This window comes from Heteronotia binoei, chromosome 10, assembly GCF_032191835.1.
Source record: "Heteronotia binoei isolate CCM8104 ecotype False Entrance Well chromosome 10, APGP_CSIRO_Hbin_v1, whole genome shotgun sequence".
Lineage (NCBI taxonomy): Eukaryota > Metazoa > Chordata > Lepidosauria > Squamata > Gekkonidae > Heteronotia > Heteronotia binoei.
The window spans coordinates 104940116-105011853 of NC_083232.1; the positions used below are offsets into that span (position 1 = coordinate 104940116).

Consider the following 71738-nt stretch of genomic DNA (forward strand, 5'->3'; position numbering starts at 1 on the left):
GCTACTGTGCGGCGGCCAGGGGGTGGAATGAAGTCATGAAATACACTGCGTTCAAGAATGGCCTGAACGCGAACATCCTAGATCGGTGTTACCACCAAGGAAGACCAGATACCCTGGTGGGATGGATCCAGCTGGCTGGGGAGGTAGAGACCGACCTCCAGCACGTCGGGATGCGGCGCCAGCAGCAGAGCAAAAAGGCCGGGAAGCCGAGTCCCTCCCCGAACAAGACAGAAGGGAAGCGGGGCCCCACGACCTCCACCCCCTCGACAGCAGCACGAAGATGCTACCGGTGTGGAGATCCGAGCCACCTGGCCGCCAATTGCCCAGGGAAACCGACTCCGACACCGCCGCCCTCTAAATCGACGCCCACCGCGCCGAAGAAGAAGGGCGGACGAGCAAAGGAGCCCAGTCGGGGCACCGCCGCCACATCCCTGGCGATTGACGAGGATATTACCACCATAGAAGAATCCAGCGAGGAGTCCTGGGACCAAGAGTCGGCGGGAAACGACAGCGACCTGCTTTAATCAGTGCCGCGAAGCAGGTCGACAAAACACCGGCACTACTGACGGTGAGAGTTACCGGGGGGCTATTGTTCATGGCAGTCACCCTTTTGAACCCTAATCTAAAAAGATTCATGCACGCCCGGGCCTTAATTGACTCTGGATGCACTCGGGACATCATTACCCCCCGCTTAGTAGAAGCGCTGGGACTAGCCACAGCCCCCCTCCCGCACCCCATTCAATTTGAGCAAATGGATGGGACGCCAATGCGGGGGGAACCTTGCACACGAGAGACCCAGGCCATCCCCGTGGGGACGGAAGAACACTGGGGGGTAGAGGCGTTTGTCATAGCCCCTTCTTGCTCTTTCGACGTGGTGGTGGGATCAGGATGGCTAGCCAGACACCAACCGGACATTCGATGGGCAGAGCAAATAGTGCGGTTCCCGGATTGGCGGTGCGAGCACCACCACTGGAAACCAGAGTGGGGCCCGAAAGCACCCCCGCAGAACGAAAGACTCTGCCTCACCCTCGAGGAGATAGGATCGATTCCCAAAGAGTACAGGGACTTGAGGAAAGCATTTAGCGAGAAGGAGGCGGACGAACTCCCCCCTCATCGCCCCACGGACTGTGCCATTGAACTCATTCCGGGGCAAGCGCTACCGAAAGCAAAACTGTACTCTATGGGCTGGGCAGAAAAAGAGGAGCTGAGAAAATTCATTGACAAGAATCTGAAGCGGGGTTTCATCAGGCCAGCTACCGCCCCCCATGCCGCCCCAGTATTGTTTCGCAAGAAGAAGGATGGGGGGCTTAGACTTTGCACAGATTTTCGCGGGATAAACGGGATTTCGATGTCTAACGCTTATCCGATCCCGTTGATAAGAGACCTCCTAAACACTGTGGCCGAGGGCAAGATTTTTACTAAGCTCGATCTCAGAGACGCGTATTTCCGCGTACGGATTAAAGAGGGGGACGAGTGGAAGACCGCGTTCAACACGCCTATGGGACAGTTTGAATACCTAGTCATGCCATTTGGGCTACAGGGCGCACCAGGGGTTTTTATGAATTTTATAAATGAAGTGTTGAGAGAATTTCTATTCAAGGGAGTGGTGGTGTACCTTGATGACATCATTATCTATTCTAAAGATCTTGAATCCCATGTGCCTCTTGTAAGAAAAGTGCTAGCAACCCTTTGTAAGAACAAACTGTATGCTAAACTGTCTAAATGTGAGTTCCACAAGACGGAACTAGACTACCTGGGATTCCGAGTGTCAGGGGAGGGACTGGCAATGGACCCCGCCAAAATCCAAGCCGTTCTAGATTGGGAACCGCCCCGAACCCGACGGCAATTACAATCTTTCATCGGGTTCGCAAATTTTTACCGCGGGTTCATTAAGGGGTTCGCCCGGGTACTGCTCCCCCTCACGGAGCTCCTAAAAACGAAGGGGAAGGGGGAGGCGGCGAAGAAACCCGGGGCGCGCCTAGATTGGACCCCCGAGTGCCACCGAGCGTTCCAAGAACTCAAACAACTCTTCACCTCTGAACCAATATTGGCTCACCCAAACGAATTGAAACCCTTTGTGGTGCAATGCGACGCCTCCGACGTCGCCGTAGGAGCCATATTGATGCAGAGGAACGAAGAGGGGGAACTAACCCTGCGCCTACATCTCGCACAAATTCTCAAACGAGCAAAGGAACTGGTCAGTGTGGGACAAAGAGGCTTTTGCTGTAATGTTCGCCCTAAAAACCTGGAGATCCTGGTTAGAGGGAGCCCGAGTCCCCTTTGAGATTTGGACCGATCACAAAAACTTGGAGGCTCTCACAGGTCGACGCAAACTGACCGCGAAACAAATTCGGTGGGCGGGTTTCTTTGCTAAATTCGACTTTGTGCTGAAGCACATCCCCGGCACAAAAAACTTTTTAGCTGATGCACTGTCACGCATGCCCCAACACGAAAGTCAGAGGGAGGAAGTGATTGACTCCCTCATCCCACCGTCAGCTGTTGCGGGAGGGGTCACTACCCGTTCGGGGAAAACAACCGGGGGCCCAGAAACACCACAGCGGGAGCGCTTTGCCTCGGAAGCAGACTTAGAAGGCGCAGACCGCCCAGATGGGCTAGAGCAAGGGGAGGGGGGACTTTGGTTCCACAAAGGGAAAATCTATGTGCCTAAATCCATGAGGAAGGAAGTGCTAGAAAAATGCCATTCCAATCGCCTGGCAGGCCACTTTGGGTATGTGAAAACACTCCATCTTGTCACACGACAATTTTGGTGGCCAAAGCTAAAGAGAGATGTTTCTGAATTCGTAATAGCCTGCCCCACATGCATCATGTCCAAACGTAGGGGGGGTAAACCCCCCGGACACCTCGTCCCTCTCCCCACAGCTAGCCGACCCTGGGCTGTGGTGTCCATGGACTTTATAGTGGAATTACCCCCCTCGCAAGGGAAAACGGTGATATTGGTAGTAGTGGATACTTTTTCAAAACAAGCCCACTTCATCCCTTGCAAGAAATTGCCCACCGCCAAAAAACTGGCCCAGCTTTTCTTCAATCACGTGGTCCGCCTACACTCATTCCCTGAAAAGGTCATTAGTGACCGCGGGCCACAGTTCGTTGCCAACTTCTGGCGGGAGTTTTGCAAGTTAGCTGGCATCGAACAAGGACTTAGCTCAGCCTACCACCCACAAACGGACGGACAGACGGAGAGGGTGAACGGGCTTCTCGAGCAATATCTAAGGTGTTACATCAATTACCAACAAACAAACTGGGTGGAGCTACTGCCATTCGCAGAATATGGGTACAATAACAGCCTCCATAGCTCCACCAAAACCTCCCCATTCCAAATAGTCAACGGCTACGAGGGGAAACCTTTTCCAAACCTCCCCCTTCCGGCAGGGCCCAAAGAACCCACGTCCTGCCTCCAGTGGTGGGAGGGAATAAGGGGAGGGTGGAAAGTGATTCAAGAAAACCTGGAAGAGGCAAAAAAGGAATACAAACGGTACTTTGACAAAAAGCATGCCCCCCAATGGGACATGAAGGAGGGAGACACAGTGTTCCTTTCCACAAAAAATTTGCCCCTTCCCCGGGGATGCCGGAAGCTCGCCCTGAAATATCTGGGACCATTTAAAATAAAGAAGGTGATCAACAAAGTAACGGTCGAGCTAGAGTTGCCAAAATCCCTCAGTAAGATCCACCCTGTTTTTCATTGCAGCCTTCTTCGCAAGGATCCTGGAGCTACGCCATTCCATCCCCGCCCCCCGGAACCACCGCCGACATTAGTGAAGGGTCAGAGTCACCATGAGGTGTTAGATATTCTAGACTCAAAGATCCGGAGGGGGGCGTTGTACTACCTGATTAGGTGGAAGTATTTTCCCCCTAGCTGTGACGAATGGGTTAAAGCCACTGATGTATCTGCTCCGCAACTGCTGAAAAAATTTCACCTACTGTACCCACACAAGCCCAAGGCGACGAGCTTAGGGGGGGCAGTATGTCAGAACTTGTAACTGTGATCTCGTAGCTTAGCCAAACTGTCTCCATGTTGTAACTCAGGATATTGATAGCGGTCATTGACCCAAGCCTCTTTGCTATGCTAAATATTTAGGGCGGTAAGACAGGCGGCAGAAAGTCTCTGCTTAACATTCACAGGTGCTCTTTGAAGCCGGGCCGTTTGGCCTTCACAATAGGGGGGCATCCCTCTTAGCTGATAACGAAGGCTGGGAAAGAGACAACCGCTCGAAACCGTGTGAATCACTGTGACTTATTGTTTTATTATGCTTTGCTGTGGGCATAAAATGTAACCAACTGCCCAGAATCGCCATTACTGTTATTTCGTTTCTATAGTACTGAAGTTCTTCCAATAAAGATTCCTAACTTGCTACAAGTATTGGACTCTGTTGAAGTTCATCCAAGTTCTGACACAGCCCAAAATTGCATTTGCCTTTTTAGCCACCGCATCACACTGTTGACTCATGTTCAGCGTATGATCCTGTCAGAACTTGTAACTACTGCTGAGGCTTAACTGTAATGTAACCAGTACCTGCTCTGTATTCTCAGTATTGCTTTTGCTCGGATTGTACCTGAACCAAACTGACTCCATGTTGTAACCTCTTAACAACCCCAAATGCCTATGTAGCAATTAACCTTGCCCTACCGGTATCCAAAATATTTGGGGCTGTAGATTGAATTATGGTGTGTCTCTGCACATTCTCACACTAGTGCCCTTTGAAGCCAAGCCGTGTGGCCTTCAGAACGAGGAGGCAACCTCCCTACTGATAGTGGATGGTGGGAAGACAGATGTGCTTGCAATGGGGTGAATTGTGGCTTTGTGATGTGTTTGCTTTAGTGTATAAAACTGTGTTAGTGATGGCCCTTGCCATCACTGTTATCTCGTCTCTTCCAGTACTTAGTTCTCTCTAATAAAATCCTAGCTTTGAAACCAAGTATGGGATCCGTTTGAAGTTCTTAAGTTCTGACATTATAACAGTGATCCCATTGTTTCGTGGCTTATCTGAACTGGAAACCTGGTCCGATGGCGGCAAAAGTTCCAGACAGCGGAGAGCCTACCACCCCTACAGACGATCCGCCGCTCGACCCGAAGGTGACGGGGGTCCGGCGTAAAATTAAGGTCCCGGCGCCTTTCTCAGTCGACGCGTTCCCGGCCCCACGACCCTGGAGCCTGCGGAAGTCCACGGCCGCGATCGACGCCGCGGAGCAGCACTACCGAAGCATGTTGGGCGAGGGAGGAACCGGAGACGACGACGAGGACCTGGGAGAAGGTCCCGGGGCGCGAGGTGGGGACGACCCGATCCGAACCCTCCGCAACGATCTATTCGACTGGGTGCGGGAAATTCACGACGATGTGCACAGATCCCGCGTGTCGATGGCAGGGGACATGCAGCAGAACCTGGGCGCGATCTACGACCAGCTCCGAACCCTGCAAACTGCGGTCCTGGGGGTCCCGCCGGTAGGAGGAGGTCTGCCGCTGGGGCTACCGCCCGCGGCTCCACCGGCCCCGCCAGCCCCAGCGCCACCGGTGATACCCGCCCCGGCTCCGCCGGCTCCGCCACCGCCCGCACCGCCTGCCCCGGCGCCCCCGGCACCACCCGTTCCGGTGCAACCGGCGCCACCCGCCCCGGTGCTGCCTGTCCCGCCAGGCCCGGTGCCGCCGCCGGCAGTACCCCAGGCCCCGCTCCCAGGGGGACCCCCGGCGGTCCCGGGTCCTGCGGCCCCCGGGGGGGGCGACGGCAGGGGCAGAGAGTTGAAGATTACATTCGACGGGAATCCAGAGGACGTGGAGTATTTCACGATACAATGCGACACGTTCTTCACCCATTGGGGTGCCGACTACCCGACAGAGGCCAGCCGAGTAAACCATATTTCTTCCCGCCTGAGGGGCCCGGCCCGCAAGTGGTACGTGGGGCTCTACACGGGAAGGAAGCCCGAGCTGGCAACAGTCGCGGGTTTCCTGCACGCGATGCTCCGCCAGTACGGCGACCCTCTCCGAGAGGAGAAAGCCATCGCTGCCCTCCAGCGCATCGAGCAAGGCAACCGCACTACTCGCGAGTATGCTACTGAGTTCCTGGGATATTGTGCAGCGGCCCGGGGGTGGAACGAAGTTATGAAGTACACCGCGTTCCGCAATGGTTTGAACCCGAACATCCTCGACCGCTGCTACAGCCAAGGGAGACCGGACACCCTGGTCGGATGGATCCAACTGGCCGGGGAGGTGGAAACTAACCTCCAACATGTGGGAATGCGTCGGCAGCAGTTGGGGAAGAAGGGGACCAAACATACTCCGGCTAAAGCGGAAGGGAGGAAGACCCCAGCGACCTCGACCCCCACCGCCGCGCGCAGATGCTTTAGATGTGGAGACCCGGATCACCTCGCCGCCAACTGCCCTGTCAAGGCAGGAGCAACACCACCCTCGGCGAAACCGACCGCCTCGGGGCCGAAAAAGAAAAAGGGTAGCCGCTCGAAGGAGCCCAGTCGGGGCTCTGTCGCCACTTCCCTGGCGACTGACGAGGATTTTACCACCGACCTGACGGCCGTGGAGGAATCAACCGAAGAGTCGGACGAGACCGAGTCGGCGGGAAACGACAGCGACCTGCTTTAATGGGTGCCGCAAAGCAGGTCCAACAACAGCCGGCACTCCTCACGGTGAGAGCCACTGGGGGTTTATTGTTTATGGCAGTCACCCTCCTTAATCCAAACTTAAAGCGGTTCATGCACGCCCGAGCGTTAATCGACTCAGGGTGTAACAGAGACTTAATTACCCCCCGCTTAGTAGAGGCACTGGGACTAGCCACCTCGCCTCTACCACAACCGATGCAATTTCAACAGATGGACGGGGGGCCCATGAGGGGGGAACCGTGCACACTTGAGACCCAAGCGGTCCCGGTAGGAACCGAAGAGCACTGGGGGATTGAAACTTTCGTAATCGCCCCCTCTTGCTCTTTCGACGTGGTGGTGGGCTCGGCTTGGCTCGCCCGCCACCAACCAGACATAAGATGGGCGGAACAGATCGTCCGATTCCCTGACTGGAGGTGCGAACACCACCACTGGCGTCCCGAATGGGGGCCGCACGCTCCCCCCCAAAACGAACGGGCTTGCCTCACACTCGAGGAAGTCGCTTCGATTCCCAAGGAATATCGGGACTTGAGACTAGCTTTTAGTGAGAAGGAAGCAGATGAGCTACCGCCCCATCGCCCCACGGATTGCGCCATTGAATTGATCCCAGGGCAACAGCTCCCCAAGGCGAAACTATACTCCATAGGTTGGGCGGAGAAAGCGGAGCTCCGAAAATTTTTGGACAAAAACCTTAAGCGTGGGTTCATACGGCCGGCCACAGCCCCCCACGCCGCCCCCGTCCTCTTCCGAAAGAAGAAGGACGGGACGCTTAGACTTTGCACAGATTTTCGTGCGATAAACGGGATTTCGATGTCCAACGCCTACCCGATCCCGTTGATAAAAGACTTGTTGAACACTGTAGCGAAAGGAAAGATATTCACCAAACTTGACCTTCGAGACGCGTACTTCCGCGTCCGCATCAAAGAGGGGGATGAGTGGAAAACGGCTTTCAACACCCCTCTAGGACAATTCGAGTACCTAGTCATGCCCTTCGGACTACAGGGGGCCCCAGGGGTATTCATGAACTTTATCAATGAAGTGCTACGTGACTTCCTCTTTAAGGGGGTGGTGGTGTACCTTGATGACATCATTATCTATTCGCAAGATCTCAAATCTCACGTTCCACTAGTCAGGAAAGTGTTAAGCACCCTCTGTAAACACAAATTGTACGCCAAGTTGGCAAAGTGTGAATTTCACAAAACTGAGCTTGACTACCTGGGTTTCCGAGTGTCGGGGGAGGGACTGTCAATGGACCCCGCAAAGGTCCAAGCGGTGCTGGATTGGGAACCCCCCAAAACCCGCAAACAGCTCCAAAGTTTTATCGGGTTCGCAAATTTCTACCGCGAGTTCATCAAAGGGTTCGCCACAGTCATGCTTCCCCTAACCGAACTCCTAAAAACCAAGGGCAAAAGTGAAGAGGCGAAAAGGCCAGGCGCACGCTTAACGTGGACGCCGGACTGCCAAAAGGCTTTTACCGAATTGAAGCGCCTCTTCACCTCAGAACCCGTGTTAGCACACCCCGACGAGCTGAAACCCTTCGTGGTTCAATGCGACGCCTCCGACGCCGCAATCGGAGCCATATTGATGCAAAAGGGGGAGGACGGGGTGCTTCGTCCATGTGCCTACATTTCTAGAAAATTTTCTAACGAGCAAAGGAATTGGTCTGTCTGGGACAAGGAAGCGTTTGCAGTCATGTTTGCCCTGAAAACCTGGCGCTCCTGGCTTGAAGGAGCGAGGGTACCTTTTGAAATTTGGACCGATCACAAAAACCTCGAAGCCCTCACCGGGCGCCGCAAAATGACTGCAAAACAAATCCGGTGGGCGGGCTTCTTTGCAAAATTTGACTTTGTGTTGAAACACATCCCAGGCTCAAAAAATTTTTTGGCAGACGCCCTCTCCCGCATGCCCCAACACGACAGTCTCCGAGAAGAAATTGTAGATTCACTCATTCCCCCTTCAGCCATTTCGGGGGGAGTCACCACCCGCTCGGGGAAACAGACGTTCCCCCCAGACGGAGACCTTCTACCCCGGTTTCTTACTGAGGCAAACCTAGAAACTGACCGTCCACCTAACCTAACTAAAAGTGAAAACGGTCTCTGGTTGCACAATGACAAAATCTATGTGCCCAGCTCCCTCAGAAAAGAAGTCCTCCAACGCTGCCATTCTAGTCGTCTAGCCGGCCATTTCGGCTATGTCAAAACGCTCAACTTGCTCACTCGACAGTTTTGGTGGCCAAAAATCAAGAAAGACGTCTCTGAATTCGTTCTCGCCTGCCCCACTTGCCTCATGGCAAAACGAAGAGGGGGTAAACCCCCTGGCCACCTGGTCCCCCTCCCTACGGCCAACCGGCCTTGGTCAGTAGTCTCCATGGATTTCATTGTTGAGCTTCCTCCCTCACAGGGAAAAACAGTCATTCTCGTTGTAGTCGACACTTTTTCTAAACAAGCCCACTTCATCCCCTGTAAGCAACTCCCCACAGCAAAAAAGCTCGCCCAGCTCTTTTTCACTCACATTGTACGCCTACACTCGTTCCCCGACAAGGTCATTAGTGACCGCGGAACGCAGTTCGTTGCCAACTTCTGGCGGGAGTTCTGCAAACTTGCTGGCATTGAACAAGGTCTCAGCTCCGCCTATCACCCCCAGTCGGACGGACAGACGGAGAGGGTTAATGGCCTTCTAGAACAATACCTCCGATGTTTTATTAATTTCCAACAGTCAAACTGGGTGGACCTCCTCCCCTTCGCTGAATATGGCTATAACAACAGCCTCCACAGCTCTACCAAAACTTCTCCCTTCCAAATCATTAACGGCTACGAAGGCAAGCCGTTTCCCACACTCGCCCTCCCCGCCAGCCCGTCCGAGCCCACTTCTTGCCAGCAATGGTGGGAGGGCCTTCGTGAAGGCTGGAAGGGTATTCAGGAAAATCTGGAGGAAGCGAAAAAAGCATACAAAAAGCAGTTCGACAAGAAACATTCCCCCGAGTGGGAATTGAGGGTGGCGGATACGGTCTTCTTATCTACAAAGAACCTCCCCCTCCCACAAACGTGCCGCAAGCTTGCTCTGAAGTTCCTGGGGCCCTTCAAAATCAAAAGGGTCATAAACAAGGTAACCGTAGAACTCGACCTGCCCAAATCCCTAAGTAAGATCCATCCTGTTTTTCATTGCAGCCTTCTTCGGAAAGACCCTGGTGCTACGTCATTCCATCCCAGGGCCCCGCCGCCCCCTCCGACGACAGTGAGGGGTCAGAGTCACCATGAGGTCCAGGAAATTCTGGATTCCAGAGTAAAGAGGGGCCAGTTGTATTATTTGATCAGATGGAAACACTTCCCTCCGAGCTGTGACGAGTGGGTCAAGTCACAGGATGTATCCGCTCCGCAACTGCTGAAAAAGTTTCACCTACTGTACCCACACAAGCCCAAGTTGGTTCCCCGGGGGGGGGGCGCTTAGGGGGGGCAGTATGTCAGAACTTGTAACTACTGCTGAGGCTTAACTGTAATGTAACCAGTACCTGCTCTGTATTCTCAGTATTGCTTTTGCTCGGATTGTACCTGAACCAAACTGACTCCATGTTGTAACCTCTTAACAACCCCAAATGCCTATGTAGCAATTAACCTTGCCCTACCGGTATCCAAAATATTTGGGGCTGTAGATTGAATTATGGTGTGTCTCTGCACATTCTCACACTAGTGCCCTTTGAAGCCAAGCCGTGTGGCCTTCAGAACGAGGAGGCAACCTCCCTACTGATAGTGGATGATGGGAAGACAGATGTGCTTGCAATGGGGTGAATTGTGGCTTTGTGATGTGTTTGCTTTAGTGTATAAAACTGTGTTAGTGATGGCCCTTGCCATCACTGTTATCTCGTCTCTTCCAGTACTTAGTTCTCTCTAATAAAATCCTAGCTTTGAAACCAAGTATGGGATCCGTTTGAAGTTCTTAAGTTCTGACAGATCCACTAAAACCCCTAGATCCTTTTTGCACATACTACTGCTAAGACAAGTCTCCCCCATCCTATAACCATGCATTGCATTTTTTCTATCTAAATGCAGAACTTTACATTTCTTCCTGTTAAAATTCATTTTATTGGTTTTAGCCCAGTTTTCCAGCCTGTCAAGGTCATCCTATATCCTGTTTCTGTCTTCTTCTGTGTTTGCAACCCCTCCCAATTTAGTATCATCTGCAAATTTAATGAGCATTCCCTATGTTCCTTCATCAAATCATTGATAAAGATGTTGAACAAAACAGGTCCCAGGACAGATCCTTTAGGCAATCCACTTGTCACTCCTCTCCAAGAGGATGAGGAACCATTCACAAGCACTCTTTGGGTGTGATCTGTCAACCAGTTACAGATCCACCTAATGGTAACAGAATCCAAACCACATTTTACCAACTTGTTAACAAGGATAGTATGTGGAACCTTATCAAAAGCCTTACTGAAATCAAGATAAACAATGTCTACAGCATTCCCCCGATCCAGCAAGGTAGTCACTTTCTCAAAAAAAGAGATCCGGTTAGTCTGACATGACTTGTTCTTGAGAAAACCATGCTGGCTCTTAGTAATCACATCCATTCTTTCTAAATGTTCCAGGACCAACTGTTTGATGATTTGTTCTAAAACTTTTCCAGGTATAGACGTCAAGCTGATGGGTCGGTAGTTACCTGGATCCTCTTTTTTCTCCTTCTTGAAGATGGGGACAACATTCACCTGCCTCCAGTCTTCCGGCACCTCTCCTGTTCTATTGCACATGCACATTCCTTTCCTGGATTGCTGGGGTGCAAGGGCCCTCTGGGTCTACAGGATGACTTTGTAAGGCTAGAGGGCGAGTCCCTTGCCCATTGGTTTGCATAACATGAAAATTAAACCCATCTAGGAATGGGGGCAGGAACTCTCTGTGTTGGGGGTAGCATCAACGTCTCCCTTTATCAAAGCTCACAGAGACATAGCCAGCTTCCCTACCACCTTAGACAGAAACCAAAATGTCCCCATTGTGTGCTGGCATCCATTAGGTCAGCTCTAAGAGATAACTGGTACTAGACAGATATTTCGTTGCTATAAAACCAAACAAGTCTTCAGACTTATTTCCCAGTGTAAAGGATTTCATCATGGGGTAGACAGATGCCACTTGGAATGCACAGACAGGAACAGCCAACAGCAGTCGTCAGATGAATGAATGTCCTCAGTTCATGTTTCCTGCGATGCTGCTGGCCTCCTTCTCTCTGTGAGTAGCTCCAAGCCCATCCCCACCTCTGCGCAGGTGTCCTCCAGCTGGACATTGTTAACCAAAAAGGAAGTTTCTTGCTTTCTCCAGTACAAGGATGCTTCAAATCAAGCAGTGAGACCAACAAGAACTTCTTTTGAGTCATTTCCCTGAGGCCTGAAGCTTTCTGCAGTCTAGCTGAAGGACCAGAGAAGGGGAGGGGGCCCTCTACCAGGCACATTGTCCCAGTCAGGCAAGGCCGGCTTCACCTCTTGTGACCACATGTGTTCTTCTTTACCTCTTTCTGCAATTTCATTGTCCATTTAAAATATCACCCTCAACCTTTTGCTCTGTGGGGCCTCAGAGTGTTGCTGGCCTGCTCTTTCCACCCACGCCAGACCTGCAGATAAATGTATTCCTCTCAAGCCCCAAGCACTGTGCCCCCCCCCTGCCCCAACTTTAATTCCTGGATTCTCATGGTAACATAAAAGCAACCTAAGCAACCTATACATTGTGTTCCCTCCAAAGGTTCTTTGGGCACTCATTTTCCTGATGTGTCTTTGGATAAGTGCATGTGGTGTATACATGCTCACATGCCTGCTAAGGTGTAATATATGTGGCCCTGTTTTCAGCAGTGAGATGCTGGAGGACATAAAAGCGTCATGAAACCAGCCCTGAAATGGCCAAAGCACTTGGTTTCCCCCAGTGGGTTAATCTCCCTTCTCTCTCCTCCTTTCCTGGACCCTGGGAAAGGAGTGCAGGTGTGGGCTATGCTTTGTTGGTCACAATCCCCAAGGCAGAGGAAGCTTTGAGTTCGCTTGACATCATCAGCTCACAGCCTTGGCCCGCTGTCTTGCATAAGCAGGCCATTTTCATGTCCTTTTCATAGGATCCGACAAGCGGAAAAATAATTAATGTTGCCTCAGCCTAGCAGTGCCCTGGCTCAGATCGGGAAAGGCAGCCTGTTGCATAAAAGAACCACTCGGTTGAGCAACAGAGGAAGACGGCATGGATCAGTTCTGCCACAGCTTGTTACAGTTCTGTGCCTGGTGAGGACAGGACTCCCTCCACATCCCAGAAGCACACAAAGAGGCCTTGCAGCCACCGTGGCATCAAAAGCTGGTCCCAGGAGGGTGAGTGAGAACAGGAGTCCTCAGAGCTACCCTGCACCAGAGAGCCCTGCTGAAGCCTCTGGGAGGTTGACGTGGCCATTGCAAGCTGCGGGTCCTGGGTGCCATCAAGATGTCAAAGGCAGACAGCCAGATCTCGCACAGCAAAACAAACAGTGTCCCATTACGGCAGGGCCTCAATTAATTACTCTCAGCATCCTACAATTAAGGATACATCAACCTCCAATTTTGACATATTTATTTCCTTCACTGTTTTTGCCTCAGAGTTGAACCCAAAGAAATGGTGACCATAAACATGAAGCTTATGATTCCCGTTTGATCTTTGAATCTGTTAAACATCTTCATTATGCTGTTTGAGAATTTACTGCTCACCCTCTACCTCTATGGAGGGACTGGTGATTTCCAATTTTGTTTCTGTCTCTGTCTTGGCCCTCCCTGGCAACTCACCTCTGCACCTCCCCCCCCCCCGGCCTACCTATATAGGGTATCAGAATAATGGCTTTTTTGTATTGACAAACTAGAATAAGGGATATTGGCTGTTTATCTCATTACATATGACAGAAACAGGATACAGGATGACCGTGACAGGCTGGAAACTGGGCTAAAAATCAATAAAATGAATTTTAACAGGGAGAAATGTAAAGTTCTGCATTTAGATAGGAAAAATCCCATGCATGGTTTTAGGATGGGGGAGACTTGTCTTAGCAGTAGTATGTGTGAAAAGGATCTAGGGGTCTTAGTGGATCATACGCTGAACATGAGTCAACAGTGTGATGTGGTGGCTAAAAAGGCAAATGCAATTTTGGGCTGTATCAACAGAAGTATAGTGTCCAGATCACATGATGTGATGGTATTGCTTTACTCTGCTCTGGTAAAACCTCACCTGGAGTATTGTGTTCAGTTTTGGGCACCACGTTTTAAGAAGGATGTAGACAAGCTGGAACGAGTCAAGAGGAGGGCAATGAAGACAGTGAGGGGCCTGGAGACCGAGTCCTTTGAGGAAAGGTGGAAGGAGCTGGGGATGTTTAGCTTGGAGAGGAGGCAGCTGAGAGGTGATATGATCACCATCTTCAAGTACTTGAAGGGCTGTCATATAGAGGATGGTGTGGAATTGTTTTCTGTGGCCCCAGAAGGTAGGACCAGAACCAATGGGTTGAAATTAAATCAAAAGAGTTTCCGGCTCAACATTAGGAAGAACTTCCTGACAGTTAGAATGATTCCTCAGTGGAACAGGCTTCTTTGGGAGGTGGTGGGCTCTCCTTCCTTGGAGGTTTTTAAACAGAGGCTAGATGGCCATCTGACAGCAATGAAGATCCTGTGAAATTAGGGGGAGGTGTTTGTGAGTTTCCTGCATTGTGCAGGGGGTTGGACTAGACGACCCTGGAGGTCCCTTCCAACTCTGTGATTCTATATGCTAAACCCTTCTTCCACTGTCTTCTAATGTAGTCTTTTTTATATGGGCATACTGGGGTGATATTTATAATGCTATGCTACATGTTAAAAAGTATATTTGGTGGATAGAAACACCTCGGAGAAAAAGATGGTCTCAGTTTAGCCCAGGATTGAGGAGAAACAGTGTAATTAACATTGACGGCCATTCACACCAGCATTCTCTAATTCCGACATGGTTGTTGCCTTTTGCTGCCTTCCCAGGCAACTTATACTATCCAGACCAAACTGTTATTCTTTCAATTTGTTAATTTCACCATCTTGCCAGTGGATTCTAACTTTGTCCTTATGTCAGCTCTGGGACTATCCTCAATTAAAGTAGACCTCCAGGATTTCAGAAGATTGGCTTTATTGATTGATAGAGCCAGTAATGATACATGTCAGTGTTAGATTCAGCGCACCTGAAAGGTGGCCAGAGTTTTATACCCTCTCCAGGGCCATTATGCAGCCCGCCATATCTTACAGTGCAAAAGCCCACACAAAGCAATACAAAGTGGTTCACAACAACACCTTCCCCCTCCCAGTCAATACGCAGTTGAAGCTGGCTCTGGGATGAGATAAGATGACCTTGAGAAGGCAGTTCCAAACCTCTCTGTGACGGAACCAGCCCGATTCTGCCTTCAGACCCGGTCCCGTCAACTCCCTATTGAGTCGCCAACTCCTGGAGGGAGCTATTTCTCCTCCGGCCACTTGGGCTCACTGCCACCACCTGCTCAGTCTAGGGGTTCAGATTGAGAGGAACAGGACTCCTAATCCCCCTCTCCAGCTCTGAGGCCAGGCCTCAAGGTCCTCTGCCACCCTGTACTTGGGTATTACAGAGACCACAGCACTTCTTCGGGGAACCCTTGGAGGATTGGCACCTTATCCAAATGCATGCCTTCCCCCTTCCCCGGGGCCCCCTTCATAAAGCAGCGTGGTCTAAGCAGTTGGGGATCTATGTGGTACAGAGTTTGACTGCCAGCATTCAAAACAGTAAAAATGTTTAATAAGAAGAGAAAGAAAAAAATAAAAACAAAAACAGTTACATGTAAAAGTTTAGCACAGCACCTGAACAGCAACAAGCAGGACAAATAAAAGGTGGATTTAAACGCATCCTCTCATCCCTGGTGTAAACTTGCCCTACCTGGTGAATGACTGCCTGGGGTCCCACAGGCAGGAGCCCACAGACTGGCAACCTCTCTCCCTGAGTGCCAGCCGAGAACTGCCCTTTTCCCGTCTAACTCAAATATAAAAACCAAAGGACTTCCTGCCACTCTAGGAGGCTTTCCCCCTAGAGTTGCTGGTTTAACTCCAGAAGGGAGGAGGGAATGAGGGGAAGGCTAAAGAACTTCCTGCCCCTCTAGGAGGCTTTCCCCCTAGAGTTGATGGTTTAACTCCGGAAGGGAGGGGGGAGTGAAGGGAAGGCTAGGCCACAAAGCCTGCCTAGTAGTTTCATGTTCCCCTCCAATCAAGCACCAACATTAACCAAGATGGCGTTTCTCCACACTCTCCACAGGACAGAAGTGAATACTTAAAACTCTTACACAGACAGAGTAAAGCAGGCACAGTCTGCGCTCCCCCAGATTCTCAAAACAAAGAAGCCAGTCAGTATATAGTAACTTAAAAATGGCAACTATTTTGCATGCTTAACTGCTACCTGCAAGCTGATGTAGCACTGCTAACTGCACCCCATTTCACTGTCAGATGAAGTGGGCTTTTAGCACACGAAAGCCTCCATTCTCAACAAAACTTAGTTGGGCTTCAAAGGGTCCCTGGACACCAGCTTTGTTCTGCTCCTTCAGACCAATGTGGCTGCCGCCCAGCTGATCCCTTCTTCTAGACTAGAGGGCCATCAAGAGGGAATAAGGCCAGGATAAGGGCAGGCCATTCACACCTCTGCAAAACTGTTCTCAAATAGTAAAGAACTGAAAATGTACAGATTTGTGCACCCCTCATATTTGTTAAACAGGTTAGTTTCTATTGGGTTTATCAATTCGTGACTTTACTATTGCTTATAAAACATCCGATTTGTCACTATGTGCTGGTGAAGGTTGCAATAATTGCTGTGAACACTGAGTTTAAGAGTTTAAATGCTACAACTCCTGGCACTTTAAGAAATAACTAAACGGCAGTCTGGGGAAAAAGGGGGAAGAAACCTTCTTCATGACCAGACCACAGTTCTGAATATGTTCTAGTCTGCATTTGGATGGATCCCCCCCCCTCCCCAATTGAAGGCAGGGTGGATTCCAGTCAGACTGAACCACATAGAGCTGCCAATCCCCAGTTTAGAGGCCCTCCCCCTGCTTCAGGGTCATGGGGGGGGCAGGGAAATGTCTGCTAGGCATTCCCTATGGAGATCGATTCCCATAGGGAATAATGGAGAATTGATCTGTGGGTATCTGGAGATCTGGGGGGGGGACTGTTTTTTGAGGTGGAGGCACCAAATTTGTAGCATAGCATCCAGTGCCTCTTGTCAAAATATCCTCCAAGTTTCAAAAGGATTGGACCAGGGGATCCAATTCTATGAGCCCCCAAAGAAGGTGCCCCTATCCTTCATTATTTCCAATGAAGGGAAGGCATTTAAAAGGTGTGCTGTCCCTTTAAATGTGATGGCCAGGACTCCCTTTGAAGTCCAATTATGCTTGTCACAACCTTGCTCCTGGCTCCGCCCCCAAAGTCCCCAGGTATTTCTTGAATTGGACTTGGTAACCCTAGAACCACATGTGTGTCCATCACTGCCCCCGCAATCATTGGGACCCACGGCAGGGAGGGAGGGAGAGACAGGAGACGGTCAGGACAGGACAGGATTCCCTCTCAGCCCTTTGCAACTGGGGGCCTTCCTGTCTTATCTCCCTGCTTCCCAGTGACCGAGGCCAGCTTCTTCATGACTTCCTCCGTGCAGCTGAATCTGGAGTGCCTTCTTCTGGGGGGTGGGATGGTTGGCACGATGGAATCGTCTTCGGAAGGTTCCAGCATTGTCAATGTTCTGACACCGCTGAAAGGCCAAACAATTTAGAAAAACCTTTTCAAGCTCATAGCCACCTAGTGGGTACCCTGAACAAACAGCTAGATGTTGAGTCCAGCAGCCCCATAGAAACCAAGAAGAAAACCGGGTGGGGGCCAGTTTTTGAGAGACAAGGTACCTTCCCCAGGGGCTGCACCCAAATGCTGCTCCTACTGCACCCCAGGTAACTTATACTATCCAGACCAAACTGTTATTCTTTCAATTTGTTAATTTCACTATCTTGCCAGTGGATTCTAACTTTGTGCTTATGTACAAGTACCGGGCAGACAACTGTGGCTGCCCTCGGAATGTTGCTCGCAGAAGTGTCTTGCTGTCTCCGCTCACTGGGATCCGGGGCCCTGCCCAGTTGGGAGATGGGGGGGCCCTCGCCCAGCACAGAGAGTCCTGAGAGAGCTGGACTAAGATCTGGAAGACCCAGGTTCAAATCCCTGTCACAGACTCTCAGCAGACTCTCTGTGAGGTTAAATGGAGAACAATGTAAAGCTATGCTAGGGAGAAAGGCAAGCATATAAATGAAGTCCTGACCACTCACCCCTACTGGTCACTGCATGGCTCCAGCGTCCCCATGACAGGCTGCCTGCTGAGCAGGTACATGTGGTGGGCCTAAGGGAACAGCTGCAGCCATTGCCGTTTGAGCTATAGGACTCCCCCTGCTTCCCTGTCTGCAGGCCATTGTCCTTGCAACCGTGGCTGGCAGTGGGGGATGGGGGGGGTAAAATTCCTGGGATTCAAGTCAGCTGGAGGGCTTATGAAGGCAGCGTCTGATGGAGTTCTGCCCTGGAGCCCTTAGCGGCACAGGAAGGAAGGCAGAGGAGGAAGCAAGAGTTGGGCAGCCTCTGCTGGCCGAGCCCTTCTGAGGGAAGCCCTGGCTTCTCATCTCCTCAGCCAGGCCAGCTGCTGGAGCAAGGCAAGGTCAGGGAGGATGAGCTCCATTCATTGCCAGGATGCAGCCCCCCCCCCGAAGGTCCTTCTCTCTCTCAGCCTCTGGTTTTCCTCTTCCTTTAGTCCACCCAGCTCCTGCATAGCCAGTGGTTGGGAAGGGGCAGCCCTGTTGGTGTGTTGTGGAAAAACAGGAAAAAACTTTTGTTCTTTCCCTTAATTTCTTGAACTCTTCCCCACACTTTTCTCCTCCTTCATTTGTCCTCTTCCTTTCATGATCTGGCATGCCTCTCGAGCCACCTTGAATTCCCACCCCCTTGTTTTTCAGTCTTGGTATCTTAGACGAGATATTTAATAGTAGTGTAGTTCTGAAGATGCCATTTCCTCCTAAAGCATTGCTCTCTGTAATCTGGAGATCAGTTTTAATTTTGGGAGTGCTCCAGGTCCCTTCTCAAGACTGGTAACTCCACAGGAAGCTGCTGCCTCCCAAAAGGAAGAGCCAGCAAATGCCCCTTTCCTGCACGGGGTCCATCACAGCCGGAGGCAGTGCCCTGCTTGGCAGCCATGAAACCCAAAGGTGATTCTTGTAGGGGGTGTCTCTTGAAATCCTCCCAAGTCAGGTTGCTGAAACAGAGAATTTGTGGCTTGAAATTGATCAAGATACCTTATTGAGATGGAGGCATAGCTCAGTGGCAAGACATCTGCTTGGCATGCAGAAGGTCCTTCCCAGGTTCAATCCCCAGCAGCAGCATCTCCAGTGGAAAGGGCCAGGCAGGAGGGGATGATGGGAAAGGCCTTCCTCTGCCAGAGACCCTGGAAGGAGGGAGGGAGGGTGGCTGCCAGTCTAAATGGACTGGACCGGGGTGGGGTGGGGGGGTGGTCTGGGTCAGTATGAAGCAGATTCATGTGTCCCTGTCTACTGCATACCTTTTGCTTCTGTCAGAAATGCCACGTTTTATTCTTTGGCCAATATTTGGAACCTGTAAGAACTCCTGTTTCAGATAGCAGATACTGCAAAAGGATGAGTAGTGTCTTGATGTCTGTACCAGCCCACTGAAAAGATCATGTGGAAGAAGGGAGAGTGATGCTTTTGGAGGAAAATGGAGAGAGCATCTAAATAACCAACTCATCATTCTTGCTCACTGGTGCCCTGGGTGAGACTCAGGTGAAGTGCAGTGGAATTCTCTCTGTCATGGACACTTGTCACCAGCACCAGGGCTCCTCCTCTACAAGAAGAAGAAAGAATTGCCTTTGGATTTCTTTCTTTCTTTGTTCTTTCTACTCTGCCTGCCTCCCTCGGGGAGCCCCAGGGCTGAGCCCAGGGTGCAAGTCAGAGCAGCCAGCAGGATGCGACATCCAGTCAGCCATGCAAGAGGAGGGGGCTGCAGACTTGGCCACAGAGCTTATTTGGAGTTTCTGCGCCTTTGATCCTGCTTCCAAGAAACCAGCCATTCAGGCTGAGGCTTGCCGGCACAGCCCTGCCCACCCACAGGGCTTGGAGAAGCAAATCTGCACCCCAAACTGGCTGCTTCCTCCACCCTGCAGGGATGCTTGGAGGAGGCCGTGACGTTCTCCTGGCTGCCAAGGGGCACAATTGGGTAGGAATGGGAGATGCATGAGAGCATGCCCTGCTCCCTTCCGGGGCGGGCGGGGGGGGGGGGGTTGCAGGAACACTTTGCAGCTGGAGTTCTGGGACACACACAGCACAGGTGTCAGTGCATCAGTTCAGCTTTTGTAACCCATAAAGGCAGTTAAAGGTCACACCAGTCATTTCCAACTCTGGGGTGACGTTGCATCATGATGTTTTCTTAGCAGACTTTTCTACAGGGTGGTTTGCCATTGCCTTCCTCAGTCATCTATGCCAGGGGTGGCCAATGGTAACTCTCCAGATGTTTTTGCCTACAACTCCCATCAGCCCCAGCCAGCATGGCCAATAGCTGGGGCTGATGGGAGTTGTAGGCAAAAACATCTGGAGAGCTACCGTGGGCCACCCCCAGCAAGCTGGGTACTCCTTTTACCGACCTCAGAAGGATGGAAGGCTGAGTCAACCTTGAGCCTTGAGCCGGCTACCTGAACCCAGCTTCTGCCGGGATCCAACTCAGGCTGTGAGCAAAGCTTGGACTGCAGTACTGCAGCTGACCACTCTGCACCACAGGGCAGCTAACCCATCCAACTCAGCAACTGCAAAAAGAAGTGCAGAAGTAACAACTTTGCAATTTTTATTCCCAATTTTCCTTAAGAGACTACCAAGGACAAGCAAAAACTGTTAAAATGTTACCAAATCGTTTAAATAATCACAGAGCTGAGGCCATAATTTACAAATACAGACTCGTATGCAATAAATGTACCAAGCGGGGTATTCTAAGGATGCAAGGCACTCTTCTGCTCAAACTGTGTCTTTGGTCCCACGCTAAGCACCAGGGCTGCTCTAGGCCACAACTTGCTGGCCCCCGACTCCTCCCTGTGGAAGGAAGGAAGCCAGGGCTCCCCCCCAGGGTCAGCATGGCCCTTCTGGGACCGGTGGGCAGCTGTGGAACCTCCTCCAGGGACTTTGAACTGGAGTGTGTGGCCCCAAGAAGCTGGTCCTCTTCTCGACACCTGGGTGGTTCGGGGGGGCACTGACGCCCATGGACAGCCAACACACACACGATGAGTGGGTACGAAGCCTTCACAAAGTCCCACCAAAGTGGACAACGCCCCCCCCCCCCCTCACTGCAGTCTGCCCAACCTGCTGCTGCCACAGTCCAACGCAGGCCCTGGTCCCAGGGCCGCAGGCCAGGCTTCCCATGTGTGTGCCAGAAGTGGAGGACGCCTGGAGGAGGAGTCACAAGCTGGACCCACAGCTCCAGGAGGAGCTGCAAGAAGGCCTGGCAGGCAAAAGAATCTGGATGATTTTGTTCCTCTGATCTCTTCATGGGTTTCTTGGACGCTCCTCCGGATGATGCTCGCAAACAGAGGCTGAACTCCACCCCACAGACAATGTGCTTCCATGGCCACGTAGAGACACTCGGTCCTCTTTCTGGCTATTTGTCCAAAACTAAATGTAACTTAAAATCTCACAACTTCCATGGCCCTCACTTGCAGAATTTGGGGGCACATTTGCGCAATGTGAAAAACCTTTCAGTGCCAGCAGGTTTTGCATCTTCCCCAGAGGTTATATTTTGTTCTTTGGGGGTGGGGGACCGTTCCAGGCAGCCTGAGTAGAGAAGAGAGGCCTGGTTTTCAGGGACACCCTGTGAGCCCGGCCACCTTCTTGCCCCTCTCCTGAGATCAAGACTCCCTCCCCATCTCCCCCCGCAGCACCCTACACTTCCGTGCCCTCCCGGGCATAGATGAGGCTACTGACGGTGAAGTTGTACAAGTGGTTGTACTGGCTGGCCTGGCTGCTGGGGCCCGGATGCAGCGGGCTGTAGTAGGCACCAGTGGGGCCTGAGGCCTGCTGCAGCTGCTCTGCCGGAGGGACCTCCTGTGTGGAGCTGCCGGCACGGAGTGGCCCAGCAGAGAGGTTTCTGGGATGTAGCTCCGTGGCCAAGCTTCCTACCAGGCGGCCTCCTCCATTGCTCAGTGAGTTCATGCCGCCAAAGAAGGCACTCAGACAGCTGGGCGAGGCAACTGCAGGCGGAGAGGCACTCCGGACGTGTTCCCTCCTGGAGGGGGAGGGGCTGCTCCTGCCAGGCTTCCCTGGGGCCGGAGTGCTGGGCAGCCTCTCCTCGGTCTTCAGAAGCCCCACGGCTGGAGACGGGGAGGCCACGCGGGATGAGCTGCTCTCAGAGCGCCTCTTGCGCTTGCGACGGAAGTTCCCGTTGTCAAACATTTTCTCACAGTTTGGGTCCAAGGTCCAGTAGTTCCCCTTCCCTGAAGAACGACAGAGAAAAGGGTTTGTTTTTTTAAAAAGGAATGATTTCCCGCAAACAGCAGAGCCGCTTGATCATACTGCCCCCCTGCCCGCCCTCCAAAGGCAGAAGAGGCAGCTCTCACTGGCAGCAGGGTGGGGCAGGAAGGCCAAGGCCAGCTCAAGGTGCAGCTCACTGGTGGCCACCCCTCGTGGGGCTGTCCAGGCAAGAGGGAGCTCTGCGGCTGTTCACCTCTGGGGAGCGGCCCTGCCCTTCCTGGCCACACTCCCCTCCCAGCACTAACCAGGGCTGGCTCTGCTGAGTTTCTCGGGGCTGGTGAAACCAGGCAAGGCTGGAGCCAGCCAAGCGTAAGCCTCCCCTGATTGCTCAGCATTTTAACTAATTAACTGATCAACAATATTTTTGGAAAGAAAGCATGGCACCAGAGGTCCTGGGGGGTGGGGGGAAGTGAAGGTTCCCATTAAATAAACAGAAACCATCACTAGATCCAAGTAGGCAGCCATGTTGGTCTGAAGTAGTAGAATAAAATCGGAATCGATTGCACCTTCACTGTTTCAGAAGGAAAGGCCAGACTTGATATTTTTACTTTCATTCATCAAACCAAAACAATCACCTTATGTGACCTCACTCCACAACCCCATCAGTAAAATTGAATCATGTTTAATTAGGATGGGAGGAAAATATTTATCCAGTCCTTATTAATTGCCTTCTAAGAACTGTTCAAGCCCTAAAAGACCTGTCCCCCGAAAATATGCAGAAATGGGAATGAAAACCGGGTTGCCAAAACTCCAATTCCCCTCCTTTCAAGCTGGGAGCATACAAGTTAGGAAGAGAGCATAAAACTATACCCTTCCCACATTTTATCACTCAGATGAAAATTGAGCCCCAAAACCTCAACAGTCAGGCCTACAGGGAATTTGCATTCGGGGGTGAAGCAGGCTGGTTGGTTGGTCGGTGGCTCTTGGGCATTTCTTGGAGAAGGAACATCAAGGCCACCTTGCACCATACTTGAGGAAGGCTTATACAGACAGGGTCACGTTTGTGTTTCTGCTTAACAGACTAGTTTACAAGGTTGACTGTCAGACCTGCTGGTGGGCGGGGGCAGCCGCCACCTTGGCATAGACTCCTTGGCCAGTGCCAGGCCAGGCCAGGCCAAGCCAACTCACAGGCCTTGATTTCAAGGAAGCTCCTCTTGCAATTCTGGCCTGAGGACAACTCTCCCACTGTAACAGCAGTTGGAGATGGGTTGGAGGAGGGGAGTCGCTAGAGAGGGCCTTGCCTGTTGGACTGCTGCCTGGATTTCATCTGCCAGTGCATGGCCATGTGACCCAAAGCCCAACCAAACTGTAGCATAACATGGGCAAAGAAAAGGTCTTAAACTCAGAGAAGCTGACCAGAGGCAGCAAGTGTTGCCTCAAGCCACACAAATCCTGGGCTGACACCTCTCTTCAGGGCCAGCTCCAGATTTTCTGAGATGATGCTTCCATGCCGGACCCTTCCAGTCCAGCTTCTGTCCTGGCCATGGGATGGAGACGGAGCTGGTTGCCCTCGCAGATGACCTCCAGAGGCACCTGGATCAAGATGGGTCGGGGCTGACAGCGGCGTTTAACACAGTGGATTGTGATCTGCTGACCCACCACCTTGCCAACACTGGGAAAGGGGGGGGACTGCCATACAATGGCTACCCTCCTTTCTCCATGGTCAGGGACAGAAAGTGGTGTTGGGGGAGATGATGTCCTCACACTACCCGCTTGAATGTGGGGCCATCCTCTCTCTGATGTTATTTAACACCTACATGCCCCCCCTCACCCAGCTGGTCTGGGGGGGCTGGGTTGTCATCATTATGGAGATGGCCCCCAGCTCTACCTGTTGATGGACAGACAGCCAGGCTCTGCTCAAGGTATTCTGGACAGGGCTTTGGGGGGCACGGCTGGATGGCTGCAGCACAGCTTGCGGAAGATGAATCCAACACAGATGGAGGTCTCGTGCCTGAGTCGTGGGGATTGGAAACAGGCTCCCAGTCTTCGGGGAAGGGGGAGCACCATTAGTGCCAGTGGCAAGGGTAAGGTGCCTTGGGGTGGCACTGGATTCCTTGCTTTCTAAGAAAGTCCAGGTCACTTTGATTGCCTGATCAGCCTTTTATCATCGACTAGCAATTGGTTCCCTATTGCACCTCTTGAGACTTGGCTACAGTGATCCACACAACAGTCACTTCCAGGCTGGATTACTGTAACTTGCTCTACATGAGGCAACCCTTAGAATCATCGAGTTGGAAGGGACCTCCAGGGTCATCTAAGTCCAACTCCCTGCACAATGCAGGAAACGCACAAATGCCTCCCCCTAAATTCACAGGATCTTCATTGCTGTCGGATGGCCACCTAGCCTCTGTTGAAAAACCTCCAAGGAAGGAGAGCCCACCACCTCCTGAGGAAGCCTTGAGCCTGATATGGAGATTGCAGATAGTGCAGAATGCCCCAGCCTGTCTTCTGAGAGCCAGGTTGGTGTAGTGCTTAAGTGTGTGGACAAGGTTTGATTCCCCACTCCTCCACATGCACCTGCTGATGTAACCTTGAGTCAGTCGCAAGCTCTCACAAAGCTATTCTGCTCAACAGCAGTTTCTGTCAGAGCTCTCTCAGCCCCACCTCCCTCACAGGATATCTGTTGTGGGACGGGGAGGGGAAGGGAGATTGTAAGCCTCTCTGAGCCTCCTTCAGGTAGTAAAGGAGGCCCGTCTAAAATCCACCAGGGATCGGGCCTTCTCAATAACGGCACCTTATTGGTGGAACCAGCTGCCGGAAGAGGTGCGGGCCCTGCGGGATCTAGGGCAATTCTGCAGGGCCTGTAAGACAGCCCTCTTCCGGCAGGCCTATAACATTAACTGACAATGAAAATATCTTGGATGGAACAAAATGCATCTATAGACCGCCGGTTTTATTCTATCTTGTTTTTATTAATTTATGGTTAATTGTATTTTAATTGTCTCACCATGACCCTCACGCTGAAGGAGGTGCAGCGGCAGGTCGACCGTGTGATCGCGGGGATCGCGGGAAGAGCACCCGGAGCGCCGGCCCCGATCCCAGCCCCGCCGGCCGGCGGCACCGGCAGCACCGGCAGTGCCGCCTCCCCGGCGGCCCCAGCCGCCCCACCAGCTCCGGCGGCCAGGTGAAGACTCGGGAACTGCTCGTCACCTTTGACGGCAGCTCAGACAAGGTGGAGTACTTCATCATCCAGGCCAACAGCTACATGCACTACTGGGGAGTGTCCTTCCACGATGAACGCAGCCGAGTAGCCTACCTGGGGTCGAAACTCAAAGGGGAGGCCCAGCTGTGGTACGTGACCCTCTTTGAAGCCAACGGACCTGAAGTCACCACCGTAGCCGGGTTCCTACAAGCGCTCCTGTCCCAGTACGAAGACCCCCTGAGGGAGACCGTCGCCATCGCTGCGATTGAGGGGCTGCGCCAGGGGGGGAAGTCGATCCGGGAGTACTCCCTGGAGTTCCGGAACCACAGCCGCAAAATACGGGGATGGAGCGAGGCGATGAAGATCCGAGCGTACAAGAAAGGGCTCAACCCCGCCATCCTGGATCAGGCCCTGGGGCAAGTCCGCCCCGACACTCTAGTGGGCTGGATCCAGTTGGCCGGGGAGATCGAGAACAACCTGAAGGAGGTGGCCACCCAACGCCAGGGGCTCCAGCCGCGCCCTAGCCGCGACGGGCGACCAGCAGCTAAAGCCGAGCCCAAGAAGACCGGAGGGGGGGGGCGAGCCCCAAGACGACACCGGGACCCCTCAAGTGCTACCAGTGCAGGGACCCGAGCCACTTGGCGGCCAACTGCCCGGAGAGGATGCGAGCCAGCACCCCGGTGACGAAGGGGCCAACCAGCGGCATCAAGAAGCCTGGCAAGCCGAAGGAATCGGGTCGCAGCAGCATCGCCCTGTCGATGGTGCTTGACGAGGATTCTATAATGATGGAGGAGCTGGGGGACGACATCTGGGAAGCCGAGCCGGCGGGAAACGAGGACGACCTGCACTAGAGGGTGCCCAGCGGCAGGTCCCAGAGAGAGCGGCACCACTATGGGTGAGAATTGTGGGGGAACTGATGTTCATCCCATTGACTTTACTAAATGTCAAGCTTATACGCTTTGTACATGCTCGGGCACTCATAGACTCGGGGTGTACGTGGGAGCTCATAACCCCGCGTTTTGTGGACATGTTGGAAACGGGGCGCGAGCGGCTGCCCCGACCCCTTGAGTTTGAGCAGATGGACGGGACACGAATGAGGGGGGAGCCCTGCGTCGAGCGAACGCAGGAGATACTCATGGGGGTAGAGGACCACTGGGACTTGGAGGTGTTCGTGATTGCCCCCTCTTGCTCCTTCGATATCGTCCTGGGAGTGGGGTGGCTGGCCAGGCACCAGCCGGACATTCAGTGGGGGAGCACACCATTGACTTCCTCGACCGGCGGTGCACGTCGCATCTGTGGCGGGAATCCTGGGGCCCCCAGCCACCCCCTAAAAACGAAAAGATATGCGTGACGATAGAAGAAATCAGGTCTGTCCCAAGGGAATACAGGGACCTAAAAGGGGCCTTTAGCGAGACTGAAGCGGATGAGCTGCCGCCCCATCGCGCCACTGACTGCGCGATAGAGCTCATCCCTGGGCAGCCGCTCCCAAAGGCTAAGTTGTACTCTATGGGCTGGGCGGAGAAGGAGGAACTGCGGAAGTTCCTTGACAAGAACCTCCGCCGGGGATTCATCCGCCTGGCCACGGCGCCCCACGCTGCCCCCGTGTTATTCCGCAAGAAGAAGGATGGAAATCTTAGACTTTGCACAGATTTTCGCGGGATTAATGGGATTTCAATGTCCAACGCCTACCCCATCCCCCTCATCAAGGACCTACTGAGCACGGTCTCAGAGGGGTCGATATTCACCAAGCTGGATCTGCGCGATGCCTATCTTAGAGTTCGAATCAAGGAAGGGGATGAGTGGAAGACGGCGTTCAACACGCCGATGGGGCAATTTGAGTATTTGGTGATGCCGTTCGGCTTGCAGGGAGCCCCGGGGGTGTTCATGAACTTTATAAATGAGGTCTTGCGGAAGTACCTGTACCGGGGGGTGGTGGTTTACCTGGATGACATCATTATTTACTCGAAAGACATGCCCTCCCACGTCAAATTGGTCCGGGAGGTGCTGACCACCCTCTACGAAAACAAACTCTACGCCAAATTGTCCAAGTGCGAGTTCCATAAGGAAGAATTGGACTACTTGGGGTTTCGGGTCTCGGGGAAGGCGTTAGCCATGGACCCCGCCAAAATTCAGGCCGTACTAGAGTGGGAGCCCCCGAGGACACGTAGACAGCTCCAATCTTTCCTCGGTTTCGCAAATTTTTACAGAACGTTCATCCAGGGGTTCGCCAAGGTGGCCCTCCCCCTCACCAACCTGCTACAGACGAAGGGGAAGGGACCGGAGGCGAAGAAACCGGGGGCGAAACTAAACTGGACTAGCCAGTGCCAAGAGGCGTTTGATACCCTCAAGCGCCTCTTCACGAGCGAGCCGGTGCTAGTGCACCCGAACGAGCTCAAGCCCTTTGTGGTTCAATGCGACGCCTCTGACACGGCCGTGGGAGCCATACTCATGCAGAAAGATGAGGGGGGCTGCCTGAGACCCTGTGCATACATTTCCAAAAAATTCTCAGGCGAGCAGAGAAACTGGTCCGTGTGGGACAAAGAAGCCTACGCCGTCACTTTCGCTTTAAAAACATGGCGGTCGTGGCTGGAAGGGGCTAGAGTTCCCTTCGAAATTTGGACTGACCACAAAAATTTAGAAGCCCTAACCGGGCGCCGAAAATTGACTGGCAAGCAGATTCGATGGGCTGGGTTCTTCGCCAAGTTCGATTTCACCCTCCGCCACATCCCTGGTTCAAAGAACTTCTTAGCTGACGTGCTCTCGAGGCTCCCACAACATGAGAGCGAGCGAGAGGAAGTCATAGACTCTTTCATCCCCCCCGAAGCGGTGGCGGGAGCGGTAAAGACACGCTCGCAAGCGGCCGCCTCCCCGAGCGGGCCGTGGGGGGGAAGCAAGTTGATCTCAGAAGCCGAGGCGGAAGGGAAAAACCGCCCGGAGGGAGTGGAGAAGGGGGAAGGAGGGTTTTGGTTCCATGAAGGGAAACTCTACGTCCCCAAATCCCTGCGGGTGGAGGTGCTCCAGCATTGCCACACGAATAAACTGGCCGGTCACGACGGCTATGTAAAAACCCTACACATGGTGCATAGGCAGTTTTGGTGGCCCCAAATGAAAAAGGACATTTCGGAATTTGTGCAAACGTGCCCAACGTGCTTGATGGCCAAGCGGAGGGGTGGGAAAGTGCCGGGTTTGCTCCAACCCCTCCCCTCCGCTGAACGGCCCTGGTCGGTGATATCGATGGACTTCATTGTAGAACTACCTCCCTCGCGGGGGCGAACCGTGATCCTAGTGGTCGTGGACACATTTTCTAAGCAGGCCCACTTCATTCCCTGCCGCAAACTTCCCACCGCCAAAGAGCTGGCCCACCTATTCTTTGTGCACGTGGCCCGGATCCACTCGTTCCCCGACAAGGTCATTAGCGACCGCGGGCCACAGTTCGTTGCCAACTTTTGGCGGGAGTTCTGCAAGCTACTCGGGATGGAGCAGGGTTTAAGCTCTGCCTACCACCCGCAAACGGACGGCCAAAGCGAGCGGGTGAACGGGCTTCTCGAGCAATACCTAAGGTGCTATATAAACTTCCAGAAGTCCAACTGGGTGGAACTGCTGCCCTTTGCGGAATACAGTTACAACAACAGTCTGCACGGGTCCATCAAAGTTTCCCCCTTCCAAGCTGTGCACGGCTACGAGGGAAAGCCTCTCCCAACCCTCCCGGGGGGTGACCGCCCTGCGCTTTCACCGGAATGCCAGCAGTGGTGGAAATCTCTAGAGAGCTCTTGGAAAATCATCCAAGAAAATTTGGAAGAGGCAAAGAGAGACTATAAAGCCCAGTTCGACAAGAAACACAGCCCGGGGTGGGACTTCAAAGTTGGGGACACGGTGTTTCTGTCAACAAAAAACCTCCCGCTTCCCCAGACCTCCCGGAAGCTAGCCTATCGGTTCCTAGGCCCGTTTAAAATCAAGCGGGTGATTAATAAGGTGACCGTGGAACTGGACTTTCCCAAGCTGTTCAGTAAAATACACCCTGTTTTCCATTGCAGTCTTATCCGTCGAGATCCGGGTGGGTCGAGGTGGCACCCTCGGGGCCCCGAGCCGGAGCCTATCCTGGTGCGGGGCCAGAGACACCACGAAGTGAAGGAGATCCTCGACTCTAGAGTGCACCGGGGGGCCTTGCAGTATTTGGTGCGCTGGCGCTATTTCCCGCCTAGCTGCGATGAGTGGGTCCAAGCTTCAGATCTTAATGCTCCCAAACTGCTTAAGCAATTTTACCTACTGCACCCAGACAAGCCCCAAGCAAGAGCTTAGGGGGGGCAGTATGTCAGCTTGTGTTCAATTGCCTGCTATTGATACTAACCATGTTGCCTATACTGTTTGTTTGTTTAAAGACTAACCCCATTGCACCTCTGTAGAATGTTAGACATGTGGGGGGGGGGGCGAAGGAGGAAGGGAGGGGAGCCCTGGGCGCCAAGAGCAATAAATGGCTGGCAGAACAGAGAGAGACAACGATGCCGTTTCCCAGGCCCCCCCAAGGCCACCGGCCGAAGGGAGGAGTACGAATGGTTCAGGAAGATAGATAACAGACGTGTGAAGCTCGTACCTCAGTGAGAGAAAAGTAACTTTGTTTTGAGAATGATTTAAAGCCCCCTTTGATGTACTCCCATATATGCCCCAAGCTAGTCAATGTATGTTATCACTCTCAAAGCTCTTCAACTGCAGAGACATTGTATTTCTAATAAAGAAACTTATTTCACAAAGAAAGAGTTCTATTATTCTGGAATTCCTATGAACCCTGCGGTGACAGGCTTGAGGGATGTTTACTTAGCCTCAACCAGGACAAGGACTTTTTCAGCCCTTGCCCCAACCTGGAGGAAGATGTTCCCACCTGAGATCAGGGGCCGGCGGGGCTTTCTACAGTTCTGCAGGGCCTGTAAAACGGAGCTGTTCCGCCAGGCTTTGGGATGAGGCAGCGGCCCTTTGACTATTCTGGCCTCCCCCGTGTTCTGCTGCTCTTCCCTGGAGGCTTTTCTTTGTCTGACATGAGGCCTAGGCTCTTGTTATTGTTTACTGTACTAGCTATTATTTTACTGCTTTTACTGTTGATGGGTTTTATGTTGTAAGCCACCCTGAGTCCACTCATGGGGAAAGGTGAGGCACAAAATACACAAACAAACAAATAAAACCAGAGGTTTGCCTAGACCCAGGACCTTGTCAGAGTACAATAATGAGCCTGCAAAAAAGGCCAGGGACTTCCTTGCTATCAGGTGAAAGAATGCAGCTCCCGAGGGAGTAGAAATGGCTGTATCTCTAGGGGTTGAAGGCACACTGGCTAGTGCTGTTCCAAAGCAGTGTGTTTTGTTGGTTTGCTTGTTTCTTAAAAGGTGTCAGTATTTATATAGAGCAGGGGTGGCCAACGGTAGCTCTCCAGATATTTTTTGCCTACAACTCCCATCAGCCCCAGCCATTGGCCATGCTGTCTGGGGCTGATAGGAGTTGTAGGCAAAAAACATTTGGAGAACTACCGTTGGCCACCCCTGCTATAGAGTGTTGTACTAATTCCCAGCAACTCTTCCTTCAGGACTTGGAAGGAGCCCCCTCCCCCCGCTCTGCTGGCAGCCACTCTGTCCCAGAGGGCTCTCAGCCAGCAAGTGGCAAGCCTAGAGAGGACTCCTGGTGACAGTCGGGCTCCTGCAGTCATGTGATTTAGCAACAGTGACAGTTGTGGCAGAAAATTTCTAAATCGTAATGTTTACATAAACATCCAAGAGCAGGAAACGGCAGGTTCAGCCAGGGTGGCCAGACAGGGTCACAGCTGGATAATGATGAGAGCTAGAAATATATGAGAAGACCTAACTGAGGCCATCATAGAATTGTAGAGTTCAAAGGGACCTCCAGGGTCATCTAGTCCAACCCCCTGAATAATGCAGGAAACTCACAAGCACCTCCCCCCTATACCCAAACCCAGTGACCCATGCCTCTAAGAAGGCAAAGAACCTCCAGGATCTCTGGCTAGCCTGGCCTGGAGAACAATTGCTGACTCACCCCAAAGTGGGGATCAGCATTCCCCTGGGTGGGTAAGAAGGGGCCACAAGGACTCGGTACTCCTTCCTGCCTGCCTTCTCATGATCTGCCTGAGTTCACAGAACCAGCACTGATGCCAGATCGCCATCCAGCCTATGGCTAAAAACCTCCAAAGAAGGCCACTTTTGGTCTTTGTTTTTACAAGATGGAAGAGGCTCACAACATCCTGGAATTTTATGAGTCTCCCCCCCCCCCACACACACACACATGAGTTTTTGCATTTGTGGTCCAGATAACTGCAGAGTCTCGATTCGCACAAGCTGCCCCCCCCCCCCCAGCCCTTTCCAAGCCTGCCCAACTGCCTGCCTGCCTGCCTGGGAACTCTCGCGCGCCGTCTTTTCTTTTTGCTCCTTAAAGTTCACTTTTTTTGTCAAGAGCCGCATCCACCCAGGTCCTTCCTTCCCCTGCCTGCTTTGCCCCCTTGGAACCTCAGGAGGCTGACGGGCACCACTCCCATGGGGCAGGGGGGTTGATTTTTTAACAAGAAAGTGTATTTAATACTTTCTACATATAAATCACCCTACAATTTAAAAAACTGAAAAATTACTGGAATGTGGAGTAAACTTGAAAAGTGAAGTCTGTAAGAACGGACTTCTACAATCAAGAAAACAACCAACAGAAAACCAGAGCAAGGAAAGCTAACAATACATCTCAGGTCTGATCAAAAAATGGCCCCCACAAGATGGTTTGAAATCCACTCCCTAGCACAGGAGAGGGACCTCTGCCCTGAAATATCTGGGACCTGCTGATAAGAGTGGGGGGGGGGGGGACTCCAAATTCACATACAAATGGGGGGGGGGGAGGAAAAGGCCAAGGGCTCACTTTCCCCAAAACACTTCACAGATAAAAATAACAGGTAAAACCACAAAAAAGAAAGCTTACCAAACCATCCCCAACCAATAATTAAGGAACAATTCCATTGCTAACTATATAACAGTATTTCTAATAACTGTATTCAGGGCTGCCACCTTTCCAACTCTTGATATCCCCTCCCCTCCCCTCCCCTGAGGAGTCTCCAGTCTGGACACAGAGCTTGAACATCTGCACCAAAACAACCATTCCTCTGTGCTTTGTTATCCTCCAGTCCATTTCTACTTTGCTTGGTTCTTTGGATGTTCTGATTCCTGTTCTTGCGGTGCTCCCTCAGGAGGGTGAGGCTGGCTTCCCAGGGTTCTGGGCTCTGCTTCCTGCCAAGCAATAAGCTTCCTCCCGTCCTCTCTCAGCCTGCGACTTTGGGCTTTCTTGGGCTTTCAGGACTTCCCCAACTTTCAGGACGAAGCTGTTGCTCAAGCCCCTTTACTCCCAGGCTGGTCTCTTGCCAGGCATGCCCTGCTGAAGATCCTCCAAGGGCCACCCAGCCCAGCCCGTCAGGTCGCTCCCTCAGCCCCTCCTCTCCCGTGCCGGGTCTTCCCCCTCCTCCTCCTCTGCACTGCCGCACAACTCAGGCTCTACCAGGCTTGCCTGGAGAAATCACCAACTCAGAAGAATTGAATGGTTTTGAGGAGCTTTTTAGCATGAGAGGACGAATTCTCCTGTCTGTCACTACTCTGCAAGCTGTCATTCCTTAAGAGGCAAGGCGCCTTTGCACTTTCAGCAGCAGCGCTGGAATTGTTTGGCTGGTCAATGTGAGGTGCCATCTCTGCTAGCGAATCTATCAACTTTTGTTAGACCAAAGTGTTGTGTCTCAGTTCTTAGAAGATGACTCAGGGAGTAAAGAATGCCACATTTATTTTCCCATCGGCCACAGTTAGGGTTGCCAGGTCCAACTCAGGAAATATCTGGGGACTTTGGGTGTGTAGCCAGGAGTAAGGTTATGACAAGCACGACTGAACTTTGAAGGGAGTTCTGGCCATCACACTTAAAGGGACCATGTGCCTTTTAAATGCTTTCCCTCCATTGGAAATAATGTAGGATAGGGGCGCCTTCTTTGGGGGCTCATAGAACGGGACCCCCTGAAACTTGGGGGATTTTCTGAGGAGAGGCAGCAGATGCTATGCTGAAGATCTGGTGCCTTTACCTAAAAAAACCCAGACACCCCCCCCCCCCAGAGCCCCAGCTACTCACTGATCAATTCTCCATTATACCCTATGGAGACAGGTCCATTATACCCAATGGAGGTGGGAGGAAAGTCTGAATTGGTCATCACAAGAACAGCTCCTCCCCCGCACTCCCCTCCTCCACACTCAACGGTTGGGGGGCTAGGGAGGAGGTAAGGAAGAAGGAGATTTACCTGCTCCCTTTGACAGATCATCTTTTACGTGGCTGCGGCCCTGTGGCGCAGAGTGGTAAAGCAGCAGTACTGCAGTACTGTGGTCTGAACTCTCTGCTCACAACCTGAGTTAAATTCCGGCAGAAGCTGGATTCAGGTAGCTGGCCCAAGGTTGACTCAGCCTTCCATCCTTCCGAGGTCAGTAAAATGAGTGCCCAGCTTGCTGGGGGGAAAGCGTAGAGGACTGGGGAAGCCAATGGCAAACCACCCCGTAAAAAGTCTGCCGTAAAAACTTTGTGAAAGCAACGTCACCCCAGAGTCGGAAACGACTGGTGCTTGCACAGGGTTAGGGACCTTTCCTATCCTTGGTTGATATTGAAGGAGAATGGAAATCAGAAGGTCTGTCTCATGTTTTCTTCTCCATTATTGCTAAAAAGCACTTAGAAAATATCAGAGGCTGGGCATTTGCCCAGTAATTAATACAAATATAAGCTCTAACTGTTCCAAGTCAGCTAAAAAAAAGCTAAAGTGTTTTGGTTGGAGCCAGTTAAAATTCATTTTTGGAAGTATAGTATAAATAAGTAAAACCACAGAGTATCTAAAAAGTAGTGTTATCTTACCACCATTTTAAGATTACAGAGATTACAGAAAATTCATTTTAAGATTTCTGATATTGCACCTGTATTGTCTAACGTTTTATTGCGTCATGTTTATATTTGTTTTAAATTGGCTTAATGTAGAGGTTTACTGATCTGTAAGCTGCCCTGAGCCTGCTTCAGCAGGGAGGGTGGGACATAAACCAAATAAAGAAATACCTCCATCATCTTGCCGGCAAGCCCCTGCCTGGGATCTTGACAGGACCACCCCCCCCCCCCCCCGCTATCCTGCCCCGAAAGCGGAATTCCACCAAGGCGTGGGAAGTCAAGTCTTTCCCAACATCTGGGAGAGATTTTTATCGCTGCCTGAATCACACACTTGGGAATCCTTCCACACAAAACAAACTGAAGGGGAAAGAAACCCAAGCACTTAAAACAGGTAGGTACTCAAAAGCAGGTTTGAGGGCAGGTTTATAATATTTGAGCACACTCAAAAGATGCTAAATGCTGGGCTAAAGGAAGGACAATGGTTGAGAGAAAATGCACTTTTTGAGAGCTGACTCAAAAATACACAATAGGTCTATTTATGAGAAGTGAACCTCAATTTGGAGTACTGTAAACCTGTTCCCCCCTCCCCCCCCCCCCGCCACCCACAGACAGGTTTCAAAGGTCTGCAAGAGTATGCTCCGGAGGTGGCACAGGAAACTGAGATGTGTTTGGCCTCTTGATTTTATGTGCACCGTCCTTTTGGTCTGTAGTGAAGTGTGGACATGTGGATAGTACTATTCAACAATTGTATTTTATTTTTTAAGTATTTTTCATGTTTTTAAATGTGATATATATATATATATATATATATATATATATATATATATATATATATATATAAAAGGTAAAGGTAGTCCCCTGTGCAAGCACCAGTCGTTTTTGACTCTGGGGTGATGTTGCTTTCACAATGTTTTTGCGGCAGACTTTTTACGGGGTGGTTTGTCATTGCCTTCCCCAGTCCTCTACACTTTTTCCCCAGCAAGCTGGGTACTCATTTTACCGACTCAGAAGAATGAAAGGCTGAGTCAACCTGGAGCCGACTACCTGAACCAGCTTCTGCTGGGATCGAACTCAGGTCGTGAGCAGAGGGCTCCGACTGCTGTACTGCAGCTTTACCACTCTGCGCCACGGGGCTCTTTTGTTAATTGTTATAGAGTGGAATAAATATATGCAGCATGTTTTAATTGTTAAACTCAACTTCTGAATCCTTCCACACATGGACGCAGGTGCATTCATCAGTGTTCAGCCCAGACTAATAACTGCCCCCTTGAAATCAACTGATCCCCAAACCCACTGAAGTCACCAAAGAGCAAAAAGAGTGGCCGGGACTGCTCCACCCCATTTCCCAACCAATCGTTGTTACCCTGCTCTCTTAGAGGGATGCAGATAGGGAAGAGGGAAGCCACGGGGGCGCATGGCATGCAGGGGTGGCATAAGTGTCCTCTCAGAGCATTGTGTGGCCCCCCCTCCAGAAACAACTCCTTCCTTAGCTGTAAATATGTGGGTGGATCTTTCAGCACCCAGCCAGGCCTGATCCTCCAAGCAGAGAAGTGTCAGTAGATGCACCCTTGTGCTGGAGGGGCAGAAATTTCCTGAAACTCAAACACTGAGGATGAAAAGGGGCGGTCAGGGATTGAACAGAATCACACGGGGATCTGATGCCACAACGATTCCATCGGATGGATTTTGCCAATGAAGAAGGATGCATCAGGCCAGCCACACCAGATTTAGCAGAAAGCGTGGGATGCTTGTGTTTGGCATGGACTTCCTCAGTCTCCCACAGATGCTGAATGCCCTTCTCCTCACCCAGAGGCCAGTCCTTGATGAGAGAGAGCAGCCTCTGACTTCTCCAGTTGTAGCCTCAGGAAACAAAATGCCTCTTTCTCCACCTTCAGTCTGTCTCTTAGCAGCACTTGTGGCTTTGGACACCTCTCACTCTTCTGGTCCCCCCCTGCAAACTGACACACCTCAGGAATCCAGAACAGGAAGTCTGTGAATGTCTCGGAACTGCGAACACTTCAAGCAATACAGTTTAGGTCTCTGAGGCTGAGCTGGAGAGTACAGACAGCAGATGACAACAGGGTGTGGTATGTTTGGGCAACTAAAAGCAATTACATGGGTATTGATCCAAGTGGGCAGCCGTGTTGGTCTGAAGCAGCAGAACAAAGTAGGAGTCCAGTAGCACCTTTAAGACCAACAAAGTTTTATTCAGAATGGAAGCTTTCTTATGCATGCAGACTTCTTCAGACGAGGGGTACCACTGTACCCTATCTCCCCGTCTAAAGAAGTGTGCATGCATACACAAGCTTACATTCTGGATAAAACTTTGTTGGTCTTAAAGGTGCTACTGGACTCCTACTTCGTTACACAGGCATTTGTTTGCATCATGCAGAAACAGAAGCCACGAAATGTCTTTTCTGAAGGTGAACGAAAACAAACACAACACACAGATTCCTTCATTAGGGAAGATATCCTTTTAGAAACAAAAAGTCAGCCGCAGAATCCCATCTGCAGGACAGAGATGCTTCCTTTTTTGCCAGTTCCTTTCCCATGGCATCCTCCAGTGAGGTCCCTGCTGAATGTAAAGGAGCCATATGGCCTCACAGCAACTGGGCGGCCTTGGGGCTCTTGGGCAAGATCCCCTCCAGCAGATCCTGACCTCCGTCCCTTGGCTGCCTTGGGGAGCCACTGCAACTGCAGCAGGTGAAAGACAGAGGCAGACTTCCCCACACGCGGAGACCAGCCAAGTTTCATTCTGGGCATAAGGTTTTGTGTGCATTCACACTGAAAAAGTGTGCCTGCACATGAAAACTTATGCCCAGAATTAAACCTTGTTGGCCTTAAAGGTGCCTGACTGGGCCCAAACTTTGTTCTGCTGCTTCAGGCCAACTTGGCTGGCCACCTGAATCTATTCCCAAAACTTTGCCAGTAGCAGAACAAACAGGAGAAACTATGATGCAGAAGGCAGATTCTTTGTTCTTCTTCTGGCAGTGAATGTTCCGTCCGGACCAAGTGCCAGCCCTGGTCAGAGTTCAGCTTCTGTCTTCCCTACTTGCAAGCAGAGAGGCTTCCCTGCAGCCTGTGGTCTCCCTCCAGCTCAGCGTCCAATGGGGGAAGGTTCTGCCCACAGCAAAGGTGCTGGGAGTCGCTCCGGGGTCCAGTTGCTTGGTGGTTTCACAGCATCCCTGGCTGAAAGAGCAACTAGCTGGCCAGAAGGGGTCTTAGGTTTGTCATGCTGCTGTGGAAGGTGAGCTCTTTGGCATTTTGCCCTGCTCCACAAGCTCCACAAGCACCATGCTCCACAAGCACTTCCTCCAGGAATCCCCCAAGCCAGAGCTGGCAACCCTGTCAGCATGCCAAGAGTGCTCCCTGACCCCACCCCCAGCTAGCCAAGCCAAGCCAGGGCTGGTGCTGCTGACACAGGGTGCTGAGGAGGAAGAAGAGGAGGGCCCCTCCCTTTTTTGAAGGGGGTGGGAGGGGGGGGGTCGACATTTCATGCCTGAGGAAAAGTTGTGCTATTTTTGGTTGGTTTTAAATAACCAATTCCTTTTATTATCAGCACTTATATTCTACCTTTCTTAAGACAACTGGGTTGCAAATAAACAATGCAAAGCGCATGCACAACAATAAAGCAGCTGTACAATACAACATGATTAAACACCACAGATTGATTTACCAAAAAAGGCCCTCCTAAAAAGTTCACTTTTACACAGTCTGGGCAGGACAAGCAGGTGTGTGTGTGTGTGGGGGGGGAACAACTACAGTGGCAGACTGGGTCTAAAAATATTGGTTGCCAGGAGACATAAGAAGCCCACCCACAACTTTAAGGCTATTCTTTAATTTTTATAAGAAATAAAAAAAAAATCAAAAATACGTAAGTGGAAAAAAGGTACAATCAAAACTTTTGCAAAATAAATGTGTATATATATTTTAGTAATTACAGTGTACATATATCGTACATATTATTCGTACATCGGTGCGAAGGGCGGGGTATAAATCCCAATATAAATAAATAAATAAATAAATTATTGGCAGTATACAGTAGATACTAAATGTAAACACAGATTGCATTTTCTGCAGGGGAGCTGATCTCTGCCAACTGGAGATCAGTTGTAAAAGCAAGAGGTCCCCAGAGCCCACCTAAATACAACATAAATTTTAGTTGCATTACAGTAATAATATTGGAACTTCTATTATATTTTCAAGCTACTAAAAGGACTTTAACATTTTTAACATATTGTCTAAAGTTTAAGGGGGGCCACTTCCTCAGGGGCTCACTTACCATTGGGCAAGCTGACCCCATGGCAGGTCCGCCATCGAGCAGCTTGGCCTGGCTTCCTCCAGCAAGTTGTTCTGCCCAGCAGGATATCCAGCCGGTCCCTCGCCAGGAGGGCTCCCCCAAAGGCCCTGCCTGCCCCAAGGGCTGGAGCTCCACAGGAGAGGGAGGCGGGCCCCAGGCCACGAAGGGCTCCTTTGCAAGGAAGAACCAGCCCCTGGACTGGATGCTGGAAACTAAATGGGGCAACCAAGGATGTGCTTGCAGATTGGGATAATAATGACGCAGGTTCTGCATTTGGATTTTCTTTTATGGCAAGCAGGAAGAGTCAGGTGGGTCTGGAGCAACAGAACAACATTTGAAGACCAACACAGTTTGATTCAGGGTGTGAGCTTCTGTGGGTACGCACATTTCCTCAGATGCTGTGCAGACACCCAAAAGCATCTCACTCAAACTTTGTTCTCATCTTAAGCAGGATTAAGCAGCAGGGGTTAATGCACATTTGTAGAAAAATGAACCACTGAAAGAAATAAAGAATTGTTCAATTTCAGGGTCCTTCATTTTAAGTGTTTTGCAGGTGCCCACATCTTCCCTTCTTCCTCTCTCACTAGGGACCCTCATGGACCAAGTACCGACAAAACATCTGCTCCACTTCAACAGCCAAGTCTAAGTGCAAGGTCTGTGCTCTCTGGGCATGGCCTGCAGGCCAGCTGAGGACATCTCTGCAGGGCCACCCCCCTCTCTCACTCATTTCCCCCCTCTTGAAAAATGTACAGAAAACTATACTGTGTGCAGAGTGCATTTCCGTCACCACAACTCCATTGTGCCTCGCATCCATTCAGCCTCCCGTTTCATGCAGTGGTCAGCCCAATTACCTGGATAGCCAACAAACAAGGCACAGAGGCCTTCCCCTTGCATTGCCCCCCCCCCACAAAAGGGACGCTCAGAAGAGATTTCCTCTCAGCCTCCGAGGTGGAGACTTCCTTTTGCGAGTAGCCACTGATGGGCTCACTTTTTTACATGCGGGGGAGGCACAGGGGAATTCCGGGTAGTTTTCCCAAAAGGTCTCTCCCCGTTTTGAGGGGAGTAGAACAATGGGGAAATTTGGTGGGACCAAAAAAAGCCCTCCTCTAAGACATGTTCTCTTTTAGAATAATTAGCATGCTCCTTGAAGCCAGGGGTTTCACATTCAAAATTTACAATATAGAAAAGTCTTTCAATTTGTCCAACAAAAAAAAAAAGCTGAATTTTTTTGGGGGGTGGGAAACATTAAAAAATTGAAATATATCTTAAAATATATTTTTAGAGAAAAAAATTCTCTTTAGAGTTGAGAAAAACCTTGTACAAAGCATTTAACTAATTCCAAATATACATCTTTCTCTTTTTGTTCAGTGAAAATATTGGGGAATTTGGGGGAGCACAGCAAATTTAAAAACAAACAAACACTCTCTTATACTATGTAGACAACATTTCCTAGTTTGGTTTAAATGTAAATAATTTTGACAATGACTAATGCTGTCATGCATCTAATGATACATTACTAAACAATTCAGCATTTTCAATGTGATAAAGTTTAGCTGAATATCACAGTGTGCTATTTGTGACCACGGAAGAGTTTCTGTCTAAATAACTGTTTCTTTCGTTTACTCCCGAACTTGTTTTCTCCTTTCAATTTTTATTTTTTCTGCAGCTGGCAAATACACATGTTATGGGAGCAAGAGTTTGCAACTCTTTTTCAACTCATGGGTATACTTTCAATTTTTTTTCTACAAAATCAGTTCCACTAATATGTCAAATAGTACAATTGTATGTTCTAACTAAGCTATAAATGGTACATTTCACCAGGTTTCATCAAAGAAATGTTGCTTTAACAGGAAAGTATTATGTGCTGCAGTTTCACCCCAAATCTATTTTTATTTTTCCTAGAGGGAAAAAGGGGTTTTCTTCATGGCTACAAATTTTCTAGAATTGTTGCATCTGTCTAATTTCCTTTTAAACCACCAGTGTTTGTGTCCGGAGCAGCAAACCCCACCGTGGAATTCTTGGTTGGCTCTTTCGCATCTCTCCATCAGAGTTGCATCCTGGGAGCTCCCTGGGGTTGGAAGGACCCTCTGCTTGTTGGGGGGGGGGGGGGCAACCCCCCCCCCCCCAGTCCATCTTTGCCTCTGCATTGGGGAGGGGGGTTGCTGTGTATCTGATGTAAAATGGACTAATGTTTGGTTGGGTTTTTTTAAACAAAAATTATGGGTATAAATACTTGAAATGGGAATCCTTTCATTTCAGGTTAGACCAGACAATTTAACTTGTCACCCATTTGTACAGACACACACCAATATAATTTATTTACTTAGAGATTTCACATTCTGCTTTTTATGATTAAGTAAAGTCTCAAAGAGGAATTTTTTAAAAAGATTATAATAAAATACTGATTGCACTTTAAGCAGCTAGAGCCTTCACTAGCTGGCAAAGAAATTGGGTGCAAAAACACCAAAGTTATTTAGAGCCCTGGACAAACCAACCCTTAAAGAAAATAAACCCAAGAATCTCTCGTGAACCGGCTGCGCTGCTCTCCCCGCCGCCGCCCGCCGCCTTGGCCAGAGGGCTCTCTGCGGGAGCAGGACAGGGGCTGAGGCGGGAGGGGGACAGAAGGAGGACGACCTGCAACGCTTCTTAACCAACCCCCCTTTGTTAAAGATGGAGCCCCCCCCCCGCCCCGGCTTTGAAAGAGCGGCTGGTGCACCGATTGCAGAAGAGCGGGCAAATCCCTCAAAGGCAAGAGCACAGAGTAGAATCCTAGAATCCCGCAGTTGGAGGGGCCCTAAAGGCCATCTAGTCCAACCCCCTGCCCAACGCGGGATTGGCCCGGAGCCTCCCAGACGAGTGTCGGTCCCATGGCGGCCTAAAGACTGCCAGTGGCGGGCGGGATGGGGGGGCTCCCACCTCCTTCGGGAGCCGCCTCCCCTGCTGAAGGACTCCGACCGTCACAGCTTGCCGCCCCCAGCAGCCGCCGCCGGCCTCTCCCTCCCGCCCGCGCCGGGGGACTGACCGGGGTCGTCGTCGTCGCGGGGCACCTTGCGGAAGCAGTCGTTGAGCGAGAGGTTGTGGCGGATGGAGTTCTGCCAGCCGGCCTGGCTGCGGCGGTAGAAGGGGAAGGTGTCGGCCACGAACTGATAGATGCGGGCCAGGGTGAGGCGGCGGCCGGGCGCGCTCTGCAGGGCCATGGCGATCAGCGCCGAGTACGAGTAGGGCGGCCGCACCAGCCGCAGCAGCTCCTCCGCCGGCCCGCCCAGCCCCAGCCCCGGCCAGCCCCCGCCCGCCTCCCCCAGCCCCGCCGGGACCCCCCCGTAGGGCAGGAAGCCCGCCCCCCCGCCGCCGCCGCCCCACGGGTAGCCCGCCGCCGGCCCGCACTCCAGCCCGTAGGCCCCCGACGGCGCCGGCGCAGCAGCAGGAGGGTAGGCGGCCTCGCTGCAGTAGACGGCCAGAGGAGGGGGCGCCTCGCGGGCCCTGCTGCTGGGCAGCCAAGCCCCAGGGCTGCCGTCGGGGGGCTGCCGTCTGTGGCTGCCGGCACTCATCCCCGCCGCCGCCGCCGCCGCCTCCGCCGAGCCTGCTCGCCCTTATAGCGGCCCGCGCTCGCCCGGCGCCCGCGGAGGGAGAAAGAGAGGGAGGGAGGGGCTCCGCGGCCGGCTGCCGCCCAGGGGCCGCCCCCCGCCCCTCCCCGCCCCATCCCGGGCCCTGCGGGGGAAGGAGCGGCTTCGACGGGAGCCCAGCAGCCCACCTGGCCAACCCTGCCCTGCGGCCGCGGGGGGTCCCTCTGTGTCCCGCCTCGGAGGCGGCTCGCTCGGGCTGGTGGCGCCGTCGGGCTTGCTTTCCAGGGCCGCTTTCCAAGGAGGACGGCCGCTGCCCGGGCTGGGAAAGACCCCTGGGCTCCACGCCCCCCCCCCCCCTCCTTCCAGCGTCCGCGCCAGGCAGGCAGGAAAGGCCCGCGTCGCCGCTGCCGTCGGAAGGCGCGCCCGAAGCCCTGCGGGGAGGGAGGGAGAGAGAGCTCCCCCGGGCAGCCGCGGGCAGGGGTGGGGAATAGAGAGGGGAGGAGGGAGCCAGCCGGCTCCCCGAGGGGAGCGCCGGGGCAGAGAAGCAGGCGGAGGTAGCCGCGGGAGTCCCCGCCGGGCCGGGGGCTCTCGCTGGCAGGGCAAGAAGTACGCCGACTGGCCCCGTCTTCCCTCCCCAGGCAGCGGGGGGGGGGGGGGGAAGCGTCCCGGAAGCCGTCGGTTTCCCCCGGGGAAGGTTCGGCTCGCGGTGATGGGGGGGGGGGGCAGCCGCGGGGGGGAGGGGGCTGGCTTTGGCAGGAGGGCGCTGGGGGGGGGGGCTCGATGTTAACTCCCTTCCCCTCCCCCCCGTCTGGCGGTGGTCCCTGGGTTTCCTCTGACCACCGGCTGGGCTGTCGAGGGGCGACGAGGCGTTGGGGCGCGCCAACGACTGGGGGGGGGGGGGGGGTCGGCAGGCCGCAGGGTCTGGGCCCCCTTCGTCTTCGCAGGGGCTTTTTTGGCCGGCCAAGCAAGACGCGTAGGGCCCAGGCGGGGGGAGTGAGGGAGATTGGGGTCCTCCTGTCCCAGGGGGAGGGGTGGGGGGCTGGGGCAAGGCCTCCCGAAGAGCAGGCGGGTCTTCCTAGGGCCTACGCCTCCCTCCCCCCTCCGGCCAGGTGCGCCTGAGCCGAGAGCGGCCTTCGGGGGACTGCAGGGCGCCCGCCTCCCCCAATCCCGCCCGTCCCGCAAAGGGCCGCCTCCCCAAGCCCCAAAGGCCACGGCCGGCCGTCCTGCCGTCCAGCAAGAGGGACTGGCGGCTCCTTTGCAGACTCCCCGGGAGCCCTGGAGAACGTGCGCCCCCGCCCCCCCCCAGCCCCTCGGCATTGCCCGGGCCCCAGACGCCCACGCCCTTCCCCTCCACCGCGACCTGCTTCTCCTCCTCCTCCTACTGCTGGGACAAGCCCCCTGCCATCTGGTGGGCCAGGAAAGGGGGGGGGGCTCCCAGGCCAGGCGAGCCTCTCCCCCTCTGGCGGGAACCTGGGGCTCAGTGGGCCGGCTTCCCAGGCAGCCCTGGGAGGGAGGGAGGCGCAAATGGGCCCTTTCCCTGTGTGCCCCCCAGCTTCTCCCTGGCACAGCCCAGACAGGGGGCTCAGATTGAAGGCCAGGCTGTCTCTCTGCAGCCCCTTTCCAAACCTCCCCCCCTTCCTCCTCCTGCCGCGGTGTGAGGGGGGGGGAGATGTTGGATAACCTGGAACTGCTGCCTGGGCTCCAGTGGCAGACGCCCACCTAGACTGCTCTTCCGGAGAGGAGAAAAGCCGCTTTGACCCCCCTCAGAATTGAAGAAATGGAATCTGTGGATATGGCTGGAAGAGGGAATAAAGGGCTTCCTCTCCCAGAAGCCCCCATCATGGAAGGCAATTGTGCCACTCAAAGAACTGTAGTTATCCCTTCTTTTAAAACTTATCCAGGGTTGTTGTGGCCTTGGGGAGACTATGGGATGCTTTGCATTTTGCAGACAAAAGCAGTGCTTGAGGATGAAGGCAGGAGTGGTGACTTTGCTTGTGAAGGGAGAGAACTTTCCAGAAGCCTGGTTGAGGGAGGCAGCAGCCCCGGCCAGGGCCTGAGAGAGGGCAAGCAGCCCCTGAAGGAGACCCTCAGACTTCCGATGCTCCAGAATCCAAAAACTGCAGCCTTGTCCATTTTTCCGCCTCCAAGCTGTACAGCGGAGAATAACCTTCCCGTTTCTAAGCCCTGCCCCTTCTCCTTCCCTTCCTGAAGCACCCTAGACGATGGTCTAGTATTGGGCGGGGGGTGGGGTTGGGAGGGAGGGAGCAGCTGCCCTTGAAGCCCCCCTGAGAGGAGAGGAGTTCTGGTAGAGGCACAACTGCAGTCAAGAGCTTTCTGCATCCTTCAGCCTGAACCTTTCCCAGGGTGAAAGTTGCCTTCGTCAGACCCCAGGAGGAATGGAGGTGGCAGAATCCTTTTCTCCAAAGATCTTCTGACTAGAATCCGAGGGCTTGCGGGGGGGGGGGGGGCTCTCTTCTCCACAGAGGCCAAAACTCTGGTTGGCCTCAAAGGTGCTCCCAGCTGTTTGACTCATCCTGTGAATGGGGCGGGGGGGGCGGGGACAGGAAGGGAAGGGAAGAGCCAGGGCTTGGCTCTCGGGCTCAGGGTCATCCTGGCAATAGCCACTTGGGCCAGAAGAGCCGGGAGGGATCCCAGCGGTTTGGGAGGGGGACATAGAACAAGGCTCATTGGGGGAATGGGGGTGTGAACAAAGGAGGTGTGAATTTCCTGCATTGTGCAGGGGGTTGAACTAGATGAACCTGGAGGACCCTTCCAGCTCAATGTTTCTACTGCAGACCTGTCTGGCTTCCTTCTGAAACTTTCTGGATCGTGTCAGGGCTACAGATGTGGCCCCCATGACTTGTTGCCGCTTCTCTATGTTTGAAACATCGCAGTGCTTGTTTTTTGGTGTATCTGAAGGGAGGCCGGGCCAGGGGGTCCAGGGTTGCTATGCAGAGGCAGCCAAGCACCTCGGCACGTCTCTGGCCCTGGAAGCCCCATGAAAAGTTGCTGCCAGCCCTGGATTACGCAAGACGAGCAGGTGCTCGGGGGGGCACGGAGGGAAGGGGGGCGCCACAGAGTCCCCTCCCCCGGCTCTCATGCCCCCAACTCTCACTGCCACACTGGACCCTAGCCGGGGGTTTTAGTAATTGTCCTTCTCTGCATGTCTAAAAAAATGTTTTCTTTGGCATGGTGAGTGGCTAAAGTAAAAGTTTTGTTTCACATCTATTTCTGTCTCCTGGTGTGACTGGGCCTGTCCGTCTGTCTGGCATAGCTGATTTGTGTCATGGACCCTGCAGCTCTTCATCTCATTAGTGATTTCATTGATTTTTTTTTTTTTTTGCATAAACAAAGTGAGTTTTAGCGAGCAAGGTGTTAATCTTTATATCTGGACTGAGCAACCGCTGATCTACAAAAGACCACAGATTACTGTAAGTATAAAGAACAGTACAAAATATTGATAAAACGTCAGATAAAAGATGATCGGGCATCATGATGTTTGACCTTGAAGAGGAATCATTTTTCTCACTTGTTCCATTGCCTATGGCTGTGTATGAGAAAAGAGAGACCGGGGAACCACTGAGGGGGGGGGGGCAGCAAGGGCAAGTGGCTGGCTGGGCACCTCCGAGGGGCCCAACAATTAATATACAATTGACACACCAGTCTCGGAACCCTGTGTGGAGGCACTTCAGACAGTCTGTTTCTCGGAGGACCACTGCTGAGTCTCTTGCCTAGTGGAGGGGAGGGGAGGGGAGTGCCATTTAGGAGGGAAGCCCCTCTCATGGATTGCCGCCTTGATGTGGTGAGAGGGCTTGAGCAGTTCAGTGAGGCTGTGGGCTATGCCATGCAGGGGTACCCAAGATAAACAGGCCACAGCTGAGAACCCAGACAAAATGCGATCCACTGGAGAAGGAAATGGCAACCCACTCCAGTATCCTTGCCAAGAAAACCCCATGGACAGTAACAAAAGGATAAAAGATATGGCGCTGGAAGATGAGCCCCTCAGGTCAGAAGGTGCCCAATATGCTACTGGGGAAGAGCGGAGGGCAAGTCCAAGTAACTACAGAAAGTGAAGTGGCTGGGCCAAAGCCAAAAGGACACTCAGCTGTGGATGTGTCTGATAGTGAAAGAACAGTCTGAAACTGAAAAGAACAATACTGCATTGAAACATGGAATGTAAGATCTATGAATCAAGGTAAGCTGGATGTAGTCAAACGAGATGGCAAGTCTGAACATCGACATCTTGGGAATCAGCAAACTAAAATGGACGAGAATGGGTGAATTTAACTCAGAGGATCACTACATCTATTATTGTGGGCAAGAGTCCCGTAGAAGAAATGGTGTGGCCTTTATAGTGAATGAGAGTGAGGAACGCAGTAATGGGATACAATCTCAAAAATGACAGAATGATCTTGGTCTATATCCAAGGCAAACTATTCAATATCACAGTAATCGAAGTCTATGCCCCAACCACTGATGCAGAAGAGCCTGAAATGGACCAGTTCTATGAAGATCTACAACACCTTCTAGAATTAACACCAAAAAAAGATCTCATCATAGGGGACTGGAATGCCAAAGTGGGAAGTCAAAAGGTAACCGGAACAACTGACAAGTTTGGCCTTGAAGAACAAAATGAAACCGGGCAAAGGCTAATAGAGTTCTGTCAAGAGAACAAGCTGGTCATGGCGAATACCCTCTTCCAACAACCTAAAAGGCGACTCTATACATAGACATCGCCTGATGGGCAAATCAGACTGATTATATGCTCTGCAGTCAAAGATGGAGAAGCGCCTTACAGTCTGCAAAAACAAGACCTGGAGCTGACTGCAGCTCAGATCATAAGAACATAAGAGAAGCCATGTTGGTTCAGGCCAATGGCCCATCCAGTCCAACACTCTGTGTCACACAGTGGCAAAAAATTTTATATATACACACACACTGTGGCTAATAGCCACTGATGGACCTCTGCTCCATATTTTTATCTAAACCCCTCTTGAAGGTGGCTATGCTTGTGGCCGCCACCACCTCCTGTGGCAGTGAATTCCACATGTTAATCACCCTTTGGGTGAAGAAGTACTTCTTTTTATCCGTTTTAACCTGTCTGCTCAGCAATTTCATCGAATGCCCACGAGTTCTTGTATTGTGAGAAAGGGAGAAAAGTACTTCTTTCTCTACTTTCTCCATCCCATGCATTATCTTGTAAACCTCTATCATGTCACGCCGCAGTCGACGTTTCTCCAAGCTAAAGAGTCCCAAGCGTTTCAACCTTTCTTCATAGGGAAAGTGTTCCAGCCCTTTAATCATTCTAGTTGCCCTTTTCTGGACTTTCTCCAATGCTATAATATCCTTTTTGAGGTGTGGCGACCAGAACTGCACACAGTACTCCAAATGAGACCGCACTATCGATTTATACAGGGGCATTATGATACTGGCTGATTTGTTTTCAATTCCCTTCCTAATAATTCCCAGCATGGCGTTGGCCTTTTTTATTGCAAACGCACAGTGTCTTGACATTTTCAGTGAGTTATCTACCACGACCCCGAGATCTCTCTCTTGGTCAGTCTCTGCCAGTTCACACCCCATCAACTTGTATTGGTAGCTGGGATTCTTGGCCTCAATGTGCATTACTTTGCACTTGGCCACATTGAACCGCATCTGCCACGTTGACACCCACTCACCCAGCCTCAACAGATCCTTTTGGAGTTCCTCACAATCCTCTCTGGTTCTCACCACCCTGAACAATTTAGTGTCATCCGCAAACTTGGCCACTTCACTGCTCACTCCCAACTCTAAATCATTTATGAACAAGTTATAGAGCATGGGACCCAGTACCGAGCCCTGCGGCACCCCACTGCTTACCGTCCTCCACTGTGAAGACTACCCATTTATACTCACTCTCTGCTTCCTATTACTCAGCCAGTTTTTGATCCACAAGAGGACATGTCCTTTTACTCCATGACTCTCAAGCTTTCTAAGGAGCCTTTGATGAGGAACTTTATCAAAAGCTTTCTGGAAGTCAAGGTAAACAACATCTATCGGGTCACCTTTGTCCACATGTTTGTTTACCCCCTCAAAGAACTGTAACAGGTTTGTGAGGCAAGATCTTCCCTTGCAGAACCCATGCTGAGTCTTCCTCAATAACCCGTGTTCATCAATGTGCCTACTCATTCTGTCCTTAATAATGGTTTCTTCCAACTTTCCCGGTATTGAAGTCAGCCTGACAGGCCTGTAATTTCCCGGATCTCCTCTGGAACCCTTTTTAAAGATGGGGGTGACATTTACTACCTTCCAGTCCTCAGGAACGGAGGCAGATTTCAATGAAAGATTACAGATTTTTGTTAGAAGATCCACAAGTTCAACTTTGAGTTCTTTCAGAATTCTCGGATGTATGCCATCCGGACCTGGTGACTTATTAGTTTTTAATTTGTCTATCAGTTGTAGGACCTCCTCTTTTGTCACCTCAATCTGACTCAGGTCTTTAAACAGCCCTTCCAAAATTAGTGGTTCTGGGGCGGGCAAAAAGTTCTCGTCTTCCACAGTGAAGACAGAGGCAAAAAATTCATTCAGCTTCTCAGCCATTTCCCTATCCTCCTTCAGTAATCCTTTTACCCCATGGTCATCCAAGGGCTGCACTGCTTCCATGGCTGGTTTCCTACTTCTAATATATTTGAGATCATGAGGTATGCATTGCAAAAGTCAGGCTTAAACTGAAGAAAACTGGGGAAGCCATTAGGCCATTCAGGTTTGACCTTGATCACATCCCTTATGAATATACAGTGGAGGTGAAGAATAAGTTTAAGGAACTAGAGTTGATAGACAGAGTGCCTGAAGAACTATGGACGGAGGTTCGTGACATTGTACAGAAGGCAGCGATCAGCACCCTCCCAAAGAAAAAGAAATGCAAGAAAGAAAAGTGGCTGTCTGATGAGGCTTTACAAATAGCTGAGGAAAGAAGGAAAGCGAAAGGCAAAGATGAAAAGCAAAAATTCACCCAATTGAATGCAGATTTTCAGAGAACAGCAAGAAGAGATAAGGAGGCCTTCCTGAAGGAACAATGCAAAGCAATAGAGGAAAATAACAGAATGGGAAGAGATGTCTTCAAGAAAATTGGAGAAATCAAGGAAACAAAATATAACGGCTATATTGAATGTATATAAGGGAAGCAAAGAGTGGTCCCGCCAGTCTTTGCAAGACCTGCCAATAAACTGCTATTATATCAATGGTCTGTTTTATGTTCCTGAGAGATTGAGGACTTGACAATGGGACCCAAAATTTTGTGAGAAAGGTTTCCAAGGCCTCAGTAGCCTTCTGCGTAAAAAGGTGCACATGTGAAGGCTATGAGGAGCAAGGGCATAGAGCACTCCTGGGGGCAACCGCACATTCGACAAGGGCTGTGGCCACCTCAGCTGCCTTTTCCACCAGGGCACCTGTGGAGGAAATTTGCCAGGCAGCTACCTGGTCTGCCTTTTAGACATTCGTCAGGTACGGAGGAGGCAAGATGGCGCAGTGAAGCGGAGCGTTTTTGCTGGGCTCCAACAACGCTTCGATTTGGCAGGCTCTTGAGGGGGTCCTCTTTGGAGGAAACCTCTTTAAAAAGTGTCTGGGGACACTTTGCAGTTTGGGGAGCTGGCAGGGAACTCGCAGGGGAAGCAGAGGCTTCCCCCTTGATCGGAGCCTGCCAACGCTCTGGCGCTGAACTGCGCCGCCGGGAAGGAGCTGACAAGGCAACTGACTCATTAAAAACTAACCTGTCAAACTTATTAATAAATCGATGCTGAGACAGAGAAATACTTATCTAAGAGAACGAAAATGCGGAGTGCTGAACGGAGAAGACTGAGGACTGGAAAGCAACGCCTGAAGCCTAAAGCAGCCTAGCGAGCGGCCGGACGGTGCGGCGGAGAATCGTGGAGTGGCGTGCTGGGGAGGCGGCGAAGAATTTGTGAACTGGCGAGGCCGAACGAGGAAGACGAGGTACGAGAGGGGACTTGTCTTTTGTAAGAGCTGAATAACAAAGGGAAGTGTAGCCTGAGGCTGAGGCGGTGGCGAAAAGAGTGAGCGGAGGAAATTGGAAAGCTCAAGCCGGTTTTGAAATAAGGCAGACGCGCTAACAGGAGACGGAGCGGAGAGGAAGGAGAAAGAAGAAACAAAGGGGACTGTGTACTATAAAGAGAAAGAAGGCTTGACAAGAAATAGAAAACTAGAGGAAGGCTAAGACAGAACTGAAGAGATAAAAAGAGACGAAAAGACTAAGAGAAAGACTGAGCAAAGGGAAAGAAATGGTGGATGGTGGAAAGACCGAACGGCAAGCGGCAAGAACGGAATCAGGAGAAGATAGCGACAGTTCGGGGGAAGGATTTGTGAGTAGAAATAATTTTTGACTGGATATTGCAAGTAGTAGAGGGTTTGGGGTAGAAGTTGGACTGGACTAACATTAATGAAGGCAAAAGTGGGGAAAACGCTTAGAAGTAACTGAGCTATTGAGAGAATACAGCAAGTTTAAAGGAGGGAGAGGTGGTTCTTAGCTATTTCTAATGGCGGCTGCCTCCCCCTTGAAGAGTGGTTAAGGACAGTGTCAGGAAGAAACAGAATGTACTGGGACTGTGTGGGAAAGAGAACTGGGGGAAGACATGGACACGTAGCTTAAGGAGAAGGAAGAAAGAAGAGGAAGAAGAAGAAGAAGGAAGATAAGGGGAACTGAATGTATTTTCAGAATTAATTTAAGATCAACTTACTAATAGTGATTTACAGTATTTATAGTATAATAAGTTAGTGTTTAAAACTGACATAAATTGATTTTGATTTTAATAAAAAGACTTGATTAATCCTTAGCTAAATTATTGGATGGTGTTGGTGATTTGAGGTGGAATTAATTGATTGGGGTGTTAATTTGGTAGTTAATGAACTGTGTCTCTTTATACTCTATATATTTAAAGTAAACAATAAGGAAGTCCTGGAAATTGAGTGGTTGGCAGGAAAATTGGTTAAATTTGAAGGAAGTAAGAATTAAAAAGAAAGCTTAACAATTTATAGAAATGGACCCTAAAATTAAAAAATTGGGCCAAAGTACCCCACCAGGGGGAAGTAAATTGGGAACTTCAGCGATAAATCAAGATGCGCTGGAAAAATTACAAAATATTATGATTGCTGGGTTTAAGCAGAACCAGGAGGCCTTAGAAGAAATAAAGACTGAATTAATGGGGGAAATTAAGAAGACGAACGAACAAGTAACCGAATTTCAAAAACAGTTACTTGTCAATACACAACAGGTTCACGAGTTGTCAGTCAAAGTAGGAGAGCTGAAGGACCAAGGGGAAGAAACAGCAAGAGGGACACAAGAAAACAAAGCCAATCTTTCAGAGCTAGAAGACAGAGTAGCCAGGCTGGAGATGGAGAAATTGGCATACATATTAAGGTTTCAAAATATCCCTGAGGAAGAAGAAGAAAATATTGAAGACAAGATTGTTGAATTGTTAACCATCGACGGTGAACAACTGTTGGAAAACGGGAAGATGGAGATAGAGTGGGCAAGAAGAGTGTCTTCGGCGTACACTAAAAGATTAAATATCCCGAGAGAAATTCAGGTCAGATTTGCACGAATGGCGATATGCGAGAAGATCTGGACGATAGCTAAAAGGGAAGGCCTGAAATGGGAAGCTAAAGATATCAAAGTCTTAAAAGACATACCTTGGTCCATAAGGAAAAGACGGGGTGAATACAAAAAACTAACTAGCTGGCTTGTAAAACATTCCATAAGATTTAGGTGGTTAGTGCCAGAAGGGATCTTTTTCACTTATCAGACCAGGAGATATAACCTAACGACAGTGGCAAAGATGGAAGAATTTTGGGAGAAATTCGTAGAATCACAAGGACAGGAATCTGAATCTGGGGAAGATCAGGAAGAAGATCTCGACCATAATAATGCGGGGAAAACTGACTTGCAGAAAAAGGAAAGAGAAAGGATAAAGACTCGATCGCAGGTACAAAAGGAAAAAAGGAAAACCCCGGATAGTAATTTACTAACAAGATGACGACTAAAGCTGGATTACAGATTTTTCCCGTCAACATAAATGGATTGAACGAACCTAAAAAAAGGAGAAGGCCTTTTTACAATTACAGAAGACTGGATCTCAAATAATATGCTTACAAGAAACACACATAAAAGAAGGAGATGTAAAACTCCTACAAAATAAAAAACTCGGTCAGCTTTCTACTCCTGCGATGGTAAGAAAAAGAGAGGTGTGGCGATCTATGTCAAAAAACATATAAAATCCGAACTGATATATAAAGATGAACTAGGTAGAGTAGTGATAATAGAAATTGAGATAAACGGAAACAAAACCATCTTGGGCAATATATACACCCCAAACGATAATCAAGAACAATTTTATACCTCGCTGCATGAAAACTTATCAAGTTACGGATTGGAAAATCTTTGCATAGTAGGCAACTATAATGCTGTACTTGATAAGGAGAAAGACAAAAAATATGAGAAAACCAAAGCGAAAAAACCTCGCAATCAACTCCCAAAAGCCTTCTTTGAAATGGTGGATGAGCTTAATTTAATAGACGCTTGGAGGATGAAAAATCCACAAACAAGGGACTTCACTTATTTCTCGCAAGTACACAGCTGTTGGTCTAGACTAGATATGTGCTGGTTATCAGCCCCATTGGGTCGGTCGGTAATTCAGGCAGATATCAATCCGAAAACATTTGCTGACCATAACCCAATTCGGATTGTTCTGAAAGACGTTCCAAGAAAGACACGGTGGACATTGAATATGCAAATTTTAAAAGAAGAGGCATTTATTGAGAAACCCAAAAAAGAGATAAAGATGTTTTTTGAATGTAACCTGCAAAAGGACACATCTATGTTAACAATTTGGGATGCCTTTAAAGCTTTCTTTAGAGGGATTGCTATTAGCTATACTGTAAAAAGGAAGAAAGAAAGATTGAAAGCCTATAATGATTTGATAACTGAAGTTAACGATTTGGAAAAACAACAAAAAGTCAAAAATACTAGAGAAATTACAATGAAGATCTCTGCACTACAGCATGAAATAAACCTATTATTGGCTAAAGAATTGGAAAAAAAACTGAAGTGGACAAAACAAAATTACATCGAGAACGCCAACAAGAACAGTAGGTGGTTAGCATACAAATTAAGAAAAGAAAGGGGGGGGGAAAGCATAAGTTCACTTAAAAATAAAGATAAAGAAGTAGTCTCGGAACAATCCCAAATGAATGAAATTATACAAGATTTCTACCAGAACCTTTATAAAAAACAAGAGATCGCTCAATCACAACAGGAGGAATATATTGAAAATATGGAGAGCAAACAAATAACCAGAGAGCAGCAGGAAGGATTAGAAAGCTCCATCACTGTACACGAAATAATAGAGGCGTTGAAAAAACAAAAGAGTAACAAATCTCCAGGTCCTGATGGATTACCGATAGAATTTTTAAAAAGATTTGAAGAGATCCTGTTAATCCCGTACAAGAGCCTGATAGAAGAAATACAAGTAACAGCCAAACTACCCTTATCGTGGAATGAGGCCCTAATTTCGTTGATTTATAAAAAAGAGACAGACCCTACGGAGATTTGGAATTACAGGCCAATACCGCTTTTAAATGCAGACTATAAAGTATTTGCATTAATTTTATCCAATAGGCTTAAAAAGGTTATACCAACAGTTATTGATGAAGATCAAACGGGATTCATCCCTGGCAAAATGATAAGACAAAATACAAGATTTTTCATGAACATCCTAGAGTATTATCGAAGCCATCCCGGAAAGCCGTTTGCAGGTATTGCCCTCGATGCAGAAAAGGCATTTGACAACGTCAACTGGAACCTTATGCTAAAGGCACTAGCAGCTATTGGATGTGGCGAGACGTTCATTAAATTAGTAAGAGCTATCTATACTAAACAAAAGGCAAAAGTCAACATAAACGGGCAGTTCACCGAGGCAATAAGAATTGAACAGGGTACTAGACAAGGTTGCCCACTATCCCCCTTGCTCTTTATTTTAACACTGGAACTCTTACTAATAAAGATAAGGGAGGATAAAGGAATTAAAGGCACCAAGATTAAGGGGGAAACATATAAAGTACGAGCTTATGCTGATGATCTCTTACTGATATTAGAAGACCCCATTGCCTCGATAGATCGTTTGATGGAAAGATTAGAAGAATATGGAAGAATTTCAGGCTTTAACGTGAATACCAAAATTTTTGACTCAAAACATGACTCAAGATCAAATTGTGCAACTAGAAATTAAATCTGGCTTTAGTTATGAAAAAAGAATTAAATATTTAGGCATCTATTTCACCAATAACTTAAAAACATTACAAAGAGATAATTATGATAAGATTCTAAAAGAAATTCAATCAGATTTGTATAAATGGAGAGACCTACAAATTTCATTATCAGGAAGAATTGCATCAATCAAGATGAACATACTACCAAGAATCTTATATTTGTTCCAGACAATACCAATTATTTTATCCCAAGCTTTCCTGCGTCAACTAAATAAACTGATAACTATATTTATTTGGCAAAACAAAAAACCCAGAATTAGACTAAAGGTTTTGCAAGACAGTAAATTAAGAGGAGGATTAGCCTTGCCGGACTGGAATATATATTACAAGGCATGCTGTCTAGTTTGGCTAATAGACTGGTTTGATCTGGAAAACAAAAGGCTACTAGTTCTGGAAGGTGATGGTCTGGCCAAAGGATGGCACTCCTATCTGTGGTATCAGCCTCCGACAAAGAATAACATTTTTCACAGACACAAGATAAGGAAAGCGTTATTTAAAGTCTGGAATGAAGTGACAAATACGATCTATACCCGCATACCCTCCTGGCTGTCACCGGTAGAAGCCTCCAGCCAACCTAATCTATATTGTTGGGAAAATAAATACAACTATGGGAATTTACTAGATAAAGAGAATAACCTAAACTTAGACAATAATATGAAATTGGATTGGTGGCTGAGAAACCAAGTGAAATCCAAATATCAGATAGATAAAGAAATAGGATTTTCTAAAAAGTTAAACGAATTTGATTCAATAATCCGGGATAATCAGAAACTCATCTCCAAAATTTATAATTGGCTTTTACAAATTAAAATGCAAAGTGAAGTGGTTAAAAAAAGCTGGATTAAATGGTTGAAAGATTTTGGTTATAATATTGAGATGGAAGAATGGAAAAAAAATTGGGAACAAAATTTAAAATTAACAAAGTCTGCAGTGTTTAAGGAAAATATATATAAGATGGTGTACAGGTGGTATTTAACACCAGAAGGATTGAGTAAGATATACCCAAAGTATTCCAACAAATGTTGGAAATGCAGAAAAGTCAAAGGGTTCCTCTATCATATTTGGTGGCAGTGTGAATTCGCCAGGAAATACTGGGCCCAGATTAGTACATGGATACAAAATATACTAAGAACAAGGCTTCAACATTCTCCAGAATTATATCTATTAAATGTCTATAAAGGGAATTTACCTAAACAAGAGAAGAAATTGTTACTGCATATAATAACTGTTGCAAGAATTTTTTATGCAAAGTACTGGAAAGTCTCTAAACTGCCAGACAGGGGAGAGTTTTTACAAAAATTATTAGATGCAGCTGAGATGGATACTTTAACTGTAAGATTAAAGGAGGTAATATACGAGATTGTAGAAAGACCTGGGACTATTTATATGATTGGATTAAAAGTATGGGTCTTAATATGAAGAAACTGGAACTCTGTTATGGAGATGCCTATTAAGCTCCTTGGGTGGAGGGTTGGGTGATGGTTTATGTATGTATTTGTGTATTTATATATATGTATAACCTAGTCCTGTATAAGTAATTGATAAATAAAGTGTTGTTTTGTATTAAAAAAAAAGACATTTGTCAGGTACTAGAGAATTGATCAGCAGTCTTCTATAGACGCTGCCTTTGGGAGACGGGTCCTCCAACAGGTGTTGGATGAGTGACCTCCTGCTGTACCCTCCCAACCGATCTTTGTTCTATAACCACTTTGGATACCTTCTCCCACTGAAGGAGAATGAAATATTGGACTTACCAGAAGGTTTCTTCTCTTCAGTGGGGCGAAGGCTTTAGTTACTTGCCACGCTGAAATGTGACTATTTCAACTGTAGTTACTGTTTTTGGCATGTTCAATATTAAAAGTTGTTGTAGTTTTTTCCATATTCTGAGTGGTGAGAAGTTTTGGGCGAGGCTATTTTATGTCTGGAAGAACACCCTCTCTAGGTCCTGGAAGGCACACAGCAAAATTTGTATAGCCCTTCCTGGCATGAGAGGAGGCCTGACTTGACTGATCTGGATGCCTTCCCCCCACTGAAGAGAAGAAACCTTCCGGTAAGTCCAATGTTTTATTATGCAACACCATTAAGTCAATAATTAGTGATCACAGCAATAACCATGGGGGGAAATACTCTATATGTTACTAAAAATGATTATACGTTCCGCACATCATACAATACAATGTAAAGGGATAAGAAATAAAGCCCAAATATATGGAGATGTCCAGAAGTCCTCTGTGTCAAGCTCTGTTCATTGATACTATTGCTGAATGTTGATTACTAACCAGATTGATTAATGCACATATATGCTCACTAACCTATGACAGTAGAATAGTAGAAGGGGGGCCAAGTAGGGAATAGCCAAAGAGTAGCTTCCCAGGAATATCAAAGGTTGTGAGGCAGTCTTTGAAGTGGATACTGCCTGGCAGATTCTCACCTCCCCCCTAGAGGCAGCAAGGACATTGCCGCTGGGGAAATGTAACTACCAACTGAAAGGGATAAGGTGGAGCCGTGTGAAAAGTCTTACATGCAAAAGCAGCCTTTGTTTTGGGAATTGGGGGGGTAGATGCAATTGCTTTAGAATGCATGTAGAATGTTAAATACCAATGATTCGAATTGCTTGCCATCAGTTCCAATACCTATCATGCTGAAGTAACTTTGGAGTATACAATAAATGCAACTTTGTTTCAAATAACAAGTCTGCTTATTTGGGAACTTCAATGAACCTTTGCTGACATTTTGGAACTGATCCCCATGAAGGTTTATCAGCGCTGGTAACTTTGCAGCAGATGGCTGAAAAGGCACCCAGCGACCGAGAGCTTTCAGATCCAATCGACATCCCAACGTCTCCGGCGCGGCACTGGGAACTTCAATGAACCTTCGCTGACACTCTGGGTGGGTCCAGACCACACCAAGACGCTGGCCCTTTATCCTTCGTTTTGAAATTTAATCTTCCACTGATGGACTATATGATAAATAATACTAAATCCTTAAACATTATTTTACAGGCAGGGGAATCACACCCGCCAAGAAAACTGACCTGAACTCTTATCATTGACAGCACAACTTATTCCATAGGATGCCGAATGATGAACAATATGCAATTCAACAAGCACTTCCTCTGTCCTGTTAAAGTCTCATTTGGCAAATAAAATGTTACTTTTTAAAAAAAATTTAACTTTATTGAGAATAAACAAACGATCTTAACAAAAGAGTTAAACATTCATCCGGGTAATTCTGAGTAATCCCTATACATGAAACAAAAAACAGAAAACAGAGTGAAAGTGGATTCAAACAACACGTTAATTATCACTTTTAAATAAAGTAGATTATTATCATAACATAAATTCCTCTTCAACCTAATTCCCCCCCCCCCTTCTTTCCCTTCTGTCTTCCTTTCAATCCATCTGTACAATTTCTTCCATTTATTACTTGCTACTGATTTCGCCTGCCCTTTCAGAAGTGCTGAAAGTATATCTGCCTCAGCGGCAAAAAGCACTTTTCCCACCAATTCCTCCAAATTTGGGCAATTCCCTTTCTTCCAATATTTGGCTATTAAAATTCTAGCAGCAGTGATAGTATAAATCACCAAATGTTCATCTTCTTTTGGTATCTCCTTACCTTTTGGTATCTCCTTACCTGCTTACCAAGACTAAGACGAGCCGCCCCCGCTCCCGGCCCCAGCCTCGACGCTGAGACGCCGGAGACGGTGCCTGGAGGTGCGGATTGAGCCGGGCTATTGGCCGAGGACGCGGATGACTGCTGGCTGTGGACGCGAGCGAGTGAGGACGAAAAACGGCGAGAAACGAGGGGCGCTGTGTCCGGAGTGTGCAGACGGGAATGGGCTGACGGCCGGCGGGGCTGACGACTGGCGAGGTTAACGCCTGCGAGCGGAGACGGCCGGGAGTTTGAGGCGATAGAGCCTACAGACTGGCTATTTGGGGGACCGTCCGCCTGAGGATTATCTACCCGAGGGACCATCTCGCCGGAGACCCTGCCGGAGACTGCACAAGGCGGTGGTGCGAGGTGTGAGGCGCAGAGTGTGAGGAATAGGGAGGAGTGCCCAAGAGTGGCAGTTCGGTCAGGGAGACGGTGGCATCAGGGTGTTTGGAGACAGCTGCGGGTGAGGAACACCAATGAGAACGTTAATACTACCAACTGTAAGAACTATGCAACCTTACCATCTAAGAGTAAGAACAAGACTGAGACTTAATACCCGCCTCTGCCACAAGACAGCCACCTACACCCCGCACCTTAGACTCTGCCGCCTTGCACTTTTTTGGACACTATCGCACTTTAGACTTTCCCGCCTTGCACTTTTTGGACTTCTGACACTACCGCACTTTTGCTTTTAGAGCCTCCATAATATAATCAGTAGAATTTTGCACTTTAACACTCTGTATTTACGGGATACAGCAGCACTTTGCCTACCGAGTTTCCATTATCATTAGTCGACACACTGGTATCCACCACAGACGATGACTGGCCTGGGGATTCCAGTACTCCTGGGGAGGGGAAGGTATGACGGTGGGAGCAGGCAGATCTACAAGCGAAGGAGGCTGCGACATGAGAGTGCTCGACCACCTTCCAGCCTGCGTCCCATCCCGACAATGACAGGTAGTGGGACCAGATGAACTTACCCGCCTCCGACACTGGTGTTGTGCAACGCCAGGTCCATCAATAATAAGACCGGTGTCCTTCGAGACTTCCTACTGGAACAGGACGCGGACCGGGCTTGCGTGACCGAGACCTGGGTCCGAGATGGGGAGACTGTGGCTCTCTCCCAGATGACCCCCCCGGGTTACTCGGACCTCCACCAGTCCCGGACTAGCGGGCGGGGGGGAGGAGTGGCATTACTCATACGAGAGGCTTACACCTTTAGGGCTCTCCTGGCCCCGGAGATTCCAGGCATTGAATGTGCCGGCCTGATGTGGGACGTTGGGGAGGGGTTGGCGATTTGGCTGGTGTACCGACCGCCTAATGCACCAGCCGCCTTACCATCCCTGGTGGAGGCCGCGGCGGGCTGGGCGTTGGAGTACCCATGGCTATTGGTCTTGGGTGACTTCAATGTCCACGCCGACGACGCGGCCTCCAACCTGGCGATGGATCTGGTGTCATCCATGGTGACACTAGGACTCTCCCAGGTTGTTACAACGCCCACTCATCAGGCGGGACACGTTAGACCTGGTCTTCGCAGCGGGAGTACAAGTGAACGATATTGCAATAGAAGCAGTGCCATGGTCGGATCACTTTGCCCTCAAGGCTCGTATGGATATGTCACCCCAAACCCGTTTGGGCGGAGAGCATATTTTGGTTCGCCCGCAGAGCCTGATGGACCCGGAACGGTTCCTGACGGCTCTATGGGATATCTGGCCCACTGGCGATTCCCTGGAGGCTCTGGTTGAGTCCTGGAACGATGGACTCTCCAGGGCTATCGAGGAGATCGCGCCTAGGCGTCCTCTGCGCCCCCGCCTCAAACCGTCTCCCTGGTTCAACCAGGAATTGCGGCAATTGAAGCGGGACCTCAGACGACTAGAGAGGCAATGGCGGCGTACTCGAGACGAAGCGACCCGAACATCTTATAGAGAGAGTTTGAAGACCTATGAGATGGCAATCAAATCCGCAAAGAAGACATACTTTGCGGCTAAGATTGCGTCCGCAACTTCGCACCCGGCACAATTGTTCGAAATAATTCGAGACCTGACGACTCTGCCCCAGGGCAGACCAAATTCCGTTGAATTAGAGATAAGCTGTGAGGCTTTTGCGAACTATTTTGCGGACAAGATCGCGTCACTCCGCCACGACCTCCCTGTCAACTTTGAGACAGTTAACGCAACCGAGGCCCCGAGCATGTCTTCGAATTATATCCTGGACGGTTTCAGCCCCCTCAGCCTGGAGGAAGTCGACAGGATTCTCTCATCTGCCCACCCAACAACTTGCAAATTGGACCCATGCCCTTCCTGGCTTATTAAATCTTGCCAGGGGGATCTCAGATATCCTATACGGGATATCATAAACAGATCCCTAACGGAAGGGCTTTTTCCGGCGCCCCTTAAAGAGGCCGTGGTCCGGCCCCTCTTAAAAAAACCATCTTTAGACCCGGCCCAATTGGCACACTATAGGCCGGTCTCAAACCTGCCCTTTCTGGGCAAACTTATTGAGAGGGCAGTGGCGAGGCAGCTACAGACTTTCCTGGAGGACGCTTCCATCCTCGACCCACTTCAGTCCGGCTTCCTCCCAGGTCACGGGACGGAGACGGTGTTGGTTGCCCTGGTGGATGACCTTCAACGGCATCTGGATCGGGGTGGCTCGGCAGTACTGATGTTGTTGGACCTATCGGCGGCGTTCGATACGGTCGACCATCGGTTGCTGACTTGCCGCCTTGCCGACGCGGGGATTCAGGAGTTGGCCTTGCAGTGGCTTTCCTCCTTCCTTGAAGGTCGGGGACAAAGGGTCGCGATTGGGGGGGAACTGTCCCAGAGGCGCTCACTTAACTGTGGGGTGCCCCAGGGAGCGGTTCTCTCCCCGATGTTATTTAACATCTATTTGCGACCTCTTGCCCAGATTGCCCGAAGGTATGGGCTGGGGTGTCACCAGTATGCTGATGACACCCAGCTCTATCTACTTATGGATGGCCGACCGGTCTGCGCCCCAGAAAACCTGGATCGGGCACTACAGGCCGTGGCTGAGTGGCTCAGACTGAGTGGACTGACACTGAATCCTGCGAAGACAGAGGTCCTTTGTTTGGGCCGTCGGGGACCGGGGGGGGGGAAATCCCCCTGCCAGCTTTTGACGGTGTACCGCTGAGGCCAGCGGACAGGGTCAGGAGCCTGGGGGTGCTATTGGAGCCGTCCCTAAAGATGGAGGCTCAGATAGCGGCCACTGCCAAGTCCGCGTTTTTTCATCTTAGACGGGCAAGGCAGTTGGCCCCCTTCCTGGCCCCCCACGACCTAGCAACAGCGATCCATGCCACGGTCACCTCGAGGTTGGATTACTGCAATGCCCTCTACATGGGGCTGCCCCTGTGCCGGACCCGGAAATTGCAGCTAGTGCAGAATGCTGTGGCCCGGCTGTTACTGGGCCTCCCAAGGTGGGAGCACATCCGGCCGGGCCTTGGGGCTCTGCACTGGCTTCCAATAATATACCGAGTCCAGTACAAGGTGCTGGTCATCACCTTTAAAGCCCTATATGGCCTGGGACCTGCCTACCTGAGGGACCGTCTCTCCCCACACATTCCCCAGAGAGTACTGAGGTCTGGCACTCAAAATCTGCTCACCATCCCCGGGCCCAAGGAAGTGCGTCTCAAGGCAACTAGAGACAGGGCCTTTTCCACAATGGCCCCTATGTGGTGGAACCAGCTACCGGAAGAGGTGAGGGCCCTGCGGGACCTTGCTCAGTTCCGCAGGGCCTGTAAGACAACCCTCTTCCGGTTAGCCTATGCCTGATTAGATAATGTAGCTACCAGATTTTTGTGATTATACTGTATAGTTTTAATGTTTAATTTTAAGGTTTTTAGGTTTTAATTGTCTGATTTTAGATGTAATAACTTGCTCTGATTTTACTGTTTTATTGTTTTATTGTCGTTGTAAGCCGCCCTGAGCCACTTGTGGGAAGGGCGGGATAGAAGTCACCAAATAAATAAAATAAATAAAAATCATAGATAGTAACATTGTCTCTGGTTCAAAATGAAAATTCATACCTAACATTTCTTTTAAAAATATATAAACTTTCACCCAATTTTTTTTAACAATATCACAAGTCCACCATGCATGATAAAATGTGCCTGGCTTAATTCCACACTTCCAACACTTAGGTGAAAGACTATTGTTCATTTTGGACACTAGTACTGGTGTAATGTACCACCTATGGAACATTTTATAAAAATTTTCCCTGTAACTAACTGGTTTGATAACTTTATAATTGTTTTTCCATGCTTGCGACCATTGCTCCAACTGTATGGTCTTTCCCAAATTCTGCGACCATTTAATCATTGTTTCTTTAACCACTTCCTCTTCTAATTTTATTTGCATCAAATAGTTATATACTTTTTTGATTGTTTTATCTTCTTTTGCCAATAATATTCCATCTAAATCAAAGTTCTTTTTTGTAAAACCAATTGTTTTATCTTTATTAAATTTAGCCATAATCTGCATATTCAGCCACCAGTCTATTTTTATTCCCATTTGTTCCAATTCCTCCTTTTTCCTTAATTTATCTTCACCATCCAACAGTTCCTGATATGTTAAAATTTTTGAAGGTTCCCACAGTTGTGGTTTTATAGATGCTTCTACTGGTGAAATCCACCTGGGTGTCTTAGTATATATCATCTTTTTTTATTTTTGTCCAGACATTAACTATGGCTTTTTGAATTAAATGGTCTGTAAAATATTTCTGGCCTTTCTCTATATACCATAAATTTGCATGCCAACCAGTTGAGAGGTCATGTCCTTCTAAGGCAAGAATTCTCTTATTCTCCAACTTTATCCAGTCTTTCAGCCAAACCGTCACATTAGCCATATAATAGGTTTCCCAATCTGGCAGTCCAAGGCCGCCATTTTCTTTTTTATCACTTAGTATTTTCCATTTAACCCTAGGCTTTTTTCCAAGCCACAGAAAATCCCTGATTACTCTATTTAATTTAGCAAAAAATTCCTTCTTGACAGCAAAATTAATTGTTTGAAATAAGAACATCACTTTCGGGAGGATAGCCATTTTTATAAGGGCTATTCTACCCATAAAAGATAGTTGCATGCCTTCCCATTTTTTCAATAAATTTCCAATTTCCCTAAGCAGTGGCACAAAGTTGTTTTCGTATATACTACTGCATTTATTTGTTAGATTTATTCCCAAATACTTCACTTTTTTCATTTATAATAATAATAATAATAATAAATTTTATTTGTATCCCGCCCTCCCCGCCTAGGCAGGCTCAGGGCGGCTAACAACAACGAAAGCCGGCTTTCGTTTCTAATTCATTAGCCTCCAACTTTGTCATATTCTTTGTTAATATTTTTGATTTCTGTTTGTTTATTTTCAAGCCAGCAACTTGACCGTAGGCATCTATTTCTTTCAAAACTTCATCTACTGATTGCAATGGATTTTGAATGATTAAAATAATAACATCGGCGTAAGCCAATAGTTTGTAAGTTTCGCCTTTTACTGTCAAACCTCTAATGTTCTTGTTGCTTCTGATGGATTCATTAAATACTTCCAATGATAAAATAAAAAGTAATGGGGAGAGGGGACAGCCTTGCCTAGTTCCTTTACTGACTTTAACTTCTTCAGTTGTTATGCCATTAATAATTATTTTAATTTTTTGTTCATAGTAAATTGCCTGTACGTTTCTGATAAAATCGTCACCAAACCCCATAATCTTAAACTGTTGCAACATAAAATTCCAGTCTAAAATATCAAAAGCCTTTTCCGCGTCAAGCAACAATAATGCTAATTGCTTGTCTCTATTTAACTCGTAGTACTCCAAGGTATCCAAAATAATTCTAATATTAGTACCTAAGTGCCTTTTTGGCAGGAAACCTGTTTGATCTGGATGTATTAATATATTTAAGACTTTTTTCATTCTATTTGCAAGTATCGGTGCATAGATTTTATAGTCCACGTTGAGTAATGCTATTGGCCTAAAGTCCCTGATTTCTTCACATTCACAGTCCATTTTCGGTATAAGAGTTATGTTCGTGTATCTCCACGTATTTGGCACTTCTGCGGTTGCCCATACTTCCTCTATCATTTTTTTAAACTGATAAATTAAACTCTCCTTAAACACAATATAATACTCGGCAGGGAGGCCATCCGGACCCGCCGCTTTATTTCTCTTTTGTTTGCCCCAAGCTTCTTCAATCTCAAACATTGTAATTGGGCTATTCATTATCCTCTTCTGTTCTTCTGTTAACTTAGGTAGAGGTCTACTCAAAAGATAATTTTCCTGCTTCTTCTCATCAACTTCTACCGAATCATATAATTGTGTATAAAACTCCGTAACTATCTTTTTCAGATCCTCCAAGAGATGCTTATGATTCCCTTCTTTATCCTTCAATGTCTTGATTGTTCTTTTCTCCCGTTCCTTCTTGATTTTGTACGCCAACCATCTCCCTGATTTGTTAGCGTTCTCAAAAAAGTGCTGTCTTGCGAAGAGAACTTGCCTTTCCATTTTCTCTAAAAACATTACATGGATCTTGTGTTGTAACAATTTTATCCTATCCTTAACCTCCTGAATATTTGGTGTCTTTTTAAGCTGCTCTTCTTGTTGTTTTAAATGTTCGGTTATTTCTTCTAGTTTCTTATTTTCTTCCCGTCTCTTATGTACAATATAATTCTTAATTAACCCTCTGACATAAGCTTTACTCGTTTCCCACACAATTTTGGATGAAATCTCCTTCTGATCATTTAGCTTAAAAAACCATCCCATCTCTTCTTTTATGTATTCAATAAATTTCTTATCTTTCACTAAACCTGGATTCATCCTCCATCCTCCTGTTCTTCTTCCATTTTCCAAAGACAGTAAAATTGGATTATGATCTGCCATAGTATTCGGGAGGATTTCAATATCTCTCACAAACTTCATTAAACTTACTGAAAGCCAGCACATGTCTATACGGGACCACGAACTGTGTCTATGAGAAAAAAAAGTAAAATCCTTCCTGCCTGGATTCAAAGAGCGCCATAAATCAACCATTACAAATTCTTCAGCCATTTAAAAAAAAAATCCGGTAAAACGTTACTCTTACATTTTTTCCGTTTATCAGTATTTTTCCCCAGTTTCTTATCTCCTTCTGGACAGTTAACTGCGTTAAAGTTGCCAATTAGACATATGTTTTCATAGTCATATTCACCAACAATCGAGTAAATATTTTTATAAAAGGCGCCCAATTTCTCATTTGATGCATAGATATTAACTAACAGAAATTTCTGTTGGTCCCTGATTATCTCAATTCCTTGAAATCTTGCATCATGTGATGAAAAAATCAATTTGGCTTGTATATCACCCTTAATGTAAGTAACCAATCCTCTCTTCTTCTTCTCTTTTTCTGATGTAATTATCGCTTTACCCAATCTCTTATCCTTTAACAAAATTTCATCTTTTTGTTTCATGTGTGTCTCCTGAATACATATGATGTCTACATTAAGTTTCTTAAGTTGCATAAATACCCTTCTTCGTTTATTAGGCGAATTTAAACCATTGACATTTACAGATAATATCTTCAATTGCTTTGCCATAATTAATTTAATAGTCCTCTATATTCTGGTTGTATGTTTTTCTTTTTTTTTCTGGAGTCTTGTTTCTATTTGGATTGAATCCTCACTATGAGTAACCTCACCCTCCTCTTGTTCATTTGTCTGTGGGGGATCTACCTGTTTTCGTATCTCATCCAAGTCCTTCCAACTTTCAAATTCTTTTGAATGACCCTTACTTGGATTTTTTGACCAATTCTTTGCCTGGTTATTTAAAAACTCTTCTAATTTAGGCCTGGAATCAATTTTATATCTCGTGTTCAGAAAAGTAAACAATAGCCCCTCTGGCACAAGCCACTTATACATTATCCCGTTATCCTGTAACATGATCGCCAATTTCATATATTCTTTTCTGCCTAATTGGCCATGGGACTTCTCTCATTATTTTAATCCTTTTCCCTTTAACTACTATTGGTTGTTCTCTTACTAATCTCCACACTTTCTCCTTTATCCCCTTTTTGACGAATTTAAGATGTATCTCTCTAGGTAGTTCATTTTTTTACATATAAAGAGTTAACTCTATACACATAATCAAATTCCTTTTCTATCTCAGATTTCTCCATTTCCAAAATTGGTGTCAGCGCAGTCCCTAGTAAGCTTATCAGATCTTCATTCTTTTCCTCCGGGACGTTCAGAAATCTTAAAACATATTCTGCACTCCCCATTTCTATCTTAGTCACCTTTTCAGTTAGTTCTGATTGCTTAAGTTCTATTGTGCTGACCCGCTGTTCCGTTATCATTAACTTATCCTCTATAGATTTAGTTATTTTAACTAACTCTGTTATCTCTTTTTTCGTATCTTTTGAACAACACTCTAAGCTCTCTAATTTATCAGCCAATCCTTTCATCTGTCCACTTAGTTGACCCTGCATTTGATTTAGAGCATCCAGAAACATATTTTGTAATTCTTTATACGTCTCCTGAGTTATTACAGTTCCAACCGATTTAGGTTGCCCCGGGGAGAATTTTGTTTTGGGCTGTTGAGACATCTTCCGTTCTGTGGGGTTACAAAAGTTAAATTTGGTTAAAATATTAACCTTCAAATAATTTAAGTATGTTTTAAGTTGTACCCCCCCCATTGGTTTATTTTCTATATTCGGTTTCTATTTTTATAAAATCGCTTTCTGTTACAGGGCAGACCTTCTGTTAGGGATTCTTTCAACTTCTGTCACTATCTATCACTTTCCTGTCACCACTTCTCCAACTTTTACTACTCCGCTAATCCAATATCCAGAGACTACCATCCAATAATGTCTTCTCACATAATACAGCGTCCTCCAGAAAAAAGAAAAAAAAAACAGAAACAACAAAGGAAAAAGAGTTCTTATTTTAGTGTCTCTTAAGTCTTTCAATAGTTCACTTTACATCTTCTCTCTTCCTTCAAGCCGTCTTCTTCTGTTTACTCCCACACTTAAATAATAATCACCTTCTCTTTCTCCTCTCACAACTTTTGTCTTCGTCTCCAGTGCTGTTGTCAGTTATCAATTTACAGTCTCAAAACTAATCTGCCAAACTCCGTCACCTCCGTGCCTTCTTTTTTCACTTCTGCCTGCAGCTGAGTTGAGTCCAAAGTTAATTTGCTCCACTCTCAGAAAGCATTCAAATCTCTGAAGCTTAAAGGGACGGCAACTCCAAAATAAACAGTAGCAGTAGACAATGGAAAAAAAAAAAAAGGAAACGCTCCCTTCAAATTCAAACTAACTCAGTCTGTCTCATTAAGCGTCAAAGAGGGGAGCGGTTCCAGAGTAGCCAAAAGAAGAGCACAAAAACAGAAAAAAAAACCTTAAAGAGCCTTGAAAGGGAGAGTGGGGGAAGGGTGTATCCGTGCTGAAGCCGTTGCCGCCTCCGCTGCGTTTTCCCAGCTTCACGCACTCGTCCTCCTCACACAGTCCAGCCGTCCCCCGGCACAGAAACAAAGAAAATCAAATAGCCCAACAGGGCAAAATAGAAAAAAAGGACCAAGAGAGGGGTCCTAACGGACTTCTCCTGCAGCGCCTGCCATCTTCCACCTCTGTACTCCAGAGGCGGGGCTGCTTCGTCGGAAGACGCCGAAGGGCTCGGGACAAGGTAAGAGGTGAGAGAACCAGGCATTTAAAAAGTAAACCCCGGCTACTTCTCACCTGGCTCCTTCAGTGCACTTGCTCCTCGACTGGAGTCTCATGCGGACCCTAGGGCCCCCCAAAATCCTTCGGTCGGTTTGCCTCAGGAGAGAGCTCTCTGTTGGCTTCAGGTTTAGGAAAGGAAAGGTCCCCTGTGCAAGCACCACTCGTTTCCGACATTTTCACAGCAGACTTTTTACAGGGTGGTTTGCCATTGCCTTCCCAAGTCATCTACACTTTCCCCCCCAGCAAGCTGAGTACTCATTTTACCAACTTCGGAAGGATGGAAGGGTGAATCAACCTGGAGCCGGTTACCTGAACCCAGCTTCTGTCGGGATCGAACTCAGGTCATGAACAGAGCTTAGGACTGCAGTACTGCAGCTTTAACACTGCGCCACGGGGCTCTTGGCTTCAGGTTTAGGACCAACCAAATTGAAATGTTGTATAAGAGATGTATCCGTTTGTGCACCCCTAATTTTAGTCCGATGCTCAAAGATCTAACAAAATTAAGGTCTGGAAATTTGATCTTATCTGTCTCCCCTACGTGAGGACATGAAGAGCAGTGGCCACATTTCCTATGTCCTTTAATCTCCTCCTCCCTTCTATCTTTGCACAAAATGTCTGAGCGAATAAGTCTCAAGAATTTGAGTTGTATGTGTCAAGCAATGTGAATCTTTCTTTAATAATATAATGCTAATAGTATGATGCTAACTGAAGGTATTTGTAAAGCTCCATGAATGTTACTAACCATGAACTGAACTGGGCACATCAAAGCAGGAAATAGCCAGAGTGTAGTTCACGTCTCTTTTGCCTCTCTCGCTTTCACTAACTAATGCAGGAATTTACTCTTTGAAGATAAGCGCCTCCAGGGACAGGTTCTCAGGCCTGGTCCCAGGAAAAGAAACCATAGGGGAGATAAGTTGCCATGTGAAGATTCACACATGAATACAGCATTGTTTAGAGAATGTAGCTTTGTTTAGGAAATCTTTGATGTGCCACCTTTAAGTATGCCCTCCACTGTTACTATGTATCAGTTCCAATACCTAGCTCAATAGAAGCATCTTGGATTATCAATAAATCAAACTTTGTTTCAAATCAAAGACTGATTTCTTTGAGATCTAATTGCTTGACAGTATGAAAACCTATTACAAGTAGGAGAGAACACCCTGGAAGGTCTTGGACATTTTGCCAGTGTTTAAGAACTATAGATTTAATTGATTCAGCTAAAGATGTAAAGTCAAAAGTCCAATGTGTATTATTAGATGTATCTCCTTATAAAGAAGAAAAGCACCATCCCTAAACCTCTTCTTCAAACGTATCATAAAAACATAAGATAAGCCATGTTGGATCAGGCCAATGGCCCATCCAGTCCAACACTTTGTGTCACACAGTGGCCAAAAAACCCAAGTGTCATCAAGAGGTCCACCAGTGAGGCCAGAAGCACAAGAATACAGAGCATCACTGCCCCAAACAGAGAGTTCCAATGATAAGCTGTGGCTAATAGCCACTGATGGACCTCTGCTCCATATGCTTATCCATTCCCCTCTTGAAGCTGTATATGCTTGTAGCCACCACCACCTCCTGTGGCAGTGAATTCCACATGTTAATCACTCTTTGGGTGAAGAAGTACTTCCATTTATCCATTTTAACCCGACTCCTCAGCAATTTCATTGAATTCCCACAAGTTCTCGTATTGTGAGAAAGGGAGAAAAGGACTTCTTTCTCTACCTTCTCTATCCCATGCATAATCTTGTAAACCTCTATCATGTCACCCCTCAGTTGATGTTTCTCCAAGCTAAAAAGCCCCAAGTGTTTTAACCTTTTTTCATAGGCAAAGTGTTCTAACTCTTTAATAATTCTAGTTGCCCTTTTCTGCACTTTTTCCAATGCTATATCTTTTTTGAGGTGCAGTGACCAGAATTGTACACAGCACTCCAAATGAGGCTGCACCATCGGTTTATACAGGGGCGTTATGATACTGGCTGATTTGAACATATGAAGCTGCCTTATACTGAATCAGACCCTTGGTCCATCAAAGTCAGTATTGTCTTCTCAGACTGGCAGTGGCTCTCCAGGGTCTCAAGCTGAGGTTTTTCACACCATTTTGCCTGGATCCTTTTTTGAAGATGCCGGGGATTGAACCTGGGACCTTCTGCTTCCCAAGCAGATGCTCTACCACTGAGCCACCATCCCTCCCCTTTTGTTTTCAATTCCCTTCCTAATAATTCCCAGCATGTTGTTGACCTTTTTTATTGCAATTGCACATTGTCTTGACATTTTCAGTGAGTTATCTACCACAGTGAACCTCATCTGCCACATTGACCCAGCCTTGACAGATCCCTTTGGAGTGCCTCACAATCCTCTCTGGTTCTCACCACCCTGAACAATTTAGTGTCATCTGCAAGCTTAGCCACCTCACTGCTTACTCCCAACTCTAAGTCATTAATGAACAAGTTAAAAAGCATTGGACCCAGTACTGAGCCCTGTGGCACCTCACTGCTTACCATCTTCCACTGCGAAAATTGCCCATTTATACTCACTCTCTTCTTATTATTAATTAGCCAGTTTTTGATCCACAAGAGGACCTGTCCTTTTACTCCATGACTCTAGAGCTTACTAAGGAGCCTTTGATGAGGAACTTTATCAAAAGCTTTCTGGAAATCAAAGTAAACAACATCTATTGGTTCCCTCTTGTCCACATGTTTGTTCACCCCCCTCGAACTCTTAACAGGTTAGTGAGATAAGATCTTCCCTTACAGAACCCATGCTGAGTCTTCCTCAATAACTCGTGTTCATCAATGTGCCTACTCATTCTGCCCTTGATAATGGTTTCTACCAACTTTCCTGGTATTGAAGTCAGACTGACTGGCCTGTAATTTCACGGATCGCCTCTAGAACCCTTTTTAAAGATGGGAGTGATATTTGCTACCTTCCAGTCCTCAGGAACAGAGACAGATTTCCATGAAAGATTACATATTTTTGTCAGGTGATCACAAGTTCACCTTTGAGTTCTTTCAGAACTCTTGGATGTATGCCATCCAGGCCTGGTGACTTATTAGTTTTTAATTTATCCATCAGTTGTAGACCCTCCACTCTCGTCACCTCAATCTGGCTCAGGTCCTTCAACACCCCTTCCAAAATTAGCGGTTCTGGAGTGGGCAAACGCTTCTCATCTGCCACAGTGAAGACGGAGGCAAAAATGTATTCAGCTTCTCAGCCATTTCCCTATCCTCCTTCAGTAATCCTTTTACCCCTTTGTCATCCAAGGGCCCCACTGCCTCCCTGGCTGGTTTCCTGCTTCTAATATATTTGAAGAAATTTTTATTGTTGGTCTTTATGTTTTTTGCAATATGCTCCTCATAGTCCCTTTTTGCCTGCCTGATCACAGTTTTGCATTTGATTTGCCACAGCCTGTGTTCCCTTTTATTAACCTCACTTGGACTAGCTTTCCATTGCTTAAAGGAATCCTTCTTACATTTTACAGCTCTGAATAAAAAGGGTTCCGGTGTTCATTAGAAACCCATGGCCTTGCAGAAAGGTGCAGCTAGAGATATTCTGGCTTCTATTTCTGTTGTGACTCACCCACCGCCTCCCTCCTGCTGCATCTTCCCCATAGCTCTTCCCAGCTATCGTCTGAACTTCATCTGCTAGCAGGCAAGAAGTGCTGTGACTCCTACCCACAGGCCTGCCTTTCTCTCTCTCTCGGTCTTGGCAGCCGTCTCTCAAAACCAGGAATAAAGGCCAAGGGAGACAGCTCTTCTTCCAGACCCTCCACCTCATACAAAGCTGGATTTAATCCTGACACGGAGGAGCTCTTTCTTTTGCCTGATTCATCCTGAAGCTGTTGACAGTTACCTGACAAGCTACCTTTGCTTTTGCTGCAACGGCATCCCCGGATTTTGGACAGCTCTTGTACAGTCATCTTCCCTCAGTTTGCTGGTAACCTGAGAGCGGCTCATTACTTGTTCACACAACAAGCC

At 48.8% G+C, this 71738-nt stretch overlaps 1 protein-coding gene across 1 annotated transcript; it reads right to left on the reverse strand.

The window, feature by feature from the left end:
• Positions 1–21572: 21572 nt before the first annotated feature.
• On the reverse strand, positions 21573–42085 carry FOXI3 (forkhead box I3). Its single transcript, XM_060247749.1, has 2 exons — positions 41560–42085; positions 21573–22133 (listed from the first exon to the last, which is right to left on the reverse strand). The coding sequence occupies exons 1-2, from the start codon at positions 42083–42085 to the stop codon at positions 21583–21585; spliced, it is 1077 nt and encodes a 358-aa protein (XP_060103732.1). The 3' UTR covers positions 21573–21582.
• Positions 42086–71738: the final 29653 nt, after the last annotated feature.

Bases quoted from the DNA above. Each gene is read 5' to 3' on its own strand.
- FOXI3 (XM_060247749.1), bottom strand. From the start codon at position 42,085: ATGAGTGCCGGCAGCCACAGACGGCAGCCCCCCGACGGCAGCCCTGGG. The intron at 22,134-41,559 runs GTCAGTCCCCCG...GTCGTTCTTCAG, and splicing joins CCGCGACGACGACGACCCCG to GGAAGGGGAACTACTGGACC.